This window comes from Drosophila rhopaloa, unplaced genomic scaffold, assembly GCF_018152115.1.
Source record: "Drosophila rhopaloa isolate 14029-0021.01 unplaced genomic scaffold, ASM1815211v1 contig_189, whole genome shotgun sequence".
Classification (NCBI taxonomy): domain Eukaryota; kingdom Metazoa; phylum Arthropoda; class Insecta; order Diptera; family Drosophilidae; genus Drosophila; species Drosophila rhopaloa.
In genome coordinates, this window is record NW_025335071.1 from 269331 (window position 1) to 331743 (window position 62413).

Sequence of the window (62413 nt, forward strand, 5' to 3'; positions counted from 1 at the left end):
ACTTAATATTTTTTAGGTGGGACAACTCTTTATTAAACCACGGAGGTTTATTTGAAATTGACGGATAATATAACGGAACACACAGATAAAAGAAGGAATTCAATGCATTATAAAAGATATTAACGGCCTTAGCCACGTTAGTGCATGAATACAATTCGAACCAGTCATAGCCGGATATAAAAGTATTTAAAAGATGAAAGTTTGCCTTACGAAAGCAGCGGATTCGTTTAACCGACTTTTCTGATTTTTTATTCAGCTCTGTTCTTGCGTCTACAGTCAGCTCTAGAGTAGGATGATAAGGATCTTCCGGTTGTGTAAGTGGTGACGGTCTTGATAGGCAAACGCCTTCTGAATTTGAAACAAAACACAAGTCCAGTAAACGTCCTAAGCAGTTCCTAACATGGTTCACTTGGGGAAGCGCAATGTCAAGCAAGCCGTCAATAAAGTCATGCTGCGCTAAAGGAAGTAAAATGTTAGAGTTTTCGTCAGGGGACCATGTCGCACTAGGTATATTAAAATCACCCAATACTATTAACTGATCTCGATCTGACGGTTTTTTGGAAATGGACTGAATAACGGAAAGGTGATTTGCGTAAATAGGGAACTCAGATGATGGTGGGATATATGAACAAGTAATATATACAAAACTACCGGGAAACGATAATTTTATACCTAGGAATTCGATATCATAAAATTCTTCGAAAGTTAGTAATTCAGACGAAAAGGTGGAGTTGGCAGCAATCAGGACTCCACCTCCCCGTCTGGACTGACGATCAAGCCTATAAATTGTGTACTTACCCGGGAGAACTTCGGTGCTAAGAATATCCGGTCTTAACCAGGTCTCTGTACATACCATAATATTATATGGGAAAGAAAAACTATCCGAATACAATTTAGTCAGCTTACTAAGTAAGCCTCTTGTATTCTGATAGCAAAGAAGAAAAAAAAAGGCTAGTTTTTTGGGACAGAAGAGGATGTGGAGGGCGCTGGGGATGGTTCTTTAATGGTATTTTCCATTTCCCCTGAACTATTCTTTTTTCTCTTAGATTCGTACTCTTTTACAAATATGCCCTCCGGCCAGAAACTGGTGGAACACACAGATGCAAAAAGAGCACAAGGAATACCGATCTTAAATGATGATACTTTCCTAGCATAAGAAAATTTAAATTGTTCGACCTTCAAATCATCAACTTGGATTTTGTTACGGATATAAGCCGTAATATCCAGTGATGAGAGGTCTGGGGCGAGCGATCTTAGTACCATTTGAGTGGCGCCTAAGATTGGCAGCTGAGCTGGAGTCGAATCGCGGGCAGCAGGTTGCACAGCACCTGCCATAGAATGCCCACCGACCGCGACTTTTTTGCGCTTTTGGGAATCGGGCTCAGCTAGCATGCGGCTAGTGAGCTGAGATTCAAGTGCCACGAGCAGGTCCGTATTTTTACGGCAGTTCCGGAGTAATTCCGTAACACTGCTTTTTGTGAGCCGCCTAATAGTTATTGTTCTCGTATACAATGCATTCATCGCAGTAGTAGCGTAGGCCACTCCTTTTATCGATGGCATCACGAACCAGGCCAGAATAGCCAAGACACTTTGCGTGATAAATTTTATCACATGTATGGCAGGGAATACTTTGCTGTCCAGCCGAGATAACTTTCTTGCAATTTTTTAATGAACAGAAAGCCATTTTCGCTAACCGCGGACCACTGAGCACTATAGCGGACAAAAAAATCGAAAGCGCTCAAGAACTTTTTAATGAGAGATCAAGCAGAGCGACAGAGCGGGAGCGAAACACCGAATAACTTTGATGTTAGGCACCACGAAACGATATAGAAACGAAAAGAGAGAGAGAGCGGGATTATTAACCGATTAACTCCGGTATAAAACACCTCTGAGAGATATGACCGTTGGAGTGACCAAACAATTTAAAATTTCCAATTTATGTTCCAATAGCATACAGTTCTGGCAATAACTCAATTCTTTTGCCAGCAAGATCACAAGTCATTAGAAAAATAAAATGAAATTCAAAAGAGGACAGTGTATTAATTCCAACTCAAGAAATTGAGCATGGAATTTATATATTTATTATCTTCGTCTGTTGTATTCAGTAGTCTTATAAAAGCGTTTTATGTTGTAGCTAAGTACCATAGCTACAACACAAAACAGTTATCATATGAATCACTTTTGAACTACGAAGTAGTCGAAGGAAACAAAGAAACTAGAGAAAAGTCTGTATTATCCCAATTGTCAACAAATTTCCACCCACAATTCAAATCACAACTCTCAAATTTATGTAAAAACAAGAGAGAACGCTATAGTCGAGTGCCTCGACTATTAGATACCCGTTACTCAGCTAAAAAAGTTCAAATTATCAATTTGAATTCGGCGATCTCTTAGAGCTGGCAGCTTTACAGCACGAGCATCAGAACCAGCGCTGCTTTAGCGCAGGCAGCTTTTGTCCTGCACCAGCAGCTGTGTTTATGTTTATGTTTTTGAGTGCAATAAATTGACTAGAAATATTAAACATACATACATACATTCTTAAATTGTATTATGTATATTAAAGTGTAAATGTTTGCACAACACAAGGAACGGGTCTAGCGAAAAGCTTTCTTTGAAAGGAGTTACCTTTTTGTAACTGTGTACAATGTAAATACATACATATGTATATGCTTACATACATACACACATACGCCATTGTTTGAGTCAGACCTCCAATTTGGCTAACTTGATTTGATTTGCATATAGATCGGTATTGAAAAATGAAAACCATCGCAATTTCCTTTAATAGAAATCCTTATCGAGAATTAACGTTGACTCTGTTGAGCACCTTGGCCAGCTGTTCCAAAGTCATCCGTTAGATGGCGCTACCACAAGCCATGAAAGGCGGAAATGTAGGCGCTAGCCAGGCTTAAGCGTTTAATAGGTTTTTGGGCGTTAGAGTGGGCGTGGCAAACTTTTATTAGGCAAATCGATAGGTATTGACGAAACCAATACATATCAATTAAAATTTTCATAATAGCATCAAAACTGTGGCCACAGCTTAGGCTTGTGGGCGTCAGAGGGGGCGTGGCACCATTTTGAAACAAACTTGCGCTGCGTAGGAACTCCTAAAATCTACATGCAAAATGCCAATATTCTAGCTTTTATAGTTTCCGAGATCTCAGCGTTCATACGGACAGACAGACGGACAGACGGAGAGACGGACAGACGGACATGGCTAGATCGACTCGGCTAGTGATCCTGAACAAGAATATATATACTTTATAGGGTCGGAAACGCTTCCTTCTACCTGTTACATACTTTTGCACGAATACAATATACCCTTTTACTCTACGAGTAACGGGTATAAATATAATGACATATTCGGATTAGAAACATAACCAATTAGCACGAATAATTTCTACAAACAAAAACTGAGATTAAAAGATGATGAACCCGTATACATAAAAAACTATAGAAGCCCACATAGTCAGGCAAACGAAATTCAAAAGCAAGTCGGAAAATTAATCACCGACGAGATTGTCGAGCCCTCTGTATCTGAATACAATAGCCCATTATTACTTGTCCCTCAAAAATCAGCTCCAGGTTCCGAAGAAAAGAAGTGGCGATTAGTAATTGTCTATCGTCAGATTAATATAAAATTACTGTCCGATAAATTTCCACTCCCTAGAATTGATGATATTTTAGATCAACTAGGTCGAGCAAAATACTTTTCATGTCTTGATTTAATGTCAGGATTTCACCAAATAGAACTTGAAAAAAGCTCAAGAGATATAACTTCCTTTTCAACGAGCAATGGCCCGTATCGCTTCACGCGATTACCTTTTGGTTTAAAAATAGCGCCAAATTCATTTCAGAGAATGATGACTATTGCATTCTCCGGACTTGAACCTTCACAAGCATTCCCTTATATGGATGACTTAATAGTTATAGGTTGCTCCGAACAACATATACTTAAAAACTTAATAGAAGTTTTTGAGAAATGTAGGAAATACAACCTGAAGTTACATCCACAAAAATGTTCATTCTTTATGCATTCTTTTTTCTAGGTTATAAGTGCACAGATAAAGGAATACTACCAGACGACACGAAATATGACGCCATACTGAATTATCCTCCCCCACACGATGCAGACAGCGCAAGACGTTTTGTAGCATTCTGCAATTACTACAGAGGATTCATAAAAAATTTCGCCGACTATTCACAGCACATAACACGATTATGTAAAAAGAATGTTCCTTTTGAATGGACAGCTGAATGCCAAAACGCATTCGAATATTTAAAAACAAAACTTATGGAACCTACCTTGCTACAATATCCCGATTTCAGTAAAGAATTTTGTATAATTACTGATGCAAGTAAGCAAGCATGTGGAGCGGTTTTAACTCAGAACCATAACGGACTCCAACTTCCCATTGCATATGCATCAAGAGCCTTTACCAAGGGAGAAAGTAATAAGTGCACTACCGAACAGGAACTAGCTGCAATACACTGGGCAATATTACATTTTCGACCATACATTTATGGCAAACATTTCACTTCAAAACAGATCACAGACCTTTAACATACTTGTTCTCAATGACTAACCCAAGTTCCAAACTGACACGTATGAGGCTAGAATTAGAAGAATACAACTTCACAGTTGAATATTTGAAGGGGAAAGACAATTACGTAGCCGATGCGTTGTCAAGAATAACCATCAAAGAACTACAAAATATAACCAGAAATATAAATAAAGTCACTACAAGAAACCAAAGTAGACAGAAATCCTGCACAGGAGAAAAAGAAATAGACTTGCCTAGGCAATCTATAGAAAAAGCTTCAAAGCCCAACGTATACGGAGTCATAAACAATGACGAAAGTAGTGACCTTGCACGTAAAAAATATGCTATGTCTATTTAACATGGACAAACAATTACGGCAAGATATGATGATAGCGATTTATATACCAATGGAGTCCTTGACTTGTTTCAATAGATAATTTCAAGAAAATGGGCAATAAAACATTAAAATCATTGAGAGTAGCGCTACTCAACCCGGTGACCCTAATAAATTCTGAAAAAGAAAAAGAAGCTATTATGTCTATGTACATACCATGATGAACCAATTCAAGGAGGACATACTGGGATTACCAGAACCTTGGCCAAGGTCAAAAGACATTACTTTTGGAAAGGTATGACTCGATAAATTAAAGAGTACAAACGAAAATGTCTAAAATGCCAAAAAGCGAAAATAACCACGCACACAAAAACACCATTAACCATTACTAAAACACCACAAACAGCTTTCGACAGGTTAATCGTGGACACGATCGGTCCACTGCCTAAGTCTGAACAAGGGAATGAATACGCAGTTACTTTAATGTGCGATTTAACAAAATACCTTGTAGCAATACCAATTTCAAATAAAAGTGCAAAAACAATAGCCAAAGCTATTTTTGAAGATTTTATTCTGAAGTACGGTCCAATGAAGACGTTCATTACGGACATGGGAACAGAATATAAGAATTCAATAATTGAAGATTTATGTAAAAATTTAAATATCAAAAACATAAATTCTACTACACTCCATCACCAGACTGTCGGAACAGTGGAGCGAAGCCACAGAACACTTAACGAGTTCATACGCTCATATATCTCAGTTGATAAAACAATTTGTATGTATGGCTACAATACTTCGTATACTGCTTTAACACAACTCCCTCTATGGCACATGATTATTGTCCATACGAATTAGTATTTGAGAAAACTTCAAACTTACCAAAGCGTTTCAATAGCATAGATAGAATAGAACCATTATAAAATATATGTAGAAGATTATGCTAAGGAATTTAAATTTAGATTAGAACAGGCATATAAAAGAGCCAGAATAATGCTAGAAACTAGTAAGCAAAAACAAAAAGATCGATACGACAAAAATAGCATATATTTTGAATTAGAAATAGGAGACAAGGTTTTATTAAAAAATGAAACTGTCCATAAGCTAGACTTTAAATATACAGGACCCTATACGGTAAAGAAGATAGAACCTAATAATAATATAACAATTTTAAATACAAAAAACAAAACTCAGACAGTTCACAAGGATACAAAGGATACAGTTCACATATACAAAAATTTTTATAGAATATATTTTGTAGGATGGCCATTCATTAGAGAAAAATAAAATTACTTCAAATTTAATCTCTTTACCATAATAATGAATATAGGAATACAAATACGAAAAAATATATAATAATAATTAATAAGAAATGTCGCATAAATTTTCAAATTTACTAACTTTTCTAATATTTACAATATTAACTACAAAAAAAAAATGTTTACTATTCTAATTTTCTAATTTTTATAAACACATTATATATTACACATACAACATAATAATTAACAAAATAACTCCATAGATTACGTTATTTTTCAAAGAGAGGGAGATGTAGTATGCTCACATATCGGGTACACACTGTACCACTTAAGTCACTGCAACATTGTGGCATTTGTTTATGTCTTAATATTCCCAGCACTTCAAGTGCGGAGTAATTCGACCCACACAACAATGTTATGAGCATCCTAAATGCTGACCCGGCATGTCTGCCTGCGCGGCCGATCATTCGGTTACCATGTGAGCATAACACCCTCTCTCTCATGCGCGGCCGCTACTTGCGCCGCTTATATACACATATGCATAAGCATTGACCGCTGCTCTGCAGTGGCACATATACATTAATATAGATATTTAGATACATAAGCATTGACCTCTGCTCTGCAGTGGCACATATACATTAATATAGATGTTTAGATACATAAGCGGTGGCCGCGGCACTGCTTGCGCAGCTATGTGAATTTTAAGCCAAGCCAACTTATTCTTAAGTCAAGCGGCAACATTCATGAAATGAGCCCCGAACCAAATGCCCATTATTATTAATTATTAATTCAATAAAATAATTATTAAATACAGAATCGATTGAACTTATTACAACTGTCACAACAGCGAACGTAGCGCCTGACATCTCTAAACCCTGGTCTGTTTAGTAATATCGTTGACTGATTCGCTGGGTTGTTTTGCGTATCCCTAAATGTCCTGCTGTGGGGTCGTCGTGACACTCTTGAAGCACGCGAGGCCTTTGGGACACAGAGCTTCCACTGTATGTAGTCTTCTATTCCACTATTCTCCGATAGTAGACATCAAACTGGTATTGCTGGAGCTCTAATGCCCAGCGGGCTATCCGGCCAGAAAAGCTTTCAATTGAATTGAGCCACTTCAGGGCCAAGTGGTCTGTGATCACATCTGTGATCACAAATCTTGGTCATCAATTCCCTGAGTGAGAACTCCTCCAAGGCTGTAATCGCTGGCGTCTGTCTGCAATGTAAACTTGTTTTGGAAATCTGGGCAGGCCAAAACGGGGGCTTCGGTGAGCAGGGCCTTCAGCGTCTCGAAATCATTGTTTTGGGCCTCTCCCCATGTCCAAGTCCGGCCTTTTCTGAGAAAAGAAGTCATCGGTTGCACTACCGTGGCGAAATTGGGAACGAAGCGGCGGTACCACGATGCCATGCCTAGGCATCTTCGAAGTTCCTTGAGCGTGGACGGGGCCCGCAGATTGCGTACAGCTGATACCTTGTCTCGGTCCGTGTGTATTCCCTCGTTGCTGATTACGTGGCCAAGATATGCAAGACGTCGTCGAAAGAATTTGCATTTTTCCTGGTTGACTCGTAGGTTAGCCTTCCTCAGTCGTCGGAAAACTTCTCGTAGGTGCTCCATGTGTTCTGTTAGGGATGTACTCACCACGATGATGTCGTCCAAATAGGCAAACGCGAACGGCTCGAGTTCCGGCCCGATGACGCTATCAAGGGCACGCTGGAAGGAGGCAGGCGCTGACTGCAACCCGAATGGCATCACCTTCCATTGGAACAGCCCACGGCCTGGCACGGTGAATGCGGTGCATTCACGGCTATCTTGGGCAACGGGTATCTGCCAATATCCATTATTGAGGTCCAGCGTGGACATAAACTTGGCGTTTTGCAGGCGCTCTAGAATATGGTTGATACGGGGTAGCGTGTTTGCATCAGGAACGGAATGAGCGTCGAGTTGCCGGTAGTCGACGCACATCCTCCACTGGCCGGTCTTTTTGCGCACTAAGGCGATGGGAGCGCTGTGTGGACTCCGTGATGGTTCGATACAGCCTTGCCTCAAGAGCTCGTCCACCTGTGTGTTAATTACCTGTTGCAGTGCGAATGGCATCACCTTCCACTGGAACAGCCAACGTCCTGGCACGGTGAATGCGGTGCATTCACGGCTGTCTTGGGCAACGGGTATCTGCCAATATCCATTATTGATGTTCTGCGTGGACATAAACTTGGCGTTTCGCAGGCGCTCTAGAATATGGTTGATACGGGGTACCGTGTATGCATCAGGAACGGAATGAGCATTGAGTTGCCGGTAGTCGACGCACATCCTCCACTGGCCGATCTTTTTGCGCACTAAGACGATGGAAGCGCTGTGTGGACTCCGAGATGGTTCGATACAGCCTTGCCTCAAGAGTTCGTCCACCTGTGTGTTAATTACCTGTTGCATCGCCGGGTTCTTTGGGTAATAACGCTGCTTAATGGGATTGTTATCTTTCATGATGATTCTATGCTCGGTGATCGTCGATGTGCCTGTCATAATTTCGAATGGCTGCAGCTTCTCCTCCAGGAATTTGTCCACTTCTGCCTGGTCGTCTGGAGTCAAGCCAGCCATCTCGTTTTTCAACTCCACCGTGGCCAAGGTGTCGCTCACCTGGATAGGTAAGGCCTTTGGTTGGTGTTCTGAACCCGATGAACCTGTGTTACGTTGCCTGCGGCGTCGTTTGCGCAGTCGCCGGGGTCGAACCTGCCTGCTCTGCGTTGTTACTTAATCCTATCTCTGTTGTTCCTGTGTCGTGTTGCTTAATTTCTAACGGTGATCTTCTATCTTCCTTCAGTGGCTCTGCCATGGTCTGCACTGCTGGTTTCACTTGACTGGGTTCTTGGTCGGGTTCTCCTGGTGTTCATGTTTCTGTTGTTGATGCTGTTGCTAAGCATGGTGGCTCTTTGTCGTTGGGTCTGTGGTCAATGGTAGCCTGCGCTAACCCTTCTGAAATGGAAATGTCTGGGTCGCGTTGCTGGGGAAGCTCTGAGTGTTGAATCTTGATAAAATCTTGGCCTTGAGTGGTCACGGGGTTTGCCTTCAGAACTAGCGATGTTGGGGTGGATTTTGCGATGGTCAGCTGCGTTGGTTGCAAAGGCGGTGGCAAACAAAGTGAAGCAGGTGTCGGCGTTGGGGTTATGGTTGTCACATGGGCCGTTTCGGCGGGTACTGTCAGTTGCACCAGAGGCGCACGCTGGGCGGATACTGGAGTTGCAGTTGTACCGGGCCACAGATAATTTTTGCCTGTGCTGTGCAAAGGAAGTCGATGCCCAGTATGATATCCTTCAGCACTGTAGGCAATGGCATCCGAATCCATAGAGTCTCCAGTTGTACTCTCACCATCAGGGCCTGCGTCACTTCCCTTGAGAAATCTTGCCGCTGCTCGCTCGCTGATAAAACTCCTCGTTGCTCCGGTGTCGATCGTCGCCTCAAAGGGCTGCCCTTCGACCACCACTGCTGCCACGATTCGGCCGCTCTCCAGTCTCATTGTGTCTATTGTGTTTGAGCTGTTGCCTGTCCTGGCCCCGGCTGATCCCTGTTCAGGCGGGGCCACGATGCATTTCCCGGCTTCGACTTACAGCATTCGATTGTTCGAACACCACGGCGGCCACATTCCCAGCAAAACAGAACAGAAGCACTGCAGTTCCTGCAGGCTCGCCTAGCATCGACGGGTCGCTCCGGTTCATGGGTGATCATGCCATTCGTAATCTCTCCATCGGTGGCACTTAGCGCGTGACTTGTGCTCGGTCCCTTGACAATCGGTGCGTGGTTAACGTTTGGGTTCAAGAATGATGCTCCTGGATAGGGTGTGCCATAAGGTACTCCGTTATCCGGGACATAAGGTATCCAACCCATGGGATGAGTTGCTGCTGGAGGCATTGGTCCTGTAGGCATCTTGATAGTCGTTGGTAGAAAGGAGGCAGCGCCTCGATAAGGGCCAATCCCTGCGGCCGGTTGTCGTCGATATTTGTCCATAACCACCTCGTAGTTGACTGCTAGCTCCTTAAGGTGGGCCAGTGACCTGACCTCCTGCCTGTGGATGTACAATTGGTATTTGGGTAAAAGGTTGTCATAGACCCGTTCAAGTTCCCTTCGATCTGTAAGCCCCAACGTCGAAATTTGTCTGCGATAGACGGGTCGGCCCTGTCATCCGAGCGTTCAGATCGCTGGATGTTTACCCGAGTCGGTGAAACCGCTAGGCTAACAGCAGCCTCAGGATTGGGTTCGGCCGTGACCGATGATGGTGAAAATGGAGCGTCTGTCTCAGTAGTGGTAATTAGAACGTTGGCCTTAGTGGCAGCACTAGGGGCGCACGGGTGGTGCGTAATGTGTAGCTAGCTCAATCAGCCTGTCATACAAAGCGGGAGGATGATCGGGTTCACCTACAAAGGCTGAGAAACGACCGCGAAGCTCCTCAACTGTGCCTGCTGTGTCTAGTTGGAACTCAGCCAATAGTGATTCCAGCTCACTCTTCTTCCTAAAACTTACCCACGTGCGTGGGATAGGTTTGGGGCCACCCATGCTATGTTTCTTAGACATGCTCTTTGAAAGGGGACTGTACCGATGGTTTACTTCTGAGGTTTTTCTTTCTTTGGCTATTTTTATTTTATTTTGATTTTAATTTTACTTCAATTTTAATTTTTATTATTCTTTTTCAGATTTATTTATTTAAAAATTTTTTTTTGATTGATTTATTTTTATTTTTATTGTTTTATTTAAGATTTATTTACTTTAATTTTTATTGTTTTATTTCAGATTGATTTATTTTAATGTTTATTGTTTTATTTCAGATTTATTTATTTAATTTTTATTGTTTTATTTCAGAGTTATTTATTTAATTCCTTTTGTCTTTGTTTCACTTGGGGTCTTTGATATAGTGTCTATTTCACTGGCTGTTGTTGTTTTTTTTTTCAGTCACTTGGAGTTCTCGCTTTGGCTTTCCAGGATTAGATCCTTTTTATTTAATTTTTTTTTTCAGGATTAAAATGTTTTTATTTGTTGATAGGATTCGCGAGGATTCACTGGTTGTTGCTCACTTGGTTTTACTTCGCGACGATGCTGAGATACGGTTGGGCTTGGGTCTAAGGATCGACTGACCTCATCGGCTTCTGAATATATAGCCAGTTTATGCGTGTGCCGGCTCCCTGGACCGCGATCGTCGACGCCTCTTCTGTTGCTGTCGCTGCTCTGCCGACGCACGCTCTGTCCGTCGTTCTGTCTCTGTCCCTTGATTCTGTCGCGTTTGTCGCTCAGCAGCTGCTGTCTCTGTCTCTGTCGCTGCCTTCTTAGCTTAAACTGTACTTATTTACCTTTTACATACTTTGTCTAACCTAAGGGAGAGAAGGAGAAGAGCGGAGTCTTCGTAGCTGTGTTTAATTCATAACCTTGTCGGCAAGGGGTTACGGAGATATATATATATATATATAAAATATATATATATATAAACAACATTCATGTTATTTATTTAGTAATTTTATTATGTACAAAATTTCAACGAGTGGGGGTGACAGTCATATAAGCAATGAAAATGGGCTGTAAATGCTTAACCGTGTATTATCTCTTTATATACCCTTGCAGAGGGTATTATAATTTCAGTCAAAAGTTTGCAACGCAGTGAAGGAGACATTTCCGACCCTATAAAGTATATATATTCTTGATCAGCATCACCAGGAGAGTCGATCTAGCCATGTCCGTCTGTCCGTCCGTCTGTCCGTATGTCCGTCCGTCGGCTCCGCTCGAAGTTAGTTTTCCTTTCTTGTTTTTCGTATATATATATATACATATATTATATATGCATGATAATACTTGGCAAGGCCATGTGCTTTGAAAAATATAAAAATGCGTTTTGTGCAATGAGTAAAAATAACCATGTGCTTTGGGGGAGGTGGGGTATTGGTAATTAGGTTAAAAATCAATTGAAATTTTATGCAAAGACTGCAGTAAAAAGGACCTATAAGTATATAACCTAAAAAAAAACACGAGTCGGCACCTTGGTGAATCTTTAAGCCACCAATAGTTGGAGGATATTTTTGGGATCCTTAACTGCTCCCACTAGCCCCCAGGGTCCCTGCTCGGGCGCCATCTGTAAGGATGTTTCTGGCTAGGCCGGGGTGAAACCTCAGCGGGGCCAGAGCTGTCCCCCACAGAACAATTTATGAAAAGAATGGATGACCCTGGTGACTCGTGGGCGGTGGGCGAAGGGTGTTCGACGACGGGGCGTTGACGGGACTAACTGGGAACGGAAACGGGCAATGTATAAGTTAACACGGTCACCCGGCAACAGAGAAGTTGCCAAACTGATCACGCGTAGCCGGCATGAGAATAATGCAAAGCCAGCGACACCTGCGGATATTGCACAACGACGGTAGCAGAAGCCCAAGCTTCGGTCAGCGCTATCAGCGGGCAATGCACTGCGACGCAACCGACGGCTACCCAACACCACACACGGGGCGCCGGGTCAGCACTTTCAGGGCATAGGGCTAGCTTTCATTATAAGAATTTATGTACTTAGTATTTAGTTGAATTTTGGAAATAAATCGTGACGGTCATCGCCTCCCGAAACCTAAGTCTTCTCATTCGCGCAGTACCGCGCGTCTTAAGTAAAAACCTGAATAAGGAAATAATTAATTGGCACCCAACGCGTTCGTAAGACCCTCGATCCGTTAAAATAAAATAAAAAATAAAAAACGCGTTCGTAAGACCCTCGAACAGTTAAAAATAAAGACATTTTAAAAACCAACTCGCAAACTCCGTCGAACCGGCAGCAGCAATTAAAAGAAGGAAGATAATACGAGCATCAGCAGCAATTTAATTTTTCTACAATTAAATAAAAACCATGTAAGTGGAAGTGTTCATTGATATTTTTCCCCGAATTTTTTTAAAATCAGAATATTTTTCAAAAAGTAATTTGACAATTATAAAATAACAAAATAAATAAAAATATTTCAAGAGTCTAAAAAATAAAAAAGGCACAAGCTCGGGAAATAATTTTTCAAAATTTTTATTTTTCCGACAAAGAAATTAAATACAGTGGGAACAAAATTCTTTGTTCTTTGTGTTAAAACATATGAGTGATAGTGAGATAGAAGAATTGTTAAAAGAATTCCGAAAGCTAAAAAGCGCGGACAATTTTCAAGTAGACCAAAACAACTTTAATATGGCAATGACCAACGACCAATTAAAGGCCATTATAGAGGGCGCGGTTGCGAGCGCACTCGCCGCACAGAAAAAAAATTTCGAACAAAAATTACAGGACGTTCAGAAGCGCCTAGGTGGTGTTAATATCGGTACACCAGAAGTTGAAACATACAGAGATGCAGAGATCAGAATAGGTATTACATGTAATGAGACCTTAGATATTATGAGGTCCCTGCCGGACTTCGAGGGTAAAAATGAGACGTACGTCTCATGGAGAAAAGCGGCGCACACCGCATATAAAGTGTACGAAAAATACGATGGTAGTTCCAAACATTACCAAGCCTTAGGGATACTAAGAAATAAAATAAAAAATTCAGCCGATATGGTTCTTTCGTCGTTCGACACACCTCTGAACTTTAGGGCCATAATAAACCGACTAGACTTCACATACGCGGACAAGCGGCCGGTATATTTAATAGAACAGATGTCAACGCTTCGCCAAGGAAACATGACACTCTTACAGTACTATGACGAAACAGAGAAAAAACTGACTCTGCTTATAAATAATACAATTACGACCTACGACAACACCGTAGCTGCTTCACTGAACGAAAAATACAGAGCGGATGCGCTACGCGTTTTTATTTCTGAAACAAGAAAATCGCTAAGCGATGTTCTTTTTTCAGCAAGACCATCTGATCTTCCTTCCGCTCTAGCGCTAGCACAGGAAGTAGAGGCTAACCATGAGCGATATATGTTCGCAAGTAATTTTGCCCGTAGCACGGAGGAAAAACTTCAAAGGTCCGAACAGAGACAACTGGACAGAGAAAGAAATCCGGTAACAGAATCTAGATTCCACCCGGAGGGTAAAAACCCCCATTTTAATAAAAGGCCAAGACAGCCACTTAGACAAGATCCGGTACAGCCAATGGACGTCGATAGCTCATCTCGCTTTAGACAGCCAACTCAAAATCAACAAAGTGGTCCGTTTCAAAGACAGCCCCAAAACAGTCAATGGCAGACAAGTCCACAAAATTTCCAAGCGAACGCTTACAATAACAAGGGACTGGCAAGTAAAAGACCTAATAATAGTAGCGCTAGGTGCACAGGACCGAAACACCAAAGAATAAACCATTTAGCGTTAGACAACGATTTATCGAACGAAAACAATGACGAATACCCTACAGTAGCAGAGGAAGAAGTAGAAGATGTAGACGATGACCTTGTAGAATATGACGAAATAAATTTTTTAGGCATAACTCCCTGCTCCCATTCATAGAAAGGGATATCGCAGGGAGGAAAATCAAACTTTTGATAGACTCAGGGGCTTCCAAAAATTATATCAAGCCTATGAAAGAATTAAAAAACATTATTTACGTAAATAAACCTTTTTCTGTAAAATCAATCCATGGTCACAACACCATAAATAAAAAATAAATAACTACAACATTTTTCTTACTACCGAACTTAACGACCTTTGACGGAATAATCGGACTAGACTTACTAAAAAAAACTGATGTCGTACTCGACTTAAAAGACAAGAAATTAATAACTAATAGCAGTGCAGAAGAAATTAAATTTTTAAAATGTGCAAATGTTAATTTTACAAAGGTTGAGGATATTGAGAAACCCCAGGAAATTACTGAAAAATTCCAGGACATGTTGGGAAATCGCACAGGCGTATTCGCAGAGCCGAACGAGGCGCTGCCTTACAATACTAATATCATTGGTACTATCCGGACAGAGAACGAAGACCCAATATATTCAAAATTGTACCCATACCCGATGGGTGTGTCCGACTTGGTAAATAAAGAAACAAAAGCCATGTTACGAGACGGCATAATCCGACCATCTCGGTCTCCGTATAACAACCCTGTTTGGGTTGTAGATAAAAAAGGGACCGATGAGCAGGGAAACACAAAAAACGCCTAGTAATAGACTTCCGAAAACTTAACTTAAAGACAATAGACGACAAATACCCTATCCCGAAATTGTTTTTATCCTGGCAAATTTAGGGAGGGCGAAACACTTTACCACATTGGATTTGAAGTCTGGTTTCCACCAGATACTTCTCGCCGAAAACGACAGAGAGAAAACAGCCTTCTCAGTAGGAAATGGGAAATATGAATTTTGCAGACTGCCCTTTGGATTGAAGAATGCGCCCAGCATTTTTCAGAGAGCCATCGATGATGTGCTCAGAGAACAAATAGGGAAATCATGCTATGTCTATGTCGATGACGTAAATATTTTTTCAGAAAATATGCACGATCATGTGAAACACATAGCATGGGTCTTGGACAAATTATATGAGGCCAACATGAGGGTTTCGCGTGAAAAATCTAATTTCTTTAAAGAAAGCGTAGAGTATTTAGTTTTCGTAGTTTCACGAGGAGGCATAAGAACATGCCCTAGCAAAATAGATGCAATTCGTAACTACGAGCAACCAACCACACTATTTAATGTCAGATCATTCCTTGGATTAGCAAGTTACTATAGGTGTTTTATTAAGGACTTTGCATCTATTGCAAAACCTATAAGTGACATCCTAAAAGGCGAGAATGGCAAAGTAAGCGCAGGTCAATCTAAAAAAATACCCGTTAACTTTGATGAACATCAGCGCCAGGCATTTGAGAAGCTTAAGAGTGTTCTCGCGTCTAAAAACGTAATGTTATTATATCCAAATTATAAAAAACACTTTGACTTAACGACAGATGCTTCTTCCTTCGGTTTGGGAGCAGACCCATAACCATGATATCACGAACTTTAAAGGACAGAGAACCTTATTTAGCAACAAACGAAAGAAATTGTATGGACCTTAAAGAGCCTCAGGAATTACCTATACGGCGTCAAAAATGTAAACATTTTTACTGACTATCAACCACTAACTTTCGCCGTCTCAGATCGCAATCCAAACGCAAAAATTAAGCTCTGGAAAGCTTTCATTGACGAGCCCAACGCACAAATTTTTGACAAGCCAGGAAAAGAGAACTACGTTGCTGGCGCGCGAACTGCCAGTACATTTCCGACAACCACTTTTCGTTACACAAACCGCATGGTGACCGACATTTTAGACAAAAACGAACAAAAGGAAATTACTGTGTCAGAACATAACAGGGCTCATAGAGCTGCTCTTGTATTAAAAAGAGCTTTCGCTTCTTGGCACTCGCAAGAACCACTATTGTAACTTTAACTTTAACTCATTTAATGGCTTTAGAAGAGCTTGAATAAATTTGAGTGGATCACTCTCAATTTGGAAACAAAGGTGTCCACAAGTTGTGTTCTCGTCTGTCCGAATTATTAGCTGAAAATAAATGGCCGTATTGGCCTTCGTGATTTGCTCGAACATTTAATGGCTCTAGAAGAGCTTGAATAAATTTGAGTGGATCACTCTCAATTTGGAAACGAAGGTGTCCACAAGTTGTGTTCTCTTCTGTCCGAATTATTAGTTGAAAATAAATTGCCGTATTGGCCTTCGTGATTTGCACGAAATGTCCCCCGTGTGGACATTTTGAGCCATACAATTGGACACTTTGAGGAATTTATATTTTTGGACATTTTCATCGGACCCATTTCGTTGGAGCCGTTGGACATTTTCGACGGACCCATTTCGTTGGAGCCGGATCGTTGGAGGCTTTTTGGATGGAGCCGATCTTTGGACGCCGGGAAATTAAATTTGGATTGAAAGCCCTCATCGCAAAAATTGGTTTGAGAGTGAGAATGCCCTATTACAAAAATAGTTGGCTCAAACAAATAAGGTAAAAACCTAATAAAATATATTTCATATAAAGGCATATGCACATTGTATAAGGCAACATATATATTACCGCTAATTCGCGAGTACCAGTAAAAAGTGTCACAGGAAAAGAATTACGGTATCGTTGGTAATCGTCTTCTCTTTGTGCCAGTTTCGTTTTGCTGTGGCTGCATACATAATTTCATACAGTTATTTAAGTACTTTGACCGCAGCTTAGCCCAGCATATATACATTAAAAAATTTGAGTGATTTGCATGATAGCTTTTCACTCATTGTTTGCACTGCGCTCGTCTAATTGGAAGTCACTCTTATGGTCGAACCACATCGAGCCCTTATTAAGTGATTTGGTTTGGGGTGACAGTGGAATATTGTGGATATGTAATAACAGCTCTGCGCAATAATTTTTTTTTTTAAATTTATGCTTTAATATTCAATAAGATTCAATAAATCTTCTCTATATGAGACTAACAATAAGTATATCAAATCTTAAGAATATAACTTAACTTACAGTCATGTAGACTGAATTTAGACTAACTGGCCCTAATATTTATTGCTGGGCTGGTAGATCGTTACGATGCAGACGAGTTCTGTTCGAAACCCGTGTTAGGTTCCTTGCGAGATTATTTGGGTGCAGTGTAAGCTTTTTATGGTAGGCCGCTTTCTGCTTTGCTATTTCATCTTTGACCGGTGGTATGCCCAGATCCCTGTGGATGTTTTCGTTCCGATCATACCATGGTGCCCCAGTGATTGTTCGCAGGATTTTTGATTGTGAGCGCTGTATGATGTCAACGTTGCTGTTGCTCGCGTTCCCCCAGAGCTGGGAGCCGTAGGTCCAAATGGGCTTAAGGGTGGAGTTGTAGAGAAGAACTTTAAAGTCCAGACACAGGGGTGATCGAGAATTTATAATCCAGTGTAGGCTGCTTGCTTTAAGTCTGAGATGTACTTTCTTGCATTCAATGTGCCTCCGCCAGGTTAGGCGTCTGTCGAGGTGGACGCCGAGATATGTTACATCACTGGCTTGGGGAATCTGCGTACTATTCAAAGTTAGCGGGGGCACGATTGTCTGTTAAGGGTAAACGTTATATGTTTACACTTTTGTTCATTAATTTTGATTCGCCAGTCTGATAGCCACTTTTCAACTACCACCAAATGATCAGCCAGTTGAGCTGTTGCTCTAGTTGGGCATCTCGAGCGGCTCAAGATTGCGGTGTCGTCAGAAAATGTGGACGTAGTCAGCCTCTCGTTCGTAGGGATGTCTGCTGTGTATAGGACAAACTGGGTAGGGCCCAGGGCGCTACCTTGAGGGACTCCGGCTTCAATGTTATACTCGTTGGATATCGTTGTATTGCATCTAACCTCAAAGACTCTGTGGTAGAGGTACGACTTAAGTAACTTATGAGTGTTTTCTGGCAGTAATGTTATGATTTTATGCATAAGGCCTTCAAGCCACACTCGGTCGAATGCCTGAGAGACGTCGAGGAATATCGCACTACAATATTCCCGATGTTCGAAGGCTGTTCGAATTTCTGAAGTTATCCGGTTGACTTGCTCGATGGTTCCGTGGCTTTCACGAAACCCGAATTGATGTGCCGGGATTAAGTTTTGTTCTCTTAAATATGGTGTAATGCGCGTGAGCAGGCATTTTTCCAGTAATTTGGACAGGCACGATAGTAAGCTTATTGGCCTGTACGATGAGGGAATTGTGTGGTCTTTCCCAGGCTTCGGTATCACTATAACCACGTAGTAGCCAAGTTTTGTGATCCCGTTAAATAGCTTGCATATAACATCCACTGCGTAGTTTGGAAGTTCAATTATCATTTTTGGGGTTATTAGGTCGCCCCCTGGAGCCTTTTTCGGTTTTATTTGCTTCCTAATGACGTTAGCAATTTCAGGTGCTTGAAACAAAATCGGGTTAATTGCAATTTCAGAGCTAAGCGGCGGTAGTTGAAGAGAGTTTGTGGCAGATTTCTGCTGAAATACATTTCGTAGGTGTTAGGCAAATGCTTCGGCTCTGTCTTCGTCACTGCGGGCCCAAGTACACGAGGAGTTTCTAATCGGAGTGACTGATTCTATCGGAGAGCTTAAATTTGGGTGAGCTCTCCACAAAGGATGCTTTGTACAAGTCGGCGACAGTTTCTCGATGTACCGGCGCTGCGCAAGCTCCTCTTCTTGCTTGAGGGTTTTGGTGAGTCTGCGGGTGGCATCATTATAGAGTTGCTTCGAATGGGGCGATCTGCAGGATTGCCAAGCGCGTCGTAGACGTCGTTTTTCCCGAACCAGTTGTTCGATTTGCAGATTAGTTTTGTATTGGTTGCTACGCACGATTGTCTCTTCTGGTGTTGAGATTTTGGCTGCTGCCACGAGTACTGACTCCAGGGCATCAGCACAGAAGTCGATGTCGATCTCTATGTTTAACTGTGGTGTTAGTTCAATGTTGGAACTTACGTACTTTTTGTACTTTAGCCAGTTAGTTCTAGTCGAGGTCAGACTGAAGGGGTGCTCGATTACTTTCGGGCTTTGAAGGAGAGTTATTAAAACAGGCGAGTGGTCCGATGATAAGTCCGATAGCGATTTGGCGCTGACTTAATTTCTTGGGATGTTCTTGGTCACAGCGAAGTCAATTAAGTCCGGGAGTTTTCTGGGGTCAGCTGGCCAATATGTGGGGATGCCAGGGGAGACATAGTCGAGTTTGTTGCTCAAATTTATGATTGCTTTATACAGTTGTCTTCCTTTGGGCGTCACTAGTCTTGATCCCCAGTGCGTGTGCTTGGCGTTGTAGTCTCCTCCTGCTATAAAGCGATCTCCGAGTGAATTGTAGAAGCCCAAGAATTGCTCTTCAGTTATTGTAAAACGCGGTGGGCAATAGACAGCGGCTATAGTGATACTGCCGTTGCCTGCTTGTAGTTTTATAGATGTAGACTGCAAATAATTTGTTGCAAACCTCTGGTGAAAGTGGTGCTTAATGCGTTCCCTGATTAGGATTCCAGTTCCTCCGTGAGCCTTACCGTCCGGATGATCTGTGCAGTATGAAGTATAACCTCTTATTTGGAAGTTGTATTTACTTGTGAGATGCGTTTCTGCCAGCAGCATTACATCTATTTGGTTTTCATTGAGGAATTGAGTTATTTCAAGTTTGTGCCGTGAAACGCCATTGGCATTCCACATGGATATTCGAAGACAAGACATCTATTATTTAGATTGTTGGGATGTGAGCAAATTTATTAAAATGTTTTGATTTTGCATAAGGTTTGTCATTGTTGTTTTCATGAAGGACATAAATTCCATCATACCCTGTTGTAAAGTCAGCATCATGGTTTCCATGCTGTTTGGTAGTTGTCCTATTGCTTGCTGAGGTGTTATTATATTTTGCTCACAGCACTGAGCTTGTGGGAACCCCGTCTGATTGGCAAGTCCTGACTTTAGGGCACTGGCGTATGAAACTCCCCCATTTGTGTTGAGGGGCCCAAATGAAGATCTGGCTGCTTTCGCAAAGAAAACATTAGGTGTGGTTTGGGATTGCACGTACGCATTTCGTGCATTCTGGGAGCGTGCTTGTTTTGCTTGTTGAAACTGACTCTTCAGCTCTTTATAGACCGGGCAGCCTCTGTAGTTTGCGGTATGATTATCTCCACAGTTAGCGCATTTCTTTGTTTTTGGGTCTTCATTACTTGCAGGGCAAGGTTCGGATTTGTGGACGCCACCACAAGCTACGCAGACTGAACGAAGCCCGCAGTTGTTTCTGGTGTGTCCATACTCTTGGCAGTTTGTGCATTGCAGCGGGCCATTCCGCTAATGCGGTTCTTCAACAGTAATCCTTCTGTGCAACAGGAATTGCAGTTTATAGATCGGGTGCACTTCATTTTTCTTCAAGGCTCTGCTTTCTGGCTCCAGTTCGACCTTAAAGAGTGGTTGCGGCTTTTTATTTTTGTTGATAATATTAATAATATTTTTGGAGAAGAATCCTTTTTCTTTCAGTGCCTCTTTTACCTCATTGGTGGATACGTCGGGCTCTATGCCCTTTAGCACTACTTGCAAGCCTTTGCTACTCTTGAGCTGGTACGTGTGGTAGGGTTTCCTAGCCTCGTCTTGGTAATTAGTTACAGATCTGAATTGATCTTAAGTTTTAGCTTGAAGCTTTGTTTCATGAATATTCCCTTTAACAAGAGGAGTAACATAAAAGTTGCCATTCCCGACCAGCACTACAATTTTCTTTACAAGTTCTGTTCCCTTATGTAAATTGGTGGGGGCTTTGGTTTCTTTTGAACAGCCTGTCCAGATTCGGATTGATTATAATCAATTTCCGACAATAGCGCAAATCTGTTGTTACTAGATACCCCTGGTTGTTCGCTGCCTTTATTAGGGCGATTTTGTTTTGGTTTATTTCCAACCATTTTATTTTGCGGGCTTAGCTTCCGTTTGATTTGGATGTAACGGTTCATGCCAGTCTGTATAGCCGGACCCACTTGTTGTTGTTTGATATTGCCGATATTGGCACTCGTACTTACAATTGGCTTTGTAGTTTTATTCGGCGCTGCAGAAGTTGCAAACGCATTCGAAATCTCGTTGTTGTTAACGGCGACCGTTGATGTTGTTGTTGCAGTGGCTGCGATTGCAGAAATTAACGAGGTCGCAGTGCTCGTGGCTGGTGAGCTGTGAGTCGAAGCTGGGGGTGGGGTTCTACACTGCAAGCTCCATGAATTGGGAGTTGATGTGAGTAGGGCGGGAGAACAAGACCGTGCTCTCTCTCGCACTGTCAATGTTCAGTAGGGCTGAGTTGCTCCTTGAAGAAGTTTTTTCAACTTCTGTATCACGGGTTGAGAAATAAGAGATATAACTGTTTCTCTGGTCTACGGAGCTTCTACGCTCATTTTTTGAATCGCCGCTCATTGAGCTATCACTCGTGGCACTTCTTAGTTTTTATAATAACTTTGCACTAGTTTTTTACATAGCACTAATTATTATTTACTGTTTTTAGCAATAAGATTGCCTTTATTACACCACTCCAGTATTTTTAGTTATTGTTTTTCACTTTTGAGCGGTTTTTTTCCGGAGCTCGCGCAAAACACGTCTGCACTCTCCGGCTGTTGTTTGCTGTTGCAATAATTAAAAATTATTTTGGATAACACTGCGCTTAGTTAATTGAAGATCACTCATACGGAGTTCGATTGGATTGAGTGATTTAATTCGGAGTTGCAGTGCAACATTTTCCAGAATTAAAACCTTGTAAAATAATTAAAATTTTTTTGTAATTTTCTTAAAAATGCCTAAACGTCGTGGAGCTTCTGACAGCAATACTTCTATTCTAGAAGAAGCTGATTCAGAAAATATTATGAGAAAATTGGATTCATTTAAAAGGGATATAAATCGTATAGCTAAAGCCGTGCAAAATAAAAAGATTTCGCTTAACTCTGTACAGTTGGTTTGTCGTTTGAGTATTTAAGATACGTATATCGATCGTGCGTTTTCGTTACAACTGCAAATTGAGGATGTCGATCCGGACTTGTCATCGCGATCTGAACTTGAAGATTTATGCGTGCTAACCAGGGCATTGTTATTGTCAGTAAAAACTCCAGCCCCGCCAAACAATCTAAACGAGTCAGTGTAAAATACAACTCTATCGAATACAAGGCACCTTCCTCGAATGCAGTTGCCCAAGTTTGGTGGTAATTATTCTGAATTCAAAAACTTTATTGGATTATTTTCGAGCATAATTGATAGTGACCCATCCCTATGCAACGTTGAAAGGTTTAATCATTTATTATGTTGCTTAGAAAGCGAAGCGTTAGGTACTGTAAAAGCCTTTCAGGTGACGGATCAGAATTATGCGAAGGCTCTGGCTGCTCTAAAGCAAATTTATGACAACGAGTGCCTTATTTTTTTTGATGGCATATCTCGGCTTTTTGAGATACAGGCTATCCAAAGTCCATCTGCAAGCGCATTGCGGTCGCTTATTGATACAGTACAGGACATATATGAGTCCTTGTAGTCCGTTGGCGACGAAAAGGTTATTGCAAACGCACTATTATTTCACATTGTCATGTCAAAGGTTGACGGAAAGACTCGCTCCAGGTCGGAAGAGAATTTAGATTATCAAAAAATTCCGTTATGGTCTGAGTGTGCGCTTTCAGCATTTGTCGGCTGAAGAGGCTACAAGTGGACGCTCAAAAGGTCGCAATGGACAACAAGATACTAGAAACAAGCAATTTGGCAAAACTTCATTGGCAGTATCACAATCAATTAGAACCCCTGAAACAGCCAAATGTTCGTTCTGCAAGTCTAATGACCATTTTATCACGACATGTCCAACATTCTCAGCTTCTTCTGTCATAGCTCGTTTTAAAGGGGTCCCACTTTGCATAAATTGTTTGAGAAAAGGGCATAATGTATCCGCCTGCAAGGCAGCTCACTACAGGGTATGCTCAAAGCCCCACCATACATTGTTACATCGCTATACTGCTGGCGCAAACATGCAACAAAATTTAGATCCAGCGGCAAGGCGTATAGGAGTGCAAGCTGCAGAACATTCAAATCTGTTGTCGTCGAATCATGCAAGCGCCCTCGGTGCACAGCAAGTTGTTTTGGCGACAGCAGTTGTAGATATTAAAGGTGGCTCCTGCCAGATTCAGCCAGCCAGGGTACTTTTGGATTCAGGTTTCCAGGTCAATTTTATAACGGACGAGTTGGCGAGAGGTTTGCAGCTAAAACGGATTCGAAAAGAAATTAATTTGTTGGGAATTGGAAAATCTAGCTTATCTGCGCACCAAGTTGTCCAAACAACAATTAGTTCTCGCATTCATAAATATGAAATGGTAGTTGACTTCGTCCTTCTAAAATCTATTTCCTCTTATCACCCAGAAAAAGGCGTTTCTATTGAATCTCTTAATATTCCTCCAAATATACCGCTTGCTGATTCAGCGTTTCATAAGCCACAAAACGTAGATCTGCTGCTTGGAGCAGACGCGTTTTTTGATCTTCTAAAAGATGGCCAAATTAAACAAGAAAATACACTGACTTTGCAAAACACTGTTTTTGGTTGGGTGGTGGCAGGGCGGTGTAAATTGAAACAACCCCAAGAGACTGAAGCGTGTGCTATGGTGAGCATAGTTGAGTAGTCTGGTCCACTTGAAACACTAGTTAAACGATTCTGGGAGTTGAAACAAGTACCAAATGTTTCGGGTGACAAACTATATACCCCAGAAGAAATGCTTTGTGAGAAAATCTTTCGAGAAACAATTGTTCGTTTACCCCCAGGTCTATTGCAAGTATCCTTACCGTTTAAATCTAGCCCAACGTGTCTCGGATCATCGTATGAGATGGCGAGAAGGCGTTTATTGTCGTTAGAGAGACGTTTAATTAAAAATCCGAACACACAGTTAATGTTTAATCAATTTAGAGTATTTGGCTCTCGGACATATGATTGCAATCGAGGGTTAAATTCCGAAGGATTGGCATTGTTTTATACCCTACCAGTGTATAGAACGTCCACAAAGCGCATCCACTAAGCTTAGAGTGGTATTTGATGCATCTTGCAAGACTACTTCGCAAGTATCGCTTAATAACCTTCATATGGTAGGACCAACAATACAGCCATGCTTATATTCCACTCTCCTTAGGTTTCGTTGTCGCAAATACGCACTTGTTGCAGACATAACTAAAATGTACCGTCAAGTGGAGGTTGACGAGGCGCAACGAATTTTTCAATTAAGCACCTTAAAAACTTATCGCCTAAATACTGTTACTTATGGAACAGCAGGTGCTCCATTTCTAGCAGTAAGATGCTTAAAGTATCTTAGCGAGACCCATTTGCAATCTCATCCTCAAGGTGCAAGATGTCTTGGCACGGACTTCTACGTCGATGACCTGCTCACCGGATCGGACACAGAGCAGGGAATGGCTGTTCTTCGTAGCGAGCTAATTGAGATCCTGGAACCAGCGGGCTTTGTTTTGACAAAATGGGCTTCGAATTGCAAAACAGGTACAAGCGACAAATCGAATGCTGAAATTTTACACGGAGATCTTCAAGATCTCAAGACTCTTGGATTGACATGGAATCCACAGACTGACGTTTTCAAGTACGGCGTTAGGAAAGTATCCACAGATCAGGTGGTTACAAAAAGATCAATCTTGTCCTTTATCCAATAATAACCAGATCGAAAATATTTCTGCAAGAGGCTTGGCTTTTGAGTCTGAACTGGGATGACCCTGTGCCCCAAGACTTTGAAAAGAAGTGCAACCTGGTAAAAAATGACTATGCATTCTTGGAAAAATTGGTTATTCCAAGATTTGTTGGAACGCGCAAACAAGCATTGTGTCAAATTCATGGGTTTGCTCATGCTTCTATACGGGCCTATGGGTGTTGCCTTTACGTTAGAGTGGTTGAGCCAAGTGGGGTGACGGTGCAGTTGCTAACAGCAAAATCTAGGGTTGCTCCTTTAAAAACAAAGACGGTGCCCAGACTAGAGCTATGTGCACCGCATTTGTTGGCAAAGCTTTGGGAAGAAGTTCGCAACATCATTACCTTTCCAGTCGATAGTATTGTTCTTTGGTCCGATTCTGAAGTAGTTCTTCACTGGATACAAACTCATCCATCTCAGCTTGCTATATTTGTCTCTAATCGAATTGCTGATATACAAAACATTGTGTCATCAGCTGTTTGGCGGCATGTGCCAACCAAGGAAAATCCTGCGGATTTAGTCTCGCGAGGATGCTCTGTGGATGAGCTAAATACCTCATTTTGGTACAATGGTCCTAGCTTTTTACAGAAGGAAACCGAGTGCTGGCCAATAAATTCTCATTTTCAGCTATCAGAAACAGACGCAGCACTAGAAACCAAAAAGGCACGCGTTGCTCTCATCGCGTCCGATGTTAAACTTAACCCGATTTTAAATATTGTAGAAAGGTCATCGTCATATCTGAAAGTAGTTCGCATTGTGGCTTATATCACTAACACTATAGACATTTCATACAACGAATTTGGTCACAAAATTTTTCAATCGGGGGGCCCCAGTGCTGGAATCGGCAGGCCCCGACACTTCGTGTGCCTTCGGGTTTTTTCGCTCTCGTTCTAATTCTTATTTTGACGCTCGCGCTCGAGTTCGGTCGTTCAGTCGCAGAGACGCGCATTTTGAAGAAGGTTGGCCTGCGCTTGAATTGGGCTTTGTATGTATGCGTGTTCATGCATTCTCATACAGGGGTGCATGTGTGCGATCATTTCATTTCGATGCAGCAAGAATATTTTGTCTTTTGCTACTTTTCAGACTTGGTACCCTAACAATATGGGCGTATTCACTATTGGGTTAATGATAAAAATAAGAATATTATAAGTTATAGTATATTTTTTAATATTTCAGCATATATTTCATCTTGGTTTACAAATTCCAATCAGTGGTAGCAAAAAAATGTTTTGCAAATGTTTTGTAATAGAAATCAATCTACTGAGATACGAACAGGGCATATTGCAGTCGGTGTCAAAAAAAAACCCACTGCTTTTAAGTGGTTCAGAAAACTTCAAACCAAATCAGCTTTGGTTGTTGTTCTGCGAGCGGATGGTGCCTGCATACCCTACCGACGATTGAATTTTAGGGGTGGGGACAGAAACAAGAACGGCTGTTTGGCTTTTGTTTTGTTTACATTTTTTAGGACACTTGTTTTGAATGTTATGTTTAATGACCTTTGGTTGATTTATTTTTTTAAGGTTCGCAGTGTAATATTGTTTAATGTTGTTATTTAATGATCTACCTTTATTTTTATGTATGTTGGTTCTTAAAAGTCGCCGCTCGAATTAGTTACCGATAAATATACATACATATATGTACACCTGTGTTAAATAGTAGTTTTTAAACTTTTTCACAACTTAAAAAAATGAATTTAGGTTAAACTTTTAAAATACTTCTAAAATGGAACAAATATACAAATCTGATTTTTTTATTTAAATAATATTTAAATTTTTCAATTGTATAATATTAATCTCGGAAAATAACAAATTGTTTAATAACTATAAAGTACATCCAAGAAATATTCAAAGTGATTTTCTTAAATGTATATTACTATTTTAAATCAAGAAGTAAACTTTTAATGATTTTTAATATATTTAAATTTCGATCGAATAATGTAAAAGTTTATTTATCCAATTTTGCCACTGTAAGCACAGGTGTATGTAAGTAATGTAAGTAATATATGTATTTAAATCGGTATCCAGGGAACACCACGAGGAGGCCATTGCAATTGCGATGGAGTCTTCAATGAAGACTTACGAGTCGACTTGAGATATCAAAATGCTTTGAACATCTCCTTGTTCCCCATCTAACAATACCTCCTATACCTACAAAAAAATTAAACATTTTATAAGAAACTAATTACTGTTTGAGTATTTTTAGTTTTCTTGCACCAGCTGTTGATACAGCTTTTCCTTTTGTATACATTTTTTCTGTAAGCCATTTACTGTTTTTCCGCAGTAAAATTAAAATAAATCCATCTAGCATTTTTATCCTGTGTTCATAACAGGAATGGGTAACCGAAAACCAATTTGAATAAATGCTGGACTTTTCAGTGGCGAGTATACAGGAACGTATAATTTGTTGTTTTATTCTTTTCTTATAAGGATTTTTGTCAAATATATTTTTAAAAATATTGTAGTGAATTTCAATTAAAGAGAAATAGTAATCTGAAGGAGCTTTAAGTTTTAAACCTTTATCGGCGCAGTCATAATTTTTATTTATAATAAAATGTTCTGTGGAGCACTGTGTTTCTATATTTGTTTTTAATAGATCAGAACACACTCCGCACTCTTTTTTTTGCAGAAATTTGAACAATATATGTATAGCCTGCAAAATATCGCAAGGCATTGCTATCAAATTCGTTTCCACTTGCAATATCAAAAATTTGCTCAATTTCCGTCTCTTCATTTGAGAACATATTGAAATCGGTACTTTCTTCGGTTTTTAACCTTAAAAAAATAAATCAACCAAAGGTCATTAAACATAACATTCAAAACAAGTGTCCTAAAAAATGTAAACAAAACAAAAGCCAAACAGCCGTTCTTGTTTCTGTCCCCACCCCTAAAATTCAATCGTCGGTAGGGTATGCAGGCACCATCCGCTCGCAGAACAACAACCAAAGCTGATTTGGTTTGAAGTTTTCTGAACTACTTAAAAGCAGTGTGTTTTTTTTTGACACCGACAGCAATATGCCCTGTTCGTATCTCAGTAGATTGATTTCTATTAATTGGAATACATACATATATGCAAAACATTTTTTTGCTACCACTGATTTGAATTTGTAAACCAAGATGAAATATATGCTGAAATATTAAAAAATATACTATAACATATAATATTCTTATTTTTATCATTAACCCAATAGTGAATACGCCCATATTGTTAGGGTACCAAGTCTGAAAAGTAGCAAAAGACAAAATATTCTTGCTGCATCCAAATGAAATGATCGCACACATGCACCCCTGTATGAGAATGCATGAACACGCATACATACAAAGCCCAATTCAAGCGCAGGCCAACCTTCTTCAAAATGCGCGTCTCTGCGACTGAACGATCGAACTCGAGCGCGAGCGTCAAAATAAGAATTAGAACGAGAGCGAAAAAACCCGAAGGCACACGAAGTGTCGGGGCCTGCCGATTCCAGCACTGGGGCCCCCCGATTGAAAAATTTTGTGACCAAATTCGTTGTATGAAATAACCAGTCTATATGTTGTATGGTTAGTGCTTATATGTATCGATTTATCAACCGAAGAAAAAAGATATCTTGGAATTCAATTTGTCCGTCAGCGGACGAGCTTGGAACAGCGTTTCTTAAAGTAGTTGAAGCTATTCAAAAGACGGCATTTGCTGAAGAAATTGTAAAACCAGAAAAATCCGCTAATATCCGTGCTGGAACTCAAAAATTAAATCCTTTTCTATCTGTTGAACAGTGTGGAACGTCGTCATACTCTTTATTGCTCACAACGCTAAATTCCCATTGTTAATGCCTAAAAATTGCTAATTTGTGACCCTATACTTGAGACACTTACATAAAACCAACTGTCACGCGGGTCCGCGGTCGTTGGTTGGGCCTCTCAGACAAGTGATTTGGCTTATTAACGCACGTCGCGAGTGCAGTACCATTGGACGGCAGTGCGTTCATTGTTTTCACTATAAACCAAAACTTCTATCACAGATAATGGGTAATTTACCAAGAGATCGATTGCATGGAAATAGACCCTTTGAAGTAAGCGGAGTGGATCTCTTTGGCCCTGTTAAAGTCTCACTTGGAATTCGGGGAAAGCAGCCAATCAAGATGTACATAGCAGTGTTTGTCTGCTTTGCTTCCAAGGCTGTACATTTGGAAATTGTGAAAGATTTGACGTCTAATACATTTATTTTATGCTTATCCAGGTTTGTGGGTCGTCGTGGTCCTGTTGTCAATCTTTATTGCGACAACGCCACGAATTTTGTGGGAGCTGCCCGAATCCTGAAGGAACTTTTCGAACCTGTCGACACCAACGACCAGAGCATCATGTCGAATGCTGCGGCCCACCGATTCACCATCGAATTCATCCTTCCCAGAGCGCCACATATAGGCGGCCTTTGGGAGGCGGCCGTAAAATAGGCCTTCTTCTTCTCAAGGCTATGGGCAGCGCTATTCTGAAGGAGGACGAGCTCCATACCGTCATAGTCGAGGTGGAAGCCGTCCTAAATTCGCGGCCGCTCATCGTAGACAGGGGCAGTCCCAACAAAGGGAGTGGTTGTCACGCCAGCTCATCTGCTAGTAGGCACAACGCTAGCAACGCTGCCGCCCCCATCCGCGCAGCCAAAGGCAAACGGCAACCTCACGTACTTGCAGAGGTGGCAGCTAGTCTCAGCAATCAAACAGCGGTTATGGAGCGGCTGGTCGACGGACTATCTTCTATGCCTACAGCAGCGAGGGAAATGGACCAAAGGCGTGGACAATCTTCAAATCGGAACAGTGGTGGCAATCCACGAAGACAACGTTCCCCCCCAGCTATGGATAATAGACGTAGTCGTAGAGGTCGTTCCAGGACATGATGGGAAGGTTCGCGTGGCTGTAGTCAGAACCAAATCGGGTCTATATAAACGCTCCATTAACCGCCTTGCACCTATTCCTATTAGTTGAAGAATTTGTATGTTAATGCTGTCAACGCGGCCGATGTTCAGTCAATTCGGTGGCGATGGACTTTTGTAAAACAATGTAAAATTTAGTACCTAAAATCTCATGACGTCGAACTTGCGCTCTTGTATTAAAAAGAGCTTTCGCTCCCTCGCACTCGCAAGAACCACTATTGTAACTTTAAAACTCATTTAATGGCTCTAGAAGAGCTTGAATAAATTTGTGTAGATCGCTCTCAATTTGGAAACGAACGTGTCCACAAGTTTTGTTCTCGTCTGTCCGAATTATTAGTTGGAAATAAATTGCCGTATTGGCCTTCGTGATTTGCACGAACAACACCTATTCCCTAATACACGGGCGAAATATTACATATTGACATATTTTCGACCGACAAAAGATACTTTTTTACTTGTATAGACAAATTTTCAAAATTTTCGATTGCCCAACCAATTGCTTCCAGAACCATTTTCCCGCATTTCGACTTTGAAAAATCCAGATTTGACGGAAAAAAAGCTAAGCTGGCAGCACTGTATGGAGTATTTTTGATCGCTGAATGAATTTAATTTTTATATGTTGTGAGCGTTTCTGTTAATATATCTTCATGCTCGACAGGAAGATTTTTGAGTTTATTTTTGTTAAGAACAATTCTGTATTTAAGTTCCTCGAAGATTTTTGGAAGGAAGTCACATGGATCTCAATGTCATTTTGATTGCAGAAATGTCAGACTATTTTTCCGAAGTTCTGCTCCTTGGTTGAAAATAAGCTTGTTAGGGAAGTTGAAGTTTCGCAGGCCCTGGTTGTATTAATGCAGTTTATCAATTATTGTTAAGATTGTCTTTCCATTAATAGTATATAAGTCGATGTGTACTATTAAAAGGCATATTTTAATTGTTGGGGATGTCTATTATATTTTAATGTTTGACCAACATAATTTTTGTTAAAAAACTGTGATATTGTTTGGGGGGCTTATGAGTTTTTGATGTGTTCTATTCCTAAATCGAGATTATGGTTACTTCTAAATTCACTCGACTCAAAGCCTCTGCAATTAAATTTTTGGACCCTTTTTCATACTTGACCTCATAATCATATTCGTTAAGTTGTAATTGCCAACAAATCAATTATGAGTTTGGTTTATTATCTGTTCTGATCTTAAATTTTTGGAGAATAGATATGGTCTAAAGTACTTAGTTACCCAAATGATCGCCAAAGTTTCCTTTTCGACAGTAGAATAATTTAATTCTGTGTCGGACAGGGCTCTGCTGGCGAACGAGACATGCTTATCGAAACTCTCGTTGTCCTGTGATAGTACTGCTGCTATAGCGACATTACTTGCGTCGGTTGTAAGTTAGTGGCTTAGTTAGTTTTGCATATCCCAATAGTCCGAGAAAGGATTTAATTTGGTATAGGAAATGCTTTAAATGCTGCTATCTTCTTTGGGTTAAGTCGGGCGCCATCGCCCGTTACCACATTTCCTTAGATTTCTTAGGTTGTAGTTTGAGTCTTTCCTTTGATAACTTCTCAAAAATCCTTCCTAAGTGGGTCATGTGTGTAGGCAGCATTTGTCATTTAGATTAGCTAGGACGTTGTGCATTTCTCTTTGAAAAGTGGCTGGGTCATTGGTCAGTCCGAATGGCAATTGAATAAATTCAAAGTGCCCGCGGTCTTTTCCCTGTATTTGGGCCTTATTTCTATCTGATGTTAACCGCTTTCTAAATCTAGAGCTGTAAGATATTTTTCTCTCCCGATCTTATATAATACCACATTTATGTTCGACATTCGGTATTTATATTTTATTGCTTTCTTTTTTTGATGTCTGTGGCTATGTCTGATCACGCCTTGTTCTAGCATCTCGTTAATTTGTCTAATTACTTCCTCCGATTCTATATGGCTATGACTAAAACGAATTGGGTTTTCGTTATTGAACTTAATATACACACATGTTTTACAAGATCTTTGAAAGTAAGATGGTCTGTCTCTTGGTAGAATAAATTTGTGAATTTCTTTATATTTTTTTTACTTCTCCACTTCCTTCGTCGTTTCGATGCACTGTCTTTAGAAGTTTGAAACCATTTGAGTTGTAATTTTCCTCTTCGGTAATGTGATTAATTGTAGGTATAGCTACCAAGTAATCGGAGTTTTAAAACTCTTTTATCTTTATTCGGGATAAGTTTTGTTTTAAGTTGGATTAGTTCATGCTTTCCATGGAACTATACCCATCTTTTGCTTCGTATAAGCCCACAAAAATGTGCCATCAGTGACCGTGACTTTTAATCGGACGATTATTTTTGACTCCTCGTCGATTACGTGTATTCCCGTGGCCACAATCTGTCTTTGATGTATTTTTGCATTGCCGAAGATTGTTTGTAACTGGAGTTTTGGAATAGAAGAAGAACTGCGTTACTTTGTTGTAGGATATCTATTCCTATCATCCGTTGGAAAAATTCGTTAAAATGCAATACGAATATTATGTAAATCTTTTTGGTCGGTAAAGCTGAAGATTTAGGTATCCCTCTTAGACTTCGAGGATCTGCCCCACAAATGTGTTTCCCAGTTAATATTATGTACTTCATTATTTGCCTGTTGTTCATGTTGTGTATATTCTTTGACAATTACCCCTGTCGGATGTCCCGGGCTTTTCTATTCCTTTCATTTGTAAATTTGCTGGTTTTAGTGCGGCCACTGATCACTGATTGGCCGACATCCAGGGTAGCACGAGGTGGCTTAGTTGGGAGGTTTCGTAAATTCTGATTATTTTAGAATTCCTTTTAAGTTATTCTAAATTTGTTCACCATACAGAATCTGCAAGATCTTTGAGAGATTACAAAAACTAGCAAGTCTTAATTGGCGAATCCTCCTTTTTTTGCTCAGTCCAATTTAACCCTCTAAGACGAAAGCCTGCCTGAAGGCACGTATTACGTTTTTGGCCTTAACAAATAAACTAAAAGCTTTTCAATCGATGAAATAATTTTTAGCGGTTGATAAAAAGCACACAAAATTATGAGTCTTAGCTTTGAAAGCTCTCCGAAGATTCTAACGGGACTTATCTTTCGGTATACACAAACCATATGTTTTTTCGCAGGTAAAAAATTCGGGCCTTCAGGCAGGCTTGCGTCTTAGAGGGTTAAGTAAAAACGTTTTACGTCAAAAATTAATATTATAGCTTGAGATTGGCTAAAAGCTTTTGCAACATGGATAATATAATTTTGCAAATAGTGTATCAGCTCATTTAAGGATTATAAATATATTTCTCAAATCTTTAAGAATCCGAAGAAAAATTTTGAAGATACAACACATTTTTTTCTTTTTTATATGGCTATTATTTTATTGATAATGTTTTTGATTAGAATTGGATCCAAACGAAAAATTACTTCCCGAATCTCCAAGAGCCGCAGGGTCTTCTGCTGGAGGTACCGGATTTCTGAACTGATCGGCAGATATTCTAGTAAATAATATTCCAACACCTTCAATAAGAGCCAAGAGTACGCCTCCTATTATAGCACTACCTGCCATAGCTGGAACACCTACAATTAAATACAAATTTTCATTAACAAATATTAAATATATTTATATTATATATTGGATGTTTTTATTAAAGTTGGCTTTTAATTTGATTCATGCAAAGTTTAAGCTTTTAAAATAATAAGATTAAAACCATTTTAAGGTGCCATGGACAAAAAATGGTATCGATGGTGACATTACAATATTAATACATTCTCGTCAGTACTTTAATTTAAAAGGATTGACAAGGAGATAAATAAAAATGTTTCCCATTCCAACTCTTTTTTGTTAGATTCACATTTTTAATGGCTGCACACAAATTTTGTGGGTGAAGAGTTTCGAGATTAATCATTAACGCCACCCTTGGTGGCGTTTATAAACGTTTATAAAAAGTTTATTATTATTGCAAGAAATATTTTTTTACTTTTTATGTTTTCAAGTATAAATATTGGCTTTTAGCTTTGTTATACATCATTTAATATGATTTTTTTCGTCATATCATGTAAAATGTAATTTGCAGAATGTTTGATATAAAGGGACTTTAAAAGAAGAGTTGCACTAAAAATATAATTAATTAAATAAAAGAAAATGAATCAAACTTGCAGCTTTTATAAACATTTTATTTCTTTATAAAACGACTAAATTATGTGATACCGATTTCCGATTCTTTCTTAAAATTAAGAACGGTATCGATGAAATTGTAAAAACATTGTTTCTCGATTAATACAAGGAAAAACAATTTTGCAGCTCTATGATGCAGTTTTTCGAAATTAAAATAAATTATACTGCGGAAGAGGAGCCAAGTACAACGACCATTATTGGTTATTTTTTTTGAGTTTTGGGCCAATTTGTTTTTATGCCAGATCAATGTTCTAAGGACCTTTTAATTAAAAAATTCATCACTTTCTACTCGTTTGCTAATACTGAATGACATTTTTTCATACAAGTTAATTAGTGTTAACACTTCACACTAATCAATTTGTATGACAAAATTATTCAATTTACTCTTTTAAATTAAACAAATTTTTAATGAAACTCTTGCTGCGGATTTGAAACGTAACAAGAAAGGAAAGCTAACTTCGGGCGGAGCCGAAGTTGAAATACCCTTGCAGAATATTCTGCAAATTATATTCTCCAAAATTATTCATATGATGCATTCTTAATACTCATAAAAAATCCCAACTTCCTAACTTTAAAAACACCAAAGTTATGGCATTTCCAATCGTTCAGTTATATGGCAGCTATAGAATATAGTCGGCCGATCCTTATGAAATTTGATATGTCGGATTGATTGGGCAAAAATAAAACCCATAGAAAATCCCAACTTTCTAACTTTACAAACACCAAAGTTATGGCATTTCCGATCAATCAGTTATATAGCAGCTATAGGATATAGTCGGCCGATCCTTATGAAATTTGGTACGTCGTATTGATTGGCCAAATATAAAACCCATAGAAAGTCCCAACTTCCTAACTTAACAAACAGCAGAGTTATGGCATTTCCGATTAATCAGTTATATGGCAGCTATAGGATATAGTCGGCCGATCCCGGTCGTTCCGACTTATATACTGCGTGCAAAGGAAAGAAGGGTGTGTGCAAAGTTTGAATTCGATATCTTTAAAACTGAGAGACTAGTTCGCGTAGAAACAGACAGACGGACAGACAGACGGACAGACGGACATGGCTATATCAACTCAGGAGGTGATCCTGATCAAGAATATATATACTTTATAGGGTCGGAGATGTCTCCTTCACTGCGTTGCACACTTTTGACCAAAATTATAATACCCTCTGCAAGGGTATAAAAATTAACCTTGTTTTTGCTTAATTAATTATCTACAAAGTGGATCCACATATTTTTTTAATGTCTATAAATTAAATTCTGAGGAAAAATTTTTCTTTGAATTTGTTTATTCACATTGTAAACGTTGCTAATGAAAAATACCCAAGGCCATGTTTACTGACAACCATAATTTCTTTCGCTGCTTCGTCTAACTCCATTTGTAAATAAGCGACTTTCAGGTAAATTTTGGAAAATTGTGTGCCATGACAAATTTTATCTAACAAACACTTACAGCAGGCAAAAGATATTACTCAATGTCCAATTGGGAATTGTCAACTTGCTTGAAATCTCCACAAATTCACAGTGCTTCACTTGTCTTTGGTGTTAATGATATTGGCGATGCCCAGTTGCTAATACATGCTTTTGAGAGACGCTGAATTCCAATTGGGCAAACGGAATTTTACTGCTTTTGTAGAATATTGGTACGGAATTATGTTTTAGGTAAATACTTGCCGTAAAGTTTTTTATTGTACTGATTGATGGCTCAAATACTTCCATCTACCTTTCTAGAAGATCCGTCTTTGGAGTTCGCTGCTCAAATTAGCGGTAGAAATTTGTCAAATTAAACGTCTTAAATAAACAAATCTAAGCCGAACAGATTGTTTGAATTCTGTACATTAGCCACGATTAACACTACATTTGCAAATTTTATGCCAGTGTTCAGTTCACCCAGTACAGTGATTTTTTGTTGGCCAAATGTATGCACATTCAAGTTTTGCGTTGTTAAAACACACTCATGAGCAATAGCACGTAGATCGGCGACACATTCCTTGTCTTTAAGAGTCCCGCATCTCACGTTTGAAAAATTTATATTGATCAGCAACAACAAGACGCTTCTGCTTGAAGTGCTCCGTTAGTTTTTCAGTCATTTCTGTTGGTCCAAATGTCTGTTAGTCAAATTGTCGCTACCAAATAAATTTTTTACAAACTCAAATGTGTGTTAGCAATTACGCTTTTTTCTTTTCGGCGAATAAGCGTTCGTTGGAAATAACTTCCCAATTTTGATAGTCCTTTTTGTATTCTATAGTTCTTCCGATCTGGGTCATTACACTATTTTAGGTGCGCGAACTCTTACTGTTAAGCCAATAAGATTGGAAAATTCACGCAGAAAAATTTTCATCTCTCTCATTTCGATTTCTATGCCTCTATTACTAAAAACAATAAAGCTATGTCGATTTTGCGCAGCATTTTGCCATCGTTTCTATGGCAGCTATATGATATTGTTGTCCGATTTTATTTAATTAAAACCGTAATTCCATAATATTTAAATATTACCAAACCCCAAAGAACAAAAAAAATAATTAAAAACAACAAGGTTATAATTTTTTTAAATACTTTTTTCCGATTGTTCCTATGGGAGCTATATTATATAGTCGACCGATCCAATAGAAAGACAACTTTTAGGAAAGTTTCAAGCAGATAGCTTTAAAACTGAGGGACTAGTTTGCGTAGAAACGAACAGATTGACATGGCTAGATCGACTCTCTTGGTGATACTGATCAAGAATATATATACTTTATAGGGTCGGAAATGTCTCCTTCACTGCGTTGCAATCTTTTTACTAAAATTGTAATACCCTCTGCAAGGGTATAACAACAAAGTTATATTTTTTAAAAAATTTTTTCCGATTGTTTTTATGAGAGCCGTATGATATAGTCATCTGATCCGGCTCGTTCCGACTACCTGCAATAAAAATGAAACTTTTGGGAAAGTTTCAGACAGATAGCTTAAAAACTGAAGGACTAGTTTACGTAGAAACGGACGGACATGGCTAGATCGACTCTCCTGGTGATGCTGATCAAGAATATATATACTTTATAGGGTAGGAAATGTCTCTTTTTCTGCGTTTCAAATTTTTTACTGAAATTATAATACCCTCTGGAGTACTACTGTGGGCAAAAAGTAAGGTGAATTTTCAATTTAAAATTCGCGGGCTGAACACTAAATAGTGCAAGAGTGCATTTTTCGATTTTTACAATGTCTGATTTAATTGAGCAGAGAAGTGCCATCAAATTTTGTTTGCGGAATGAAATTTCGGATGCGGAAACGATGAGGATGTTCCGAAAGGCCTTTGGCGATTCTACCATGTCCCAGAAAAATGTTTTTAAGTGGTACAAAGACTTCAAAGAGGGTCGGGAACGTGTCGATGACTTGGAGCGCTCCGGACGACCATCGACGTCAGCAGATGACCAAGACGTCAATGAAGTGAAGGAATTAGTGCTCAAAAATCGTCGGTTGACTGTTAATAACTGAAAACAAGAAATTCTCCTCATTTTTGTCTTCAAAGGCATCGCACCTTAAATTTTAGGGTACATTTTTCTAAAATTAAGGGCGTTCTTTTCTAAAATCTAAGGCAAAAGGCCCTAAAAACAAGAAAAACTTTTCTAATTAATAGAAAAATATTTCTTAAAAGTAGGGCATCTAACCATAAATTTTAGGGTATTTTTTCTAAAAATTAGAAAAAATGTGCCTACATGATGTCATTTTTAAATCAGGACTTATGTATATTTATGTAAGTGTAAAAAGTCACAAAGTTTGTATTAGTATTGCACTAACGAATTGCAAATATCGATTTCAACTGTAATTCTGTGGGGAAGAGAGAGAGAGAAATTGAGTACAATTATGATTTATTTCAGTTCTTACAAGTAAAATCCAATAAGTATCTTATCCGAAAAAAATTATAATTTTATTTGTCCGTCGGTGGGATTCGAACACAGGTCTCCCGAGCGTGAGTTCAAAGACATTGAATGGAGTCACGGTCACGCGCGAGGAACGCACGGCAAACCAAAGACTACATGATGGGGCGTTTGCGAAAAATATTAGTTTAAAAAAGTTTTTATAACTCGTTAAGTCGGAACTGTGAAAATCGAAATGTTTAAAATAAATTTTCTAAGATGATATTTCATATGACAAAAAATATTTTAATTACTTTTCAATAAAGGGTAAAACCTTTAGTCGTTCTAAGCATTACTTCTCATCTGTGTTTATAACACAAATAAAAAAAAAAATTTCGGCAGCTGAAATTGAACTTGCGGTGCTAAGATTTCTGGTCAGACGTTCTAACCCCTAGGCTACTCGGACAGGGTTAGAACAATTTTATGGTCATTTTAGAAAATGTTTCCTATGTTCATTTTTATTTTGTAGAAAATATTTCTATATTTAAGAAAATATTTCTATGTTTTAGAAAGCATTTCTATTTTTTCGGGTTATCGAATTTTTAAGGTTAATTTAAGAAAATTTTTCTATTTTTTAGGGCAGAATTCCTAATTTAAAGAAAAAAAATTCTAACAAGAAAGGAAAGCTAACTTCGGGCGGAGCCGAAGTTGATATACCCTTGCAGAATACTCTGTTAATTATATTCTCCAAAATTATTCATATGATGCATTCTTAATACTCATAAAAAATCCCAACTTCCTAACTTTAAAAACACCAAAGTTATTGCATTTCCAATCGTTCAGTTATATGGCAGCTATAGGATATAGTCGGCCGATACTTATAAAATTTGATAAGTCGGGTTGATTGGCTAAAAATAAAACCCATAAAAAATCCCAATTTCCTAACTTTAAAAACACCAAAGTTATGGCATTTGGTAAGTCGGATTGATTGGGCAAATATAAAACCCATAGAAAATCCCAACTTCCTAACTTTACAAACACGAAAGTTATGGCATATCCGATCAATCAGTTATATGACAGCTATAGGATATAGTCGGCCGATCCTTATGAAATTTAATAGGTCAGATTTATTGGCCAAAAATAAAACCCATAGAAAATCCCAACTTCCTAACTTAACAAACACCAAAGTTATGGCATTTCCGATAAATCAGTTATATGGCAGCTATGAGATATAGTCGGCCGATCCTTATGAAATTTGGTAGGTCGGATTGATTAACAAAATATAAAACCCATAGAAAATCCCAGCTTCCTAACTTTACAAACACCAAAGTTATGGCATTTCCGATCAATCAGTTATATGACAGCTATAGGATATAGTCGGCCGATCCTTATGAAATTTAATAGGTCAGATTTATTGGCCAAAAATAAAACCCATAGAAAATCCCAACTTCCTAACTTAACAAACACCAAAGTTATGGCATTTCCGATAAATCAGTTATATGGCAGCTGAGATATAGTCGGCCGATCCTTATGAAATTTGGTAGGTCGGATTGATTAACCAAATATAAAACCCATAGAAAATCCCAGCTTCCTAACTTTACAAACACCAAAGTTATGGCATTTCCGATCAATCAGTTATATGACAGCTATAGGATATAGTCGGCCGATCCCGGCCGATCCCGGCCGTTCCGACATATATACTGCGTGCAAAGGAAAGAAGGGTGTGTGCAAAGTTTCAGTTCGATATCTTTAAAACTGAGAGACTAGTTTGCGTAGAAACAGACAGACGGACAGACAGACGGACATGGCTATATCAACTCAGGAGGTGATCCTGATCAAGAATATATATACTTTATATGGTCGGAGATGTCTCCTTCACTGCGTTGCACACTTTTGACCAAAATTATAATACCCTCTGCAAAAATTATTATCCTATTGCTGCCATAAACCTGAACGATCGGAAATGCCATGACTTTGGTGTTTTTAAAGTTAGGAAGTTGGGATTTTTTATGGGTTTTATATTTCGCCAATTAATCCGACCTACCAAAAAATTTTCTTAGCGTCGCTTGTGAACAGTTGTGTTTACCTTTGTGCTCTGAGTTTTTGTATTTTTTCAGTGATTTTGTGCGAGTGTTTTGTGTTTATTTATTTACAAAGCATAACTTAATATCCTTGTTAGAAATTTTAAATAGATCTCCCAGTAAACGGGTATGTGTTTATAATTGTTTTAACATTTCTATTTAGATTTGTTTAATCTTGTAGCTTTGTTAGTGTAATTTACGCTCTCTATACTTGCTAGAACTCTTTTACTCCCTCTCAATCTCTCCCGCTCTATTTTATAACTGTAATTTACTTTCTATGAACTTCTGGTAGACTTTTTCGTTTATTTCTCTAACTCTCTCTCTCTCTTGCATGCTTTACATTGCATTTGTTTATTGATTATAGTTGTTGTGTTGCACAAGCCACGCTCAGTCGATATAAGATTTATTCTCTCGTGCTCTCTTTATTCGATTTAATTCGTGATCTCGCGCTCTTACTTTTTTCGTGTTTTGTCCCCTTGTGGTTTTTGGATTTGATCCCTGTGCCAAATTTACTTTGAGGTATTTTTCATATTCTTATTATTTTATTTGCTTTAAACTTACAATGGCTCTTGTCTGTTCTAAAAAAAATTGTACTCTTGCGTCTTCAACTAAAGACCCTTTTATTTTTTGCTGGCTCTACGATTCGATGATGCACGTTAAATGTGCAGGATTTACTGGCAGAGTCAAAGATTTCATTGATCTTAATTCTGGTCTCATGTGGTCATGTGGGTCCTGCAAGGAAATGGTAGTTGAGATGAGCGGCTTTATGAAGCAGACTCGAGACAGCCTATGGAATATCTCAGGAGCTTTTAAACAACACAATGAGGGGTTCAATTCCGTCTGTGCCCAGTTTAATAATAAAAAATTATTAACCGAGTCGCCTAAACGTAAAAAAGCCAGTTTAACCGCCGTTAATATGATTGTGGAATCCACCCCAAATCCGAACTTGGTAGCAACAGTTTCTGTTGACACAGGGGTAAATGAACCAACTGTGCCTATGGATACAGCTAGTTCGGGTGAAACCTCTGTTTCCAGAATAAAATCTACAGTACTGGCTAAGTCAAAGAATTCGTTGCCGACCGTACCTTCAGGTACAGTAGGCACCGTTCCTGGTTCTCAGCCCAGTGTGGTTCAGACTACTGCTGGGGGGCGTAAGAAACTTTCAGTTGTTCCACAAAGGAAGCAATTATTTGTTTCTAGATTCACCCCAGATACCACATCTGAGGATGTTTTGGAATTTATACGTGAAAAATTCCCATCCGAGGATATTGCAGTTGAACAATTTCGATTTTCTTACGCTCGTAGGATATCGTCTTTTAAAATATTTGCTCCGCCTGATGTGTTTTATGTGTTACTTTCTGAAAGTTTTTGGCTTAATGATGATTTAGTAATTAAAGAATTTGTTCCAAATAAACCGAGAACAAATAACAGGCCTTCCACGTATCAAAATGTTAGGGGACTAAATATGAAGCTACACAAGCTTTATGCCGACTCCTCTGCATTCACCGAAGATATTTTGGCTTTTACGGAAACTTGGCTAAAACCAGAGATATCTGACTCTGAAGTTCTGTCAAATAACTTTAATACTTATAGGACCGATCGCCCCTTACGTAGGGGGGGCGGTGTACTGATTGCCGTTACCTCTAGCCTAACATCCGAAAGAATTCTCACTCATATCCCAAACGAAATTGAATTTGTAAGTGTGAAAGTTTCCTTGCAATCTTTATTTATTTTTGTTAAATGTTCCTATATTCCACCTGGCTCTGATCTAGTAATTTATGAGCACCATCTGTCCGCAATAAAATCCGTACTAACCCTTCTTTCTAACAGAGTCCTTTTGATTGTTTTGGGTGACTTTAATCTACCTGATATTTCTTGGTCTCCTCCCCCTGACTCACTTGTCGCTATACCTTTATCCGCCCATGATTTTGTAGATGGCCTTTTAGAATTATCGTTACAGCAAGTAAGCTTTATTCGAAATTCTTTAAATAGACAATTAGATCTTGTTTTTGTTTCAGACCCGTCCGAGGTGACGGTATGTAGAATTGACGCTCTTGTTGTACCTGAAGACCGATATCATCCAACAATGGAATTGTTGCTCGGATACCCTCTCTCCTTTAGTGCCCCCAACTAAAATGAGATGTTTTCGTAAATGTGACTTCGTAAATGTGACTATTGCACAGACTTGTACAATTGTACAGACATTGAAAGTGCCACTGAACTATTATATATAACGTTAAATACTTTTTTTAATGAATGCGTTCCTGATAGGTTTCTTTTAAACCTAAACAGGCCTCCTTGGTTTACCAATGCGCTTCAAAGACTTAAAAACCTTAAATCAAATACTTATAAAAAGTATAAAAAATCGGGTAAGCCATCAGATTTTTCGAAATATGTAGTGGCTCGATCGGATTTTAATGTTCTCAACAGTCATTGCTATTCTATGTATCTAAATCGATGTAAATTTGAATTTTCAAATGATCCGAAACAGTTTTTCAACTTTGTTAATGCCAAGCGTAAGTCATCGGCATTGCCTTCATCGGGACGTCTAAACTCAACGGAGGCATCGACGGATTCCGACATTGCTGATTTATTTGCTGAGTTTTTCCAAACCACTTATAGTTTGACAGCTTGGTCAAATTCTAACTACCCTAATCTCTTAAATAGGGCAAATTGTATTTTTACCCCTTTAATTACTGAAAACTCTCTCTTAATAGATTTAGAAACAACAACGCCGACTTATTCTCCCGGTCCAGATGGACTTCCTGGATGTGTGCTTAAGTTTTGTGCGTCAACCATTTCTAAACCGATTCTTAAACTTTTTAATTTGTCTATTTCATCATCAATTTTTCCTACTATCTGGAAGGACTCTTTTATTATTCCACTTCATAAAAAGGGTGCGAAGGCTGATGCCAAGAATTATAGAGGTATTTCCAAATTGTCGGCAATTCCTAAAGCATTTGAACGTATTATCACTTCTCATTTGCGACATTTATGTTCCTCGCTTATATCACCGTGTCAGCATGGTTTTGTTAAGCGAAGATCGACCACCACCAACCTTCTTGAATTGTCATCTATTGTAATAAATGAATTTCAGAAAAAAATGCAGACTGACGTTATATATTCAGATTTTAGTAAGGCCTTTGACTCCGTCAACCACTCTCTTCTCTTATTCAAATTAGATCTGCTTGGGTTTCCTGGTAATCTATTAACTTGGATTTCAAGTTACTTGAATGGTAGGACTCAGAGAGTTATATTCAAGAATTCTGTTTCAAAATTGATCTACGTGACATCTGGAGTCCCTCAGGGAAGTCACCTGGGCCCTTTGCTGTTTACTTTGTTTATCAACGATATTCCCTCTATCATAACACATTCTCGTGTACTAATGTATGCTGATGATGTTAAGCTATGTTTATCATATAATGATATAGCGTCGGGATTTAACTTACAGTCAGATATTGATTATTTTCATGAATGGTGTGGATACAACCTTTTAAAGTTGAACTACCTTAAATGAAACGTTATGACTTTTTATAGGCGTACTCCTACGTTTATTAGTTATTTTCTTGAAAATTTTGAGATAAATTAGAAATAATATCTTGAAAATTAGTTTTTTTTTGGTTCACTATTGTGTTTTGTTAGTGTATAAACAAAAAGTACTGTTTGCTTTGTGGTTCTTCGTGTAAATTGATTTTGACAAACTGTCAATTTTTCGCTATTTTTAAACTTTGATGGATAATAAAAAAAACAATAATATTTGTTCACACTTTATAAAACGTTAGCTGATTAATCTATTTGATATTTGGAAAGTTCCAGCTGCGCCTGTAATCAAAAAAAAATCTTATCAAAAACTATTGACTTATGATATCGAATACAAAAAATTGTATAGTTTGATCTGTGTCTAGGTAGCAGGTACACGATAGACAAACTTATTTTATAGGTTGAACAAAAGAACACAAAATTCAACTATTTTAAATTTCCACGAACTATGATATTTGGATATTCCTAAGTAAAAGCCCCAAATGGTCAAATGCCATTTAAATTATTAAATTATGTTCTTTGGTTCAAAGGATATGAGTTTTGCAAGAATAAATCCAAACTGAGTCTCTGTGCGGCGCATGAAATTGACTGACACTACGATTTCGTGCATAATTCGAGCCCTATACAAGGCAATGCATATGCCAGGACACCACATACAAAATAAGAGAAATATTATTAGCATTAAGTACTTTTGAACCTGACATTTGCGTAGAAGTAAGCTAAGTTTTTTAATAAAATTAGTCTTGTACTTTCTGAAAATGAACCATTTTATAAACAAATATCCTGTGTCCACCAGGTTTGTCCGGGTCTTTCTGTATGGCAGCTGTGAATTGAAAAATTTTTGTTCTACGATAAAACAAGCCAAATGGTGAAAGAATAAGGAAGCATGACTATGTATCCTTCCTATAGAGCCGTCGCTCATAGAGCCGTTTTCTTGTCTTTTTTACATTTCAGGTGACACACGAAACCCATACGGATATATTTTAGCATACCGATTCAATTTAAAACAAGAAAGGAATGCTAGCTTCGGGCGGAGCCAAAGTTGATATACCCTTGCAGAATATTCTGTAAATTATAATCTCCAAAATTATTCATATGATGCAATCTTAATACTCCTAAAATATCCCACCTTCCTAACTTTAAAAACACCAAAGTTATGGCATTTCCAATCGTTTAGTTATATAGCAGCTATAAAATATAGTCGGCCGATCATTATGAAAATTGGTGGGTCGGATTGATCCCAACTTCCTAACTTTACAAACACCAAAGTTATGGCATTTCCAATCGTTCAGTTATATCGCAGCTATAGGATATAGTCGGCCCGGGATCGGCCCGTTCCGACTTATATACTGCGTGCAAAGGAAAGAAGGGTGTGTGCAAAGTTTCAATTCGATATCTTTAATACTGAGAGACTAGTTCGCGTAGAAACAGACAGACGGACAGGCAGACAGACGGACAGGCAGACAGACGGATAGGCAGACAGACGGACATGCTTATATCAAAGACCAATATAAACTCCAAGATGCGTAACGCCATACGATTTTTTTGCACACGAATTTTTTGTGCTGGCTTTTCAACTGGCTTTTCGCTCTCTGCCCAAAAGCCAGCGAGCGTGCGCTCAATGAGAAACCCAAAGGGGAAACAAAAAAGGTTTGCGCGTACTGTATGTACTTATTAAAACTGTTCATTGAAAACTAAGAATCAACGCACAGCCTAAACTAATTAAATTACCCTATTAAAATTTTTTACCATTCAATTCTTATAACACTAAACTGATTTGCTAAGATTTATTTTGGCCACAAACATGCCCCCATTTTCTTCCAGTGGCAAAAAACCCCCAATTTCTATAAAAAAATTTGGACGCTAAACGCGTTAATCAATCGATGCGATTTTTGGCCAAAATTTAATCCTCTACATAATAAAGATTCTATTTAATTTAATATTGAATATTTTAATGTTTACTATTTTTTATCGATTTTTGAAAATCTAAGAATCTTTCTTATTTTTTTTTAACGGCAAAAAAACACTGATCTAAGTCAACTAGCAATATGAAAATTTATCGAGGGAATCCTGATACTTTAAGGATTCATATGGTAGTTTTACTGAAGCTCTAAATGAATTCTAAAAAAAGTTACATTAGCCTAAAGTAGGAATAATTATTCCAACAAATTATACACAAGCATTGAACACCGAATGCATTCTCTCGCACTGTCTCTCTCTCTCTCTCTGACTCTGTTTACTACAATAATTGAGCGGCGGCTGATCTTGATTTATTTTTAAAACTTAAAATTAAACAAATGAAGTAGCATTGGTATTAGTTAACCAACAATTTCAAAATCAAGACATTGTTATTGAGAGTCATAATAACAAACTTAAACGAATCTGCGAACTTCATCGATCGTATGACTGCCTATAATATCGATTACTTTTTTGCTACGGAGAGGACGGTTATTCAGTAAATATACCTCATCGTGACCCTATTAAAAATATTTATCTAAAAAGAGCAAATCAAAAAAAGTTGAGTGCAGAAAGTTATATTCATCTTCAAGACGCTATTGGTAGGGGTGATGCGGATGTGGCTCAACTTGGTCAAATGATTATTTTGCCATCTACTTTTACAGGTTCACCTCGATGTATGCATGAAAAGACACAAGATGCCATGACTTATGTTCGGCATTATGGTCGTCCTGATCTTTTTATTACATTTACATGTAACCCAAAATGGGAGGATATAACAAATGAGTTATTTCCAGGCCAAAAGCCTCAAGATCGACATGACATCATATCACGAGTTTTTCATTTGAAGGTTAAGGCTTTAATGGCGTTGTTGATTAACGGTTGGTTATTTGGGGAAGTTCAGTGCTTCATGTATTCTATTGAATGGCAAAAACGTGGTCTCCCCCACGTACACATACTTATATGGTTAAAGATTAAAATTATGCCTAATCAAATCAATTCTTACATTTGTGCAGAAATTCCTGATTTACAAATGGATCCTTTGCTGCATGAGATTGTTAAGACTAACATGATACATGGGCCATGTGGTGTATTAAATATTAATTCGCCATGTATGAAAGAAGGTAAATGCACAAAAAAAATTTCCTAAAAAGTTTTTTAAGGAAACTATTACAGGAAATGATTGTTATACCCAATATCGGCGTAGATCCCCAATGGTTGGGGGGCTTACTGTTAAAATTAATGGTATAACTGTAGATAATCGTTGGGTTGTGTCATACAATTCCGTGCTTTTGCGGACCTTCGGAGCTCATATAAATGTGGAACATTGCAACTCAGTAAAGTCTATTAAATACATTTGTAAATATGTTAACAAGGGCAGTGACCAAGCAACAGTTGCAGTCGAGAGTCTTAAAGATGAGGTCCATGTGTACCAAAGTGGTCGATATATAAGTACAATACATGAAAGATATCCCCCTATTTTTCATTTAAGTGTTCATTTGGAAAATGGTCAGCGGATATACTTTGACCCAAATAAACCCAATCAATTAGCTAATCAACTAACTAATCCGGCAAAAACTACGCTTACAGCGTTCTTCGATCATTGCAAAATTGACCACTTTGCAAAAACACTTCTTTATGTTGAGGTGCCAATGGTTTAGATGTACCAGAGTTTTCTGGTGTTAAAAAGGATAATACTTTTTTATACAATACATGCAAAAAATAGTGAATGTTATTTAAGACTTTTACTTCACGAAGTTCGGGGTCCAACATCATTCTCTTTTTTAAAAACAGTAAATGGTGTTTTGTATAAAACATTCCAATTGGCTTGCAAAGCTTTATGCTTACTAGAAGATGATAAGCTCTTGGACTGCACATTGGAAGAAGCAGCATTATGCCAGTCTCCAAATAAATTGCGTGACCTCTTTGCAATTATGTTAACTCATTGTCAGTTATCTGATGCTATGCTTCTTTGGAATAAGTACAAGGAAAGTCTTTCAGAAGATATATTGTATAGACTAAAATCTAAAATAGATGACGATATAGATCCAGAACTTATAGAAAAAGTTTTTAATAAATGTTTAATTTGTATTGAAGATCTCATATTGTCAATGGGCGGAGATGTCTTATCAAGTTATGGTTTACCCAAGGCAATTAGAGATAAAGAGTTTTTGGAAAACATTAATTACTTGCGAGAAATAAATTTTGAATGCAATGAAGCTCAAGTAAGAAACGAGGAAAATTCCCTTACTCTTGAACAAAAAAAACTGTTATAAAACAATCTTAGACAGCATTGACGCTGGAAACGGATGCTCCTGGTGGGACTGGAAAAAGTTTCTTTTAAATTTGCTATTGGCAAAAATTAGACAAGATAAAAAAATTGCATTAGCTGTTGCATCTTCAGGAATTGCGGCCACGCTCTTAACCGGAGGACGGAAAGCCCATTCAGCATTCAGCAAAAAATGGCTCTTACAAAAAATATGCGCGTACATTTACTAGGTGATGAAACTGGCGGTGATTTTGCCCAAACTTTACTTAAAATAGGAAATGGAGATTATCCGCGCTTGAGGGCAAAATAAAATTGTCATCAAGCTTGGGTTCTGTAGTAAGCACTTTGGAAAAGCTTACTTCTAAAATTTTTCCTGAGGTTTCAGAAATCTTACATAAGTCATTGGACTGGTTATCAGAACGAGCCATTTTAACTTCAAGAAATGACAGAGCTGCTTCAATTAATGATCAGCTAATAAAATCATTTAATGGAGAGGAAGTTACATACAAATCAATAGACTCTGTTACTGAGCCAGAAAATGCTGTACATTATCCTGTAGAATTTCTTAACAAGCAGAATCCAGTTGGACTCCCATTGCATATTCTTTCGCTTAAGATCGGAACACCAATTATGTTATTAAGAAACTTAAAACCCCCAAAATTATGCAATGGAACAAGATTGCAAGTGAAAACTCTTCACAAATTTGTTATTGAAGCCGTTATTTTTACTGGCTGCGCCAAGGGAGCGACAGTATTCATACCAAGAATTCCCTTAACGTCATCTAACTTACCTTTTGAATTTAAACGCTTATAGTTTCCTGTAAAGGTTTGTTTTGCGTTAACAATTAAGAAATCACAAGGACAGACTTTGAAAGTAGCTGGATTAGACCTTAGGGACGAGTGTTTCTCCCACGGCCAATTTTATGTGGCCTGTTCAAGAGTCAGCTCGGCAAAGATCCTTATGATCCTGTCTCATGATCGTCAAACAAAGAATGTTGTTTACAGAGAGGTTTTAAAATAAGAATATATTTAAAATGTTTTAATTGTGGACTAGGCCTATTTAGGGAAACCACCTTAAATAAAAACGGGTCGTATCCCCTATGTCCGGGTGGTGTGGAAATGGGGATTCATTTTAGTTTCAGTTAAAAACTGAAAGTGTAAAGAAAGAAAACCTCAATTACATTAAATTATATAGTTAATACTCTATTACTTTTAAATAAGAACTCCAGCTTTAAGATAAATGCGAATAAGGAATATACAGATGTGGAGATCTATCCGCAAAATATACAGACATATCTACATTCAAAATTATCAACCGCAAGCAAAGCTGCGGGCACCTTGCTAGTATTAAATATAAATAGGATATCCTGTAGCTTAGTTTTATAATTAAGCATTCAATTCGTGTTATTATAAATATTTAAACTTTTTATAAAATAATAATATTAGCTTTAAATATTTATTAGGTATACAAAAAAAACGATGGATAAATAAAAATGAATATCTGCATATTAAATTAAATTTTTCGTTTTATATATTTAAATTAATTATAAAAACATACCTTTTAACACAAAACATATAAAACTGCTTGAGTAAATAAGAATAGATTTAAGTGCAGGTTGATAATATTAGATATGATGTTATTCGTATTTACTTTAAATATTTTAAGTCATTAGATCAAAATTTAATATATTTGAATAAAAATTAAATTTAATATTTCCATTTTAAAGTTAATAAAAACAGCCATGGATAAAAAATAAAGCGACATATATTTAATTAAATATCCTTTAAATATATTCAATTTAAATAAACTTCGCTTTGTTTTTGTTTAACAATCATAGTATATTCAAATATATTAAACTTTATTGAAATATTTTTAAATTTAATCAAGCAGTTTTATATGTTTTGTATTAAAAGTTATGTTTTTAGCTTTCATTTAAATATGTAAAACGAAACTATGAATTAAATATGCAGATATTAATATTTATGGTATATAAAAAAGTTTTACATCAAGCTTCATTGCCATTTATACATAAATGCAATTTAAATAATCATCCTGTTTAATCATATAAGTTCTTTTGACACACAATTAGTTTCTTAGTCCAGAAATGATTTCTGGACGAAAATCGTCTTCACGAACAAATACGCACACATACGCACTTCCTTATTCGTGCAATTCTATTTTTAGATTTTTACGCTCTCAACTTTGTGCGAGCGGAGAGAGCAGAATTTTCGTCGCCACCAAAAAACGAGCTGCATATTGCAAAACCATTGTATGGGCGTTACGCATCTCAGTGATTATATTGGTCTTTGCTTATATCAACTCAGGACGCGATCCTGATCAAGAATATATATAATTTATAGGGTCGAAGATGTCTCCTTCACTGCGTTGCACACTTTTGACCAAAATTATAATACTCTCTGCAAGGGTATAATAATACAGTGAGATTGTTTCGATAGTTAATAGAGTCAAAACAGAGTGAATAAAGATTCGGTGGGGGTCGGTATATCGAAAGTGAACCTCGAAATATCCGATCGATTTTGGGAGTATGTTCTAGGCACTAAGGGAAGGATTTTCAAGTCCCTATAATAGGCCCACCAGACAGCTTTATGCCCGCTGATTTAAGCTGATTTAATTGAAGCAACCATTTGCTTGCGCTTTAATTCTGTGCCCATCATCATTCTTCTCGTTCAAAGAAAATACAGACTAGCTGAAAGCGTGATTAATATATTTTTGTTATTCCTTTTGGTATTCCTTCATTAATTAAAATGCTATCCGAAATGAACAGCTGTTCCATAAAAATGAATTTTTTCAATTTAAGCAAAGTTTACTATATTTTTTCATTAGTAAGGCTGACCGCCTATCTGTAAAATACTAGTGTTTACAATGAAAATAAGTATAACTGCAGTTGTTCTTAGCTTTAATTGTTTTGAATAGTTACTAAAAACAAAAAGATAATTGCACATATTATTAGTGCCGCCAAACAGCGGTTTAACAATACAACAGGGACCAATTTTGGTCGGTCCCATCCAATTGCTAAAACATTTCTATTACATTTTTCACCCTAATTGTCATTATACCCGTTACTCGTAGGGTAAAAGGGTATATTGTATTCGTGCAAAAGTATGTAACAGGTAGAAGGAAGCGTTTCCGACCCTATAAAGTATATATATTCTTGTTCAGGATCACTAGCCGAGTCGATCTAGCCATGTCCGTCTGTCTGTCTGTCCGTATGAACGCAGAGATCTCGGAAACTATAAAGGCCAGAAGATACGCACCGCAAGTTTGTTTCAAAATGGGCCATGCCCCCTCTGACGCCCACAAGCCACAAGCTGTGGCCACAATTTTGATGATATTATGAAAATTTTAATTGATATGTATTTGTTTCGTCAATAAATATCGATTGGCCTAATAAAAGTTTGCCACGCCCACTCTAACGCGCAAAAACCCATTAAACGCTTAAGCCTTTCATGGCGCCATCTAACGGATGACTTTGGAACAGCTGGCCAAGGTGCTCAACAGAGTCAACGTTAATTCTCGATAAGGATTTCTATTAAAGGAAATTGCGATGGTTTTCATTTGCCAATACCGAACTATATCCCAAGAACTATGCAAATCAAATCTAGGTAGCCAAATTGGAGGTCTGAGTCAAACAATGGCGTATGTGTGTATGTATGTAAGCATATACATATGTATGTATTTACATTGTTCACAGTTGCAATTGCCGGGCAAAGATAACTCCTTTCAAAGAAAGCTATTCGCTATACCCGTTACTCGTATTGTGCAAACATTTAGACTTTAATATACATAATACTATTTAAGAATGTATGTGTTTAGCCAATATAAGTATGTATGTTTAATATTTCTAGTCAATTTATTGCACTCAAAAACATAAACATAAACACAGCTTCTGGTGCAGGTCAAAAGCTGCCTGCGCTAAAGCAGCGCTGGTGCTTATGCTCGTGCTGTAAAGCTGCCAGCACTAAGAGATCGCCGAATTCAAATTGATAATTTGAACTTTTTGTCCTTTTTTCCTGTGGTCACTATAATCCACATTATGTAAAAAAAAAAAAAAACATACAAGAAGGCATATTTATATTAAGTTGTTTAGCTGAGTAACGGGTATCTAATAGTCGAGGCACTCGACTATAGCGTTCTCTCTTATTTTTTTTTAAATTGTATTGGACCCCAAAGATATAAAAAACCACATATGAGGCAAACAAAAACATTGAAATTGACCCGATTTTTGGTAGCCAAAACGTATAAACGTCCAATCGGCAGGCTTTAAAAAAAATGTTTTAAAGCATGTTTGTTACCAAATTTCAAAATTTCTCATTTAAGATTTTGTCTGATTTCTTATTAAACTAACCAGACTTATACACAATTGAAATTAAACCAATAAATTAAACAAAAAGAAGTCAGTCAGTCACGGCAAAAAAACATTGTTATACCTTGCCGACAAAATATGTTAGTGAGTGTGGAGAAATATATTTTGTTAAGATGACATGACATATTTGTTTGCAGGCATTCTTCCGCTTTTATTCGTAGTATAAACAGTATTTCTAATTATGTCAATTTCTTAAAATTAAATTGTGCGAAAAATATTACGAAAATAGCATCATACCATTCTACAAAATATATTACATTATTTTTCTTGCTTTAAAACGTAATTTACATTTAATTTTAAGTTTACTTTTTTTTCTTTCTCACAGCAAGTTTGATGAAAATTTGTAAATTTTGTTTAAGAAATGTTCGTTAATGTTTATTTTTGATTACTTTTGTTGTTCAATTTTGTTCTTTCTTTATATTGTTATCTATTTTTGTCTAAATTTTGAACCAAATACAAAAAAAAGCGTAAACGTGGTGCTTTGTTAACCCATTTTAAGAAAATGTATTATATCTATAATTCCTATTAAAGATGTGGCCGCATTTGGCGATAATATGTATATATTTATATCATAGCGCTGACGTCATTTACCATGTGTAACTTAATTTCTTAATAACATATTTAAATAATAGGAAAACAAAAGATATCATAAGAAAATATAGTTAAGAAAACATACGTATTGACATCATTTTGCTTTACTAATCTATTAAATTATTTCGAAAAAATATTTTTTTTGGGTTGTACCTATGTATAATAATAAAAAAAGTAATTATTAATTTAAGCTTTCTACTGGTTTTTGTCGTTTTATGTTATATAAGCTACGAACGTTATTTAAACATATTTAAATAAATATTTTTTTGCTGGCAATATTTATGGTGTTCTCGGACACAATCACATACAGTGGCTCACAGCTTATTTGACCCACACCTAATTTTCAACATTAAACAGGTATAACTCCTGAACCATCAGAGATACCCATAAAACAGGGTACAGGACAAACATCTAAAACCCACCGTTAAGCATGACGGCGGACACATTATGGTTTGGGCCTGTAAGTCCGCAGCAGGAGTCGGAAACCTTAAATTTATTGAAATCACAATGGATAAAAATGTTTATCTTAATATCCTTAAGGATAATTTACTCCAAAGTGCTGAGAAATTGGGAATAAAACAGGGTTTTCGGTTCCACCAAGACAATGACCCAAAGCATAAGTAGGGTATTGTTCAATATTGGCTGGGATATAATTGTCCCAATATAATAAAATCTCCAGCTCAGTCACCCGATTTTAATGTTATTGAGAATTTGTGGGCTTTGCTGGACTCAAAAATTCGGGAGCGCAATATTCCCAATAAAAATGACTTGAAGACGGCTTTGCTCGAAGAATGGGCTAAAATCACCCCAGGAACTACAAAAAAAATTGGTCGAATCTATTCCCAATCGACTGAAGTCGGTTGTGGACCAAAAGGGCGGACATACCAAATACTAAAAGTTAAAAAAATATTTTTTTTGCAATTTTTTATAATTAATTTGATGAACTGGGTCAAATAAGCTGTGACGTTGAAAAAGGCAGTATCTTTAGTTTTTATTGTTTAATTAATAAGTTCCTTGGTAGAATAAATAAATTAAAACATATTTTTGAAGTTAAAACAACAGTTAACCTTTCTGCGTTTTATTTTTATGGGTATCTCTTATGGTTCCGGAGTTATACCTGTTTAATGTTGAAAATTAGGTGTGGGTCAAATAAGCTGTGAGCCACTGTATTTAACTATTTTTTAATGATATCACAAAATAATTTAATATTGCACGATTCTTTATAACTTAGATGTCGTTGAAAAAGTATTAAAAGCTTATGAACTGAAAACATTTTTGCTAATACCGCAAAAAAAATTGAACTCTTGCGAACCACAAGTAACCTCTGAACATGAATTCCATCAATTTACAAACCGTACCATTTCTTGCAGCTAATATTCCCCCAGTTGCAGCACCGCTTATTATGGAGTTCCATGGATCTTCTTTTTTTCGAAAGTGGACGAGTGTACAGTCAATGGTACTGAACATACCACCCCACACAGCAAAATTACCAGCGATAACGGGTGAGCGAGTTTTTATTGCTATAGTACTTCCGATCTAAAAGAAATTAGATTATAAACGAATTTTCAAATGAAGTTGGAAAGACTGCAATGCTCCCCGACCATGATATTCTACTGACTTTTTACATAATACGTTAAAAATTTACCATGAAATAAAACAGTACATACCAATCTTCTGTGTATGCCAGAAGGTGCATTACGAAATCCTTTGATTGCTTGAAACACCCCACCACCAATGCACCCCATAGCAAAAGCACCTCCACAATCGTCTACGATTCTATATGGGCAAGGTTCTCGAGCGTATTCTTCCATATCTTAGAATTGATTAAATAACGATGAACACAATTTTTAACGTAAAATATTTCTGAGAATATACTTGCGAAAGGTATTTTCTGAACATGTGGGTAAAGATAGCATCAGCATCATTATTCGATGTTGGTTATTTAATATAACACGAATGGGCCACACTATAGTCCGTAAGTTAGAGGCAATTGTGGAACTAATGGAACTGGAACATGGGAGATGTAATTATAAAAAAATAACTATAACTATATAACTAAATATAAATTTATCATCATTATTATTATTATTATTATTATTATTATTATTATTATTATTATTATTATTATTATTATTATTATTATTATTATTATTATTATTATTATTATTATTATTATTATTATTATTATTATTATTCGGTCATGCCGCAGCCTAAAAAAAATCTTAAAGTTTCTAATCTTAACGTAAATTGAATTCTCGATGTTTGTTTTTGCCTTTTCTATTTGCCCTGCGTGGCATCGCTTTCAATTACTGTAATTGCTACTCCTATTCAATTCCTTCGCCGATCGCTGCCTGGCCCTTTGTCCACGGCAAGCATCTACTTCAGTTCAGTTTCGATTTTGTACTCGCTCGCTGAAGGCACGGTCGCAGATCGGCCGCCCATTCTCTTCGTTTATACTTTCGCTGTTAAAAGGCACAGACAAATCGGTCTTGTGCGGTTTTATTTTAATTGGGCACCATCAAAGGTTAGCGTTAGTGAAAAAGCTCACTGACCCAACATTTTATTAAGGCCTTGGTGTCATTTAGAATAAAATTACTGCATATTTAATTGAAATCTTGTGCGGTTTTATTTTAATTGGGCACCAGCAAAGGTTAGCGTTAGTGAAAAAGCTCACTGACCCAACATTTTGACGTTGCCCAATTAAAATAAAACCGACGTGATCTAAAAACAATAAAAACTGAGGTGCAACCAAACAAATAATTTAATTTTCGTTCGTTTGATTGATCGCGCATATACATAACCTACAAGTTCTATGTACATATGCAAGCGCAAGCGGTAATACATAAACAGCGCTAGAAACTCACATCGCACCCGCCCCGCGCATCATAGAGAACATTTTGGTTTCCTCTTTGTGCCTTCGTTCCCGCTTTGAAACGTTTTACAGCGGCGACCAAACGTTTTTGTTCGCGAGTTCGTTGCACCCCCTTCCACCGCTATATTGCCGTTTATGTGCAAATAGACGCACATACATTCCGTTAGTTTTTCGGTGGTCAAGAGTTTTGGTACAGCACGCACTGCACAGTGGAATTTAATTATTTTGCGAGTAATAAAAGCTGAAAATAATAAAATAAATTTATTAAAATGTCAACCGAAACAACTTTATCTGCTTCAGTTCAAGGAGTGAAGCATCTTAAAGTGAAGGCTGAATCAATGCTTTCTAAGGCGAAATCCTCTGAGAAGGCCTTGACTGTTGAGAAGCTCCAGGCGATGAGTGAGGAAGAATTAGAGCTTCGTGTTAAGCTCTCAGAGGAGAATAAGGCTGCATTTGCCCAGGTCCATGACAGTCTTGAGGAACTGGATTTTAATGAAATCGGCAGCCAGGCTCGCGATGATTTTGAAGAGCTCATCATATCAATGCAAATCATGCTAAATCGAGAATTGGGTAAGCGTCAACGTCCGGCACTTCGAAGTTCTACGCTCAGGCCAAAGCCATCTCTGGATTTCCATTCTGTCCCGGCTAAAAGAGCTCATTTGCCTGAATTGAGATTGCCTGAATTTTCTGGTGGCTATACTGAATTTGTCGACTTTCAATCCATGTTCAAAGCTATCATCAAAAAAGACGGGGAACTAAAAAAAAATTAGAAGCTGCAGCGTTTAAAGTTTAAACTTAAAAGTTCCCCCACCATAAAAATAAAATAAATTTTAAAATATAAAAAAAAAATTATTTTATAAATTATAATATTAATATTAAATTTAAAAAAAAAAAATTTAAAATTCATTAAAATAAAATTTTTGTTTTGGGTCTCCCTAAAGTGGAAATGCGGTCCGCAGCGAAGCTGAGAGATATATCTAGATAAAATAAATGCTAATCTACGTGCTGTTCAGTCAATGGGCTCGGTTGAGCAAATCTCAAATTGCATTCTGGTTCATGTTTTACTCCAAAAATAAAAAAGAAAAACACAGCCAAAATGAAAAAAATTAAAAAAAAAAAATTTTAAATTAAAAAAAAAAAAAAAACCAAAGAAGAAAAAATTTTTTGGGGGACCCCCAAAAAAAACCCCCCAAAAGTGAAAAAACAATAACTAAAAATACTGGAGTGGTGTAATAAAGGCAATCTTATTGCTAAAAACAGTAAATAATAATTAGTGCTATGTAAAAAACTAGTGCAAAGTTATTATAAAAACTAAGAAGTGCCACGAGTGATAGCTCAATGAGCGGCGATTCAAAAAATGAGCGTAGAAGCTCCGTAGACCAGAGAAACAGTTATATTTCTTATTTCTCAACCCGTGATACAGAAGTAGAAAGAACTTCTTCAAAGAGCAACTCAGCCCTACTGACCATTGACAGTGCGAGAGCACGGTCTTGTTCTCCCGCCCTACTCACACCAACTCCCACTTCATGGAGCTTGCAGTGTAGAACCCCACCCCCAGCTTCGACTCACAGCTCACCAGCCACGAGCACTGCGACCTCGTTAATTTCTGCAACCGCAGCCACTGCAACAACAACATCAACGGTCGCCGTTAACAACAACGCGATTTCGAATGCGTTTGCAACTTCTGCAGCGCCGAATAAAACTACAAAGCCAAGTGTAAGTACGAGTGCCAATATCGGCAATATCAAACAACAACAAGTGGGTCCGGCTATACAGACTGGCATGGACCGTTACATCCAAATCAAACGGAAGCTAAGCCCGCAAAATAAAATGGTTGGAAATAAACCAAAACAAAATTGCCCTAATAAAGGCAGCGAACAACCAGGGGCATCTAGTAACAACAGATTCGCCCTATTGTCGGAAATTGATAATAATCAATCCGAATCTGGACAGGCTGTTCAAAAGAAACCAAAGCCCCCACCAATTTACATAAGGGAACAGAACTCAAATACCCTAGTAAAGAAAATTGTTGCGCTGGTCGGGAATGACAACTTTTATGTTACTCCTCTTGTTAAAGGGAATATTCATGAAACAAAGCTTCAAGCTAAAACTGAAGATCAATTCAGAGCTGTAACAAATTACCTAGACGAGGCTAGGAAACCCTACTACACGTACCAGCTCAAGAGTAGCAAGGGCTTGCAAGTAGTGCTAAAGGGCATAGAGCCCGACGTATCCACCAATGAGGTAAAAGAGGCACTGAAAGAAAAAGGATTCTTCTCCAAAAATATTATTAATATTATCAACAAAAATAAAAAGCCGCAACCACTCTTTAAGGTCGAACTGGAGCCTGAAAGCAGAGCCTTGAAGAAAAATGAAGTGCACCCGATCTATAAACTGCAATACCTGTTGCACAGAAGGATTACTGTTGAAGAACCGCATAAGCGGAATGGCCCGCTGCAATGCACAAACTGCCAAGAGTATGGACACACCAGAAACAACTGCGGGCTTCGTTCAGTCTGCGTAGCTTGTGGTGGCTTCCACAAATCCGAACCTTGCCCTGCAAGCAAAGAAGACCCAAAGACAAAGAAATGCGCTAACTGTGGAGATAACCATACCGCAAACTACAGAGGCTGCCCGGTCTATAAAGAGCTGAAGAGTCAGTTTCAACAAGCAAAACAAGCACGCTCCCAGAATGCACGAAATGCGTACGTGCAATCCCAAACCACACCTAATGTTTTCTTTGCGAAAGCAGCCAGATCTTCATTTGGGCCCCTCAACACAAATGGGGGAGTTTCATACGCCAGTGCCCTAAAATCAGGACTTGCCAATCAGACGGGGTTCCCACAAGCTCAATGCTCTGAGCAAAATATAATAACACCTCAGCAAGCAATAGGACAAATACCAAACAGCATGGAAACCATGATGCTGACTTTACAACAGGGTATGATGGAATTTATGTCCTTCATGAAAACAACAATGACAAACCTTATGCAAAATCAAAACATTTTAATAAATTTGCTCACATCCCAACAATCTAAATAATCGATGTCTTGTCTTCGAATATCCATGTGGAATGCCAATGGCGTTTCACGGCACAAACTTGAAATAACTCAATTCCTCAATGAAAACCAAATAGATGTAATGCTGCTGGCAGAAACGCATCTCACAAGTAAATACAACTTCCAAATAAGAGGTTATACTTCATACTGCACAGATCATCCGGACGGTAAGGCTCACGGAGGAACTGGAATCCTAATCAGGGAACGCATTAAGCACCACTTTCACCAGAGGTTTGCAACAAATTATTTGCAGGCTACATCTATAAAACTACAAGCAGGCAACGGCAGTATCACTATAGCCGCTGTCTATTGCCCACCGCGTTTTACAATAACTGAAGAGCAATTCTTGGACTTCTACAATTCACTCGGAGATCGCTTTATAGCAGGAGGAGACTACAACGCCAAGCACACGCACTGGGGATCAAGACTAGTGACGCCCAAAGGAAGACAACTGTATAAAGCAATCATAAATTTGAGCAACAAACTCGACTATGTCTCCCCTGGCAGCCCCACATATTGGCCAGCTGACCCCAGAAAACTCCCGGACTTAATTGACTTCGCTGTGACCAAGAACATCCCAAGAAATTTAGTCAGCGCCAAATCGCTATCGGACTTATCATCGGACCACTCGCCTGTTTTAATAACTCTCCTTCAAAGCCCGAAAGTAATCGAGCACCCCTTCAGGCTGACCTCGACTAGAACTAACTGGCTAAAGTACAAAAAGTACGTAAGTTCCCACATTGAACTAACACCACAGTTAAACATAGAGAACGACATCGACTTCTGTGCTGATGCCCTGGAGTCAGTACTCGTGGCAGCAGCCAAAATCTCAACACCAGAAGAGACAATCGTGCGTAGCAACCAATACAAAACTAATCTGCAAATCGAACAACTGGTTCGGGAAAAACGACGTCTACGACGCGTTTGGCAATCCTGCAGATCGCCCCATTCGAAGCAACTCTATAATGATGCCACCCGCAGACTCACCAAAACCCTCAAGCAAGAAGAGGAGCTTGCGCAGCGCCGGTACATCGAGAAACTGTCGCCGACCAGTACAAAGCATCCTTTGTGGAGAGCTCACCCAAATTTAAGCTCTCCGATAGAATCAGTCACTCCGATTAGAAACTCCTCGGGTACTTGGGCCCGCAGTGACGAAGACAGAGCCGAAACATTTGCTTTACACCTACGAAATGTATTTCAGCCGAACGCCGCCACAAACTCTCTTCAACTACCGCCGTTTAGCTCTGAAATTGCAATTAACCCGATTTTGTTTCAAACACCTGAAATTGCTAACGTCATTAGGAAGCAAATAAAACCGAAAAAGGCTCCAGGGGGCGACCTAATAACCCCAAAAATGATAATTGAACTTCCAAACTGCGCAGTGGATGTTATATGCAAGCTATTTAACGGGATCACAAAACTTGGCTACTACCCCAAAAAATGGAAAAAGTCCGTGGTTATAATGATACCGAAGCCTGGCAAAGACCACACAATTCCCTCATCGTACAGGCCAATAAGCTTACTATCGTGCCTGTCCAAATTACTGGAAAAATGCCTGCTCACGCGCATTACACCATATTTAAGAGAACAAAACTTAATCCCGGCACATCAATTCGGGTTTCGTGAAAGCCACGGAACCATCGAGCAAGTCAACCGGATAACTTCAGAAATTCGTACAGCCTTCGAACATCGGGAATATTGTAGTGCGATATTCCTCGACGTCTCTCAGGCATTCGACCGAGTGTGGCTTGAAGGCCTTATGCATAAAATCATAACATTACTGCCAGAAAACACTCATAAGTTACTTAAGTCGTACCTCTACCACAGAGTCTTTGAGGTTAGATGCAATACAACGACATCCAACGAGTATAACATTGAAGCCGGAGTCCCACAAGGTAGCGCCCTGGGCCCTACCCTGTTTGTCCTATACACAGCAGACATCCCTACGAACGAGAGGCTGACTACGTCCACATTTGCTGACGACACCGCAATCCTGAGCCGCTCGAGATGCCCAACTAGAGCAACAGCTCAACTGGCTGATCATTTGGTGGTAGTTGAAAAGTGGCTATCAGACTGGCGAATCAAAATTAATGAACAAAAGTGTAAACATATAACGTTTACCCTTAACAGACAATCGTGCCCGCCGCTAACTTTGAATAGTACGCAGATTCCCCAAGCCAGCGATGTAACATATCTCGGCGTCCACCTCGACAGACGCCTAACCTGGCGGAGGCACATTGAATGCAAGAAAGTACATCTCAGACTTAAAGCTAGCAGCCTACACTGGATTATAAATTCTCGATCACCCCTGTGTCTGGACTTTAAAGTTCTTCTCTACAACTCCACCCTCAAGCCCATTTGGACCTACGGCTCCCAGCTCTGGGGGAACGCGAGCAACAGCAACGTTGACATCATACAGCGCTCACAATCAAAAATCCTGCGAACAATCACTGGGGCACCATGGTATGTTCGGAACGAAAACATCCACAGGGATCTGGGCATACCACCGGTCAAAGATGAAATAGCAAAGCAGAAAGCGGCCTACCATAACAAGCTTACACTGCACCCAAATAATCTCGCAAGGAACCTAAGACGGGTTTCGAACAGAACTCGTCTGCATCGTAACGATCTACCAGCCCAGCAATAAATATTAGGGCCCGTTAGTCTAAATTCAGTCTACATGACTGTAAGTTAAGTTATATTCTTAAGATTTGATATACTTATTGTTAGTCTCATATAGAGAAGATTCAGCCAATAAATAAAATATTAAAAAAAAAAAAAAAAAAAAAAAAAAAAAATAATTGCGACAACAGTGGCCATTCAATTTATAGCTGTGGTCAATTCGCCAATTTGTAAGTGCAAGAGTGTATTCGAAAGGTGAAGGAATTAGCGCTCTGTCTTAATTGCTTAAAGAAGGGCCATCAAATGCCCATCACACCCTTTTGCACCTTGGCACTCAGTCTTCGACCCAGGTTATGCGAGCTCCAGCTGCAGAACAAAGTACGCCAATTGCAATTACTTCAAGTCTTTCTACCTCTTTGCTGGCTCAGAATGTGGGTTCTGACATTGTCTTTCTTGCAACTGCAGTCATGAGCGTTCAAAGTCGATCAGGTGCTTGGATACCATGCCGTGCCCTGCTAGACTCGGGATCTCAAGTCCACATTGTGACTTGCCGACTCGCTCACCGGTTGCAGTTGCATAAAACCAAGTCTACCATATCAGTTGCAGGTCTTGGAGATGCTCGATTTGACTCTGAAGGAGTTTCCGTTTGCGTTAAGTTAAAGTCGCACACTTCTGATTACTTCGCATGCCTATCTGCTCTTGTTGCTCCAGCGATTACCGGCAATCAACCCAGTATGACCGTTAAACCCGATGGTTGGAAAATTCCCTCGAATATTCAGCTGGCCGATCCGGACTTCTATAGATCTCGGCGAATAGATCTCCTTATTGAAGCAAGCATGTTCTTTGAGCTATTATCTGTAGGGCAGATTAAGTTGGCTGCTGGGTTACCCTATTGCAGAAAACAAGGCTT

The 62413-nt window shown here is 38.5% G+C and overlaps 1 protein-coding gene across 1 annotated transcript; it reads right to left on the reverse strand.

Moving 5' to 3' along the window:
• Positions 1 to 33387: 33387 nt before the first annotated feature.
• On the reverse strand, positions 33388 to 54913 carry LOC108042524 (mitochondrial import inner membrane translocase subunit Tim17-B). Its single transcript, XM_044459277.1, has 4 exons — positions 54826 to 54913; positions 54618 to 54763; positions 54309 to 54486; positions 33388 to 33693 (listed from the first exon to the last, which is right to left on the reverse strand). The coding sequence occupies exons 2-4, from the start codon at positions 54759 to 54761 to the stop codon at positions 33494 to 33496; spliced, it is 522 nt and encodes a 173-aa protein (XP_044315212.1). The 5' UTR covers positions 54762 to 54763; positions 54826 to 54913; the 3' UTR covers positions 33388 to 33493.
• Positions 54914 to 62413: the final 7500 nt, after the last annotated feature.

Excerpts from the sequence above, each read along its gene's own strand:
- LOC108042524 (XM_044459277.1), bottom strand. The coding sequence starts at position 54,761 with ATGGAAGAATACGCTCGAGAACCTTGCCCATATAGAATCGTAGACGAT. Across the intron at positions 54,487-54,617 it reads CTGGCATACACAGAAGATTG|ATCGGAAGTACTATAGCAAT; the intron begins GTATGTACTGTT and ends AATTTCTTTTAG. Across the intron at positions 33,694-54,308 it reads AATATTAGCTGCAAGAAATG|GTGTTCCAGCTATGGCAGGT; the intron begins GTACGGTTTGTA and ends ATTTAATTGTAG.